The 61,954-nt window shown below is 39.2% G+C and overlaps 1 protein-coding gene across 2 annotated transcripts; it reads left to right on the top strand.

Annotated features, from left to right (window-relative positions):
• The first annotated feature begins 1,340 nt into the window (after window positions 1-1,340).
• On the top strand, window positions 1,341-42,470 carry LOC133536413 (endoplasmic reticulum mannosyl-oligosaccharide 1,2-alpha-mannosidase-like). 2 transcript variants are annotated; one of them, XM_061876912.1, is made up of 15 exons: window positions 1,341-1,629; window positions 9,352-10,630; window positions 11,393-11,531; window positions 14,855-14,963; window positions 17,463-17,665; window positions 20,848-20,978; window positions 21,076-21,194; window positions 24,449-24,643; window positions 25,006-25,154; window positions 25,291-25,479; window positions 31,623-31,813; window positions 34,803-34,923; window positions 37,570-37,764; window positions 37,848-37,979; window positions 39,849-42,470. In XM_061876912.1, exons 3-15 carry the CDS (start codon window positions 11,427-11,429, stop codon window positions 40,056-40,058), a joined length of 2,049 nt encoding a protein of 682 aa, XP_061732896.1. In that variant the 5' UTR covers window positions 1,341-1,629; window positions 9,352-10,630; window positions 11,393-11,426; the 3' UTR covers window positions 40,059-42,470. The 2 variants fall into 2 exon arrangements, with proteins under 2 accessions (XP_061732896.1, XP_061732895.1); XM_061876911.1 differs by lacking the exon at window positions 9,352-10,630.
• Window positions 42,471-61,954: the final 19,484 nt, after the last annotated feature.

Genomic DNA, 61,954 nt, shown 5'->3' with positions numbered 1-61,954 from the left:
GTTCTCGCTGCTCCTTGGCGAGGCGCGGCACACTGCCAGTCCGTCATCACGGTAAATACCAAGGTTCAGGTTGAGGCTAGCAAGCTGGGAGAGGAGGAAACTCCCAACGAGTTCGCACGTTTCTGTTCCGTCAAAACTCCCCATAGTAACGTCAAATGTTGCATTGTTCTTTTTTTGCCATGGTGTACTGTTGTGGATGAGTATGGAGTTCTTTGCGTGGATGATGATGTTTCTTTCGTTGCCTGTGATTGAGTCGTAGTCCGAGGCGAAGTTTAGTGCTTGGGTCAGTAGGTCTTGCGTGATGGAAGGGTAAAATTCTTCGATGTCGAAGGAGATAAAGTTGTGTTGTTGTTTGTCTTGGATGTTGTTATATATATATATATATATATATATATATATATATATATATATATATATATATATATATATATATATATATATATATATTTATATATATATATATATATATTTATATATATACATATATATATACAGTATATATATATATACATATATATATATACAGTATATATATATATATATATATATATATATATATATACAGTATATATATATATATATATATATATATATATATATATATATATTTCGAATTCAGAATTCTCAAGGTTGGCAAGTATGCTGTAAAGTCCAAATTTGAATGAATCTCTCCCTCTCTCTCTCTCTCCTCTCTCTCTCTCTCTCTCTCTCTCTCTCTCTCTCTCTCTCTCTCTCTCTCTATATATATATATATATATATATATATATATATATATATATATATATATATATATATTTCGAATTCAGAATTCTCAAGGTTGGCAAGCATGCTGTAAAGTCCAAATTTGAATGAATCTCTCTCTCTCTCTCTCTCTCTCTCTCTCTCTCTCTCTCTCTCTCTCTCTCTCTCTCTCTCTCTCTCTCTCTATATATATATATATATATATATATATATATATAATATGTAAATATTACACATATGTTATATTTCATATTCCTACTATGGTACATTTTTAGTCTACTTTATACCTGCATTAGCCTTTCCATCCTTTGTAACTGAGCTACTGTGTGGAACAATTTCCCTTGTGGATCAATAAGTTTGTCTTAGTCTAGATTGTTTACAAATACGTTTGTAAATAATGTTTGAATGTTTGAACAATCATCAATATATGTAGGAAAAATGATCAAATATATATATTTTTGATACGGTAAAAAATAATCGGTATCATTATTGGTATCAACAATACTGGTCCGGTATTATTTAGCTTTGGGTCGATGCCAAAATATACAGTATCGCCCACCCTGAGTCGGCATCGCCTGGCTGTCATTGGAGGAAAACGAACACGTGACGTCTCACAGGACGCGTGACGTCACATGTATTGCGCTGTTGATGTTTTGTGTGTACACTATTGTATTTGCCCCCGTGTTTTATTCCTTTTTTTTCCCCCCAAACAACATATCACATAATTCACCTAACAGCTGACGTCTTGTGTTAAAAGTATGGTAATGTTAATTCACTGAGACGTTTTTCGTTACGTTGAAGACCCTCTTGGCTAGCCAGCCTGCTAGCTCGTGGGCTAACCGATGGTGGAGAACAACATCGATGTGAGGACTAAAGCAGCTTTAAAGGTGACAAAAATGGCGCTTCTATCTGACTATTAAGTTGTTGCTTCTGCTTGGAGTTTATTTAAATATGTGTTGATGGCGGAGGAAACAGGTAGGATCTTGTCAATGTTCGCTAGCCAGTGCTGTTCAAATCAATCCATCTGTCTTCTTCCGCTTATCTGAGGTCGGGTCGCGGGGGCAGCAGCCTAAGCAGGGAAGCCCAGACTTCCCTCTCCCCAGCCACTTCGTCCAGCTCTTCCCGGGGATCCCGAGGCGTTCCCAGGCCAGCCGGGAGACGCAGTCTTCCCCGTGGCCTCCTACCGGTTGGATGTGCCCTAAACACCTCCCTAGGGAGGCGTTCGGTTGGCATCCTGACCAGATGCCCGAACCACCTCATTTGGCTCCTCTCCATGTGGAGGAGCAGCGGCTTTACTTTGAGCTCCTCTCGGATGGCAGAGCTTCTCACCTAGGGAGAGCCTCGCCACCCGGCAGAGGAAACTCATTTCGGCCGCTTGTATCCGTGATCTTGTCCTCTCGGTCATGACCCAAAGCTCATGACCATAGGTAAAGATGGGATCGAGATCGACCGGTAAATTGAGAGCTTTGCCTCCCGGCTCAGCTCCTTCCTCACCACAGCGGATCGGTACAGCGTCAGTGTTACTGAAGACGCCGCACCGATCCGCCTGTCGATCTCACGATCCACTCTTCCCTCACTCGTGAACAAGACTCCTTGGTACTTGAATTCAAATCTGAAGTATTACAATGGTACGTAAATAAGTAATAATACAGCAAACAATGTTTTAAATTCCTTGCACATTATACAAACTTTATTTTATTATTTGCGTAATTATTTATCTATATTATGATGTGTTATATGTGACTTCATTTTCCAGCATAGTATGATGAGCCAGGGTTTTCAACACATTAATTTATTTGTTGCGGCCCGCCACGAAAGAATTACGGCCGGCACAAAAAATATATATATACATATTTATATATATTTATTTATTTTTTTCCGGCTTGTGACTCGCTTTACCGCTCATAAAAGCAATGGGACTCTGTCTGTGAATGGAGCTTGTAGTTACATATTATATAAATATGTAAATAATATATAAATATGTATATAAATATGTACATAAAGTGTTGTAATTATATTCCAACTCCGCGTTCTTCTTGGTCATCGCCGAGCCCCCCCACCCCCGCCGCTCGACACACCACCACAAATAGACGCCTGACCTGTGGGAAACACTGGATGAGCATAAGATAATAAAAACACCGTAATTACCATTGCCACAACCGTAATAAAAATAAAAAAAACAGGCGAGATTTTTTCTAATTATGAGGTGGCGACTTGTCCATGGTGTACCCCGCCTTCCGCGCAATTGTAGCTGAGATAGGCCCCAGCGACCCCAAAAGAAATAAGCGGTAGTAAATGGATGGATATTTTCTTTTCATATAATCACTTTTCTTTATCTTTACTCGGCATTAGTGTGGACCACAAATAAATGCAATCATTGTTCAGATGAAACTTATGAAAACAAACTCTCGCTAGTGTTACCATATTTGACCTTTTGTGCAGAAATATGGGGAAACAACTACAAAATTACACTTCATTCATTAACGGTGTTACAAAAAAAAAAAAAAGATCAGTTAGAATAATACATAATGTTGGTTATAGAGAACATACCCTTTATTTATTGAATCGAAAATACTGAAATTCCACGACATAGTGAATTTGCAAACAGCTAAAATTATACACAAAGCAAACTATAGTCTGCTACCCAAGAATAAACAACAATTCTTTATCAACAAAAGAGGAGAAATGTAATCTTTGAGGAAAATGTAATTTAAAACGTTTTATGTGTACGTACAACACTTAAGACCTTCAGTATATCTGTATGTGGCATTCAATTATGGAATGGATTAAGCCAGGGGTGTCAAAACTTTTTCCACTGAGGGCCGTACACTGAAAATTCAAATCAATGGGGGGCCATTTATTTTAAAAACCAATACAATATATGAATAAAAAATATACATTTTGGTCTCCACTCAGGCTTTATCCCGAGGACCCCAAAGGGTTTTGGTAAAAATAAAATGTTAAAAATGTGTCATTATTCAGTATTATTATTTTTATTATTATTCAAGTTTTAAATCTCTAGATCAACATTAATTCTATCTGTTAGTATGACGTTTTTAAAGATTTAAGTTGTATGCTCTTTTTGTCAAAGAAAACCATGTTTTTTATGGAAAAAAACAAAACAAAATATGCAATATTTTCACCCAATAAAATTTTCAAGTAGGATGTTTGAGATTATATCATAATTGGAGCCGTAAAAAAGTCAACAACTCATAACACTATTGATTTTAATTCACTGTTATTTTTTGTGCAATGACACTTAAAAACAAAACACACTGATCCAAAAGGGTCCTACTCATTAAAGTGTTAAAAAATAAATAATATATTTTTTTTTACTGTTTACTTTTAACACAATGGTCTCGAGATCAACTTCAGATCTATTCGTCAATTATACGTTTTTTTGTAGTTTATGTTTTTTGTTTGTTCGTTTTAAGCCCTTCTTTGAAAAAAACAGCTCAGTTTTTTATATGGCAAACACAAAATATGCAACATTTGCCCCCAAAAATATCTCAAAGTGGAATATTTAATGTGACGAAATTGGAGCCTTGAATTGGTCAATAATTCATAATTGATTTTGATTCACTATTATTTTTTTTTAAGAAAGGAGCAGCCTGCATGGCAGCTTTGTGTTATTAGAGTACACATTGCAGCATGTTCTTGTTACATTTCACCTGTTTGCTCTTTTATACCACTTTTTATGATTTAATTTTTTTCCATTGTATTTTTAAAATATGCCGTGGGGGCGTTAAAAATGACCTGCGGGCCGCAAATGGTCCCCGGGCCGCACTTTGGATACCCCTGGATTAAGCAAAGAAATCAAACAATGTACTAATATGATCCACTTAAAGAAGCTCTTCAAACTTAAAGTGTTTACAAAGTAGAAATAAGAATAACCATGATCATCATTCTGACTTTATTTTATCCCCCCATTCATTTTGAAGATAATCTTACTCATCTCACCATATGAAATACAACTTACTTCACCAATATTATTGTTTTATTGTTATTACTTATTGAGTATATAGTGAATGAATTGAGAACAGGAAGTGAACAAATGTTTTAACAACTGCTACATAAAGGAACAGGTGTAGGATTAAATAAGCTCTGTTTCTTCCCACTTCTTTTTGAACATGTTGAATAGAGAAACTGGAAATTGTGACGTATCTTGTTGAATGCATGCACGTTCGAAATAAAGTCAAACTCAACTCAACTCTTTGCACCGTGAACCTTGACATTGAAGAAGACATAATAGAGGCGGGAATGATAATGGCCTTGACTCACTTTTTTTTTTTTTTTTTAACAGAAAAATACCAAACAAAAAGAAAAAAGACTGTGTAAAGCAGGGGTGTCAAAGTCAGAACGGGCCCGCGAATGAGTTATCCATGGCTCCCGGGTAGGGCTGGGCGATATGGACGAAAAAGTATATCTTGATATAATTTTACTTAAACTTGATATTCAATACAGTGTTTCCCACAGGTCAGGCGTCTATTTGCAGTGGTGTGGTAGGGCGGCAGGGGAGAGGGGAGGGGTTGATTGGGAGGGGCAGTGGCGGCAGCGATGACCAAGAAGAACGCGGAGTTGGAATATAATTACAACACTTTATGTACATATTTATACACATATTTATATAATATGTAACTACAAGCTCCATTCACAGACAGAGTCCCATTGCTTTTATAAGTGGTCGAGAGAGTCAAAAGCCGGAAAAAAAATAAAATAATTTAATTTAATTTTTTTATATGTGGCGGCCATAATTCTTTCGTGGCGGGCCGCCACAAATAAATGAATGTGAGGGAAACCCTGCAATATATATTTTCCGGGGAAAATATTTATGTAAAGATAATCTTTTTTGAGCAAAATTCACTGAAATTGAAGTGAATGACATCTGTACTGCACTTTTTTTTACCGACTTGTCAAGATGGGTATTAACAGCACAGAAAATAAACTGTTTAAGTATCACATAATTACATAACATAAAATAGAAAAATGTTCTTTCTACGTAAAATAAATAACATAGCTGTCCAAATAATACAAAATGTATCAAACTCAGATAAAAAAAAATTAATTTGCAGGCAGACACTTTTTAATTCCCAGTCAAAGATGTATTGGATTGTCACACACGTACGGTTCTGTGGTCCTATTAGACACCATGTCTGTGGTCAGCGCCAAGTAAGTGACTTGACTTATTCTGCTACTATGATCTTGTTTGTTTCAAAATGATTCAATTGTTCAATGCTGTAATATAAAGAGTAGAAATAATGAACAAAATATCAACTACCGTATTTTTCGGATTATAAGTCGCTCCGTAGTATATGTTGCACCGGCCGAAAAAGCATAATAAAGAAGGAAAAAAACATATATACGTCGCACTGCAGTATAAGTCGCATTTTTGGGGGAAATTTATTTGATAAATTCCAACACCAAGAATAGAAATTTGAAAGGCAATCTAAAATAAATAAAGAATAGTGAACAACAGGCTGAATAAGTGTACGTTATATGACGCATAAATAACCAACTGAGAAGGTGCCTGGTATGTTAACGTAACATATTATGGTAAGAGTCATTCAAATAACTATAACATATAGAACATGTTATACGTTTACCAAACAATCTGTCACTCCTAATCGAAAAATCCGATGAAATCTTCTTCCTCGATGTTGCTTCTAAACAACTCTGCCAACCCCAAAGGTATGCGCCGCTTCCTCTTGTCGTTTTCTGCTGCATATTTCACTACGTCCATCTTGTAATCTGCAGTACATGATTTCCTTTCCGGAGCCATTTTTGTTCAGCACTTCTCAGTTTTTATAAGTTACCGCCAACGATGAAATGATCCATTTTAATAGCTACGGCAGTAGCATATAACATATAGCAGTTAGAATTCCATGACCCACAATGCACTTCTGCCATGACCCTCCCCTGCCAAATTCTTATTGGTTGACGTGTGACGATTGCTGACGTGTGTGTGTGACAATTGCTGACATTTTCTTTGTCTCTTCCGCAAATGAGATAAATAATATTATTTGATATTTTACGATAATGTGTTAATAATTTTGCACATAAGTCACTCCGGAGTATATGTCGCAAACTATGAAAAAAACTGCAACTTATAGTCCGAAAAATACGGTACTGTCTTGTTGTAAAACACCAATGAAAATAAAATGTAGCATATAGACAGGCTATACATACTGTAGCAAAAGTCATGATATGTCTGCCACAGTCATGAGTGTTCTTAGATGTGGATTCCACCTCTTCCAGTTTTGATTTGGGCTTACATGGTAAGCAACGCAATTTAATGTTTTATCCAGGCGCATACAAACTTAGACCGAATGAGGCCAATTAGACGCATTGCGGGTTTCCTGGACGTCGTCTACATTGCTAAAAGAAAAAATTTAGGGAAGACCATTCCTTTGCCATCTTCCACTAGTTTTTTTTATATATATAAATCGCCCGGTTGAAAATTCCCTCTTCTCTTCTTCAACTCTCTGGTCGTCATTTGGGATGCCTGTTGTGATTTCCCTTCCTGGTTCCATGACCCACCCTATGTTGCCTTTGATTGGCCTAATCTCAACCAATCATGACTCATCATAGTAAACAACCAACCAATCATGGATGTTCTTATACTTGCAAGCGTCTTGGAAGGAGGAATGGGAGGGGTTAAGTAGCCCATGTAGGGAAGCGGGGGAGAATGAGGAACACAACAAATAAGAGGCGTTTGTTCATCTAACGTGAAATAAATTATATCAAAATTATTACGATATTTTCTTAATTCATATCTTGTTTACAAAAAATATCGATATATCTTACAAACTCGATATATTGCCCAGCCCTACCCTCGGGATATTTGATTAGTATTACATCCGGCCCGCAGGCCCTAGCTGCCTGCTGATGTTTTGCATGCACCAATACTCCATCAGTGTTGGCGCTTGGATTTGTCAAAATGGGGTCCAAGGGACCCAGTAAGTCATAAAAATGGGGTCCCACAGTAAATTTTTGGGGTCTGACTTTTTTGTAACCGTTTTTAAAACAAATGATAAAAATGATCAAATAAAATATCCTGTTATAGCTCACATTCTATCTTGTGTTTTGGAAAAAGGTTGTCATAAATGTTACTTAATTCATTAAAGAAAAATAATACAAAAGAAAACTTGTTTTTATGCATATGTAAATGTATTTAGTTATAAACTGGATCTAAACTTTACCGCCGCCGGTATTTTTTTCAATATTTTTATTTGAGCATTTTCAGAATGCGAACAATCTGCAATTGTATTTGTTTTTTAGTTTTGATGCCATGATTTTAATAGTCCGGGCCACGTGTGCCCAGATTTTCCTCCATGCGGCCCCTGAGCTAAAATGAGTTTGACACCCCTGGTGTAAAGAAATCATGGAGACAGTCTGACTGGTGACTCGGCAGTTGTCGGCTTTCTCCACTAACATTAAGATTGTTGGTGATGAACACGTTTTAATACATTATTTAAACGCGTTTTTAAAACAATTATCATCACAAATTGAGTTGTGGCACCATTCAGATTAGAAGTTTATCCTGTGTCCTGCTTCCTTGATGCATTGAAATCTGAAAGGATGCAGTAGATTCACTGGAACACACCTCATTTTTCCAAATTAAAACAATATGTTGCTAGCAATTTAAGTTAAAAACTACGGCAACTACTAACTGTAATGTATGATATAGACCATATACGATGTAAATAATATCCATTTGGCCAACAATAGAGCTTTTAATGAGGTGATGTTATGATTTTTTTTTCTACATTTAAAAGACTTCCTTGTGGTCTACATCAGTGTTTTTCAACCACTGTGCTGCGGCACAGTAGTGTACCATGAAATATTGTTTGGTGTGCCGTGGGAAGTATATATAGTTTCACCTAATTGGGTTGAAAATATTTTTTGCAAGCCAGTCATTATTGTCTGTGTTGTCAAGAGCTCTGCAGAATAACTGTTTGATACTCTTCCATATCAGTAGGTGGCAGCATGTAGCTAATTGCTTTGCAGACGTCAGCAACATGATTTGTTGTTATCACAATATGCAGATGACAGCGGGAGGCAGCGTGCAGGTAAACAGGTATCTAATGTTTAAACCAAAAATAAACAAAAGACATTGAAGCTTAGGGATGGCTATGCAAAACAAAACTAAAACCGAACTGGCTGCATGCTGGACGACAGCAAAGACTCACAGCGCGTGGAGCAGACGGCGTCCACAAAGAAAATCCGTACATGAGAATCAACAACAAAATAGGAGCGAAAGACAAGAACTAAAACACTACACACAGGAAAACACCCAAAAAGTCACGGCGTGACAGTTCTTGACAGTACACCTACCTTGAGATGATTTATAGTGATGCATGCTTGGTTACGGTTTGAATTTTTATCCAACGACTTTTTACCTTCATTATCGGCTGCTTAGTCTATTTTTTTTATGTTTTCTGCTGGTGGTGTACTTTGGATTTTTTTCAATGAAAAAAAATGTGCCTCAGCTCAGAAAAGGTTGAAAAACACTGGTCTACATAACATGTAATGGCTGTTTCTTGGTCAAACATTTGCATAGTTTTTGTTTTACAGAACATCTTCAAACCACTTTTTGTCTGTCTCCTCAGGATGCCCTGTTTTGTAAGCGCTTTTATTTAAGTGGCTCCACTTTGACAGCCTTTATTGTACCACAAAAACTCAACTTTTAATATAGTTGGAAAAAAATACCTATGAATAAATTAGTAACTAATAAAGTAATTTTTAAACAACAATAGAAATAAATTTAAGTTTTAAGTCACTCAATCAAATTTTACTTCTATAGCTCTTAATTACAAATGTCTCAAAGGGCTGCACAAGCCACAACGACATCCAAAGCTCAGATCCTACATCAGGGCAAGAAGAAACTCAACCCAATGGGAACAACAAGAAACCTTGGAAGGGACCGCAAATGGTGGCCGGTGCAATGGATGCCCAGTAGATAATGTGAGAGTTTAGTCCATAGTGTGGCCACCAGGGTATCCTCTTGCTTGTAGACACATTGGGGAGCAGAGACGTCGCCAACTGATGCAAAGAGGAGTGGTCCATCCTGGGTCCCGACTTTGAAAAGCTAGCGCGTCATCCGTGGAGGCTGACCTGTGGTCGCCTGACAACCTCTCCACACAGGAGAAGGTGGCAGAGCAGAAAAGAGAAACAGCAGCAGATCAAAATGAGGTCTATTTAAAGGCTAGAGTATACAAGTGAGTTTTAAGATGAGACTTAAATGCTTCTACTGAGGTAGCATCTCTAACTGTTATTGGTAGGGCACTCCAGAGTGTTGGAGCCCGGATAGAAAACGCTCTAAATCCCACATACATTTTTGGAGGGCTCTGGGATTCACTAATAAGCCGGAGTTCTTTGAACACAGATTTCTGGCCAGAACATATAGTACAATACAATCAGCATGATTCGATAGAGCTGGACTTTTTAGTATTTTATACATAAGTAGTAAAACCTTAAGGTCGCATCTTAAGTGCACAGGAAGTTAGGTAGTTAGGTCTTTATTGTTATTGTACAAGTACAACAAAACTTTGTTTTCAGCATAACCCTATTGAAGATTAGACAAACAAACAGTGTACAGGGTTACAGAACAGGAAAGTTGATGGGTCACCACAAGGCCTTCCTCTCCCAAGAGTCCATTGTGTGTCCAGCAAGCACCGCTCCGTCATGACAAGCAGATTCCCCCAAACCCAAGATCTTGTCAATTTTGTTGAGGCCAGTTGAATAGTTCTAATGTGTAGATTTGGAGAGCAGTACAAAAAGAGGCAGCAAGAAAGTTAAGACAAGACAAGACAAAGAAGCAAGCGGGAGAGGAAAGGGGACCGTCCGCCCTCGATGAGTGCCAGTGAGAAAATCAAAGTGCCAGTGCAGGTGAGCCAGTATAGGCGTAATATGATCAAACTTTCTTGCTCTTGCAGCTGCATTTTGTACCAACTGTAATCTTTTAATGCTAGACATAGGGAGACCGGAAAATAATATGTTACAGTAACAGAGACGAGATGTAAGAAATGCATGAATAATAAACAAGACGTAACAAACGCATGAATAATGATCTCAGCGTTGTTGGTAAGCAAAATTGAACAAATTTTAGCGATATTACAGAGATGAAAGAAGGCTTTTTTAGTAAGACTCGTAATTTCACTTATTTTACCACCATAAAATGTGTGTTTTTGTGTAAAATTATTATTAATAAAATGTTTGGTAATTCAATGCAAAAATACTCACATGTATTTATTTATTGGTACATTTTTGGACAAATTTTACCAGTATTTTATGTCAACGCATATTAATTTTGTACATGCATCATTATGCCATATTTGCCAACATTGAAACCTCAGGATAAGAGAGTAATACAAAAGAGCAAGTTTATTTTATATAAAGAATCAACTTTTTGAAAAATATATTTATGTACAAATAATGACAAGTGTTATTGTAATTTGTAAATGATTTAATTTAAGTTGTCTGAAACAAAACAAACATTTATTTAGAAACAAATCAAACATTGATTCTGAAAATGTAGGATTTTTTAATTATATCTGTGTTTATTTGACTTTTTAAAAAATTCCATGCTTAGAACCCTTTTGCAGGACAACATTGTGGGGCTAACATTTCTTTTTGGCTTTTTCAATGCAGTGTCTATGACCACCATTTGCCTGTTGTCGATGAAATGATGTATCAACCAGTTAGGAAAGACTTCATTTCTCTGACTCTCACCGACCAAAACTGTCACATTTACAACAACGGCAAACACCGGAAGCAATCCTGCTGGAGGGTGAGTGATTGATACAGGTGGTTAAGATTTTTTATTATTTTTTATTTTTTTAGCCTTTATTTAACCAGGTAATAATCCCATTGAGATCAAAGATCTCTTTTCCAAGGTAGACCTGGCCAAGACGGCAGAAGCAATGTTACAATACAAACAGTAAAACAACACATAAAGCATCACATTTACAACATTAAAACTTGCTCATATGACACATGTGCATACAGACAACGTAGACTGCAATCCTTTCACAGAAGCTTTAAACTCACTCAATGTAACAAGGGTTTGAAGTTGAATATTCGATTGTAGGTTATTCCAAGCTTTCGGTGCTGAAAACCTAAATGCTTTCTTGCCCAGTTCAGTTCTTACTTAAGGGATGACAAATTGAAGAACATTCATTGAACGCAGATTGTGACTTCCTTGTTTTTTTGTTGAAAGACAAGATAGATAAGATGGAGTGATACAAAGAATGGTTTTGTAGATGAACACATACCAATGATTGAGGCGTCGAGCACATAAAGATGTCCAGTTAACCATTGAGTATAAGACACAATGGTGAGTAAGGGGAGCGCAGTTGGTGATGAATCTCAGTGCCCCGTGGTAAACACCATCCAGCTTGTGGAGACAACCAGCAGTAGCATTCATGTACAACACATCTCCATAGTCAATAGCAGGTGAAAAGGTTGTTTCCACCAATTTCTGTTTCACAGTAAAAGAAAAGCAAGACTTGTTTCTATAATAAAATCCCAGTAAAAGTTTCAGTTTTTTTACCACATACTGAATGTGCACCCTAAAACTCAAGTGGTCATCAATTAAAAATCCCAAATATTTAAAAGAAGATACTAACACAATTTGTTGGTCATTTCTCGTTAAAATGTTTTCACACAGTGCTGATCTTAGAGTCTCTGATGTGGTAAAGAACATTCACTTTGTTTTCTTTGCATTTAACACCAGTTGAAGATAGCAAAGTTGTTCTTGTACTCTGTCGAATGCATATTGTAGATATTTAAAGGCCTCAGCAGGAGTTGGTGCTGTGCAGTATATGACAGTATCATCAGCATAGAAATGGAAAGTTGAGTTTGGAATATTCTGTCCAAGATTATTTATGTAAATAGAGAATAATAAGGGGCCCAACACAGAACCTTGAGCGACACCCTTTTTCACTTGCAGTATGTTTGAGGAGGAACTTTCTATCTGAACAGTCTGAGTTCTACTTGTGAGGTAATTTGCAAACCATCCAGCTACTTGCTGAGAAAAACCAATAGCTGAAAGATGTTTGATTAAAATGACATGATCAACAGTATCAAATGCCTTTGAAAAGTCAATAAAGAGGGACAGACAGCACTGCTTCTTGTCAAGAGCTTCAGTTACATCATTTATAAACTTCATAGCAGCAGTAACAGTACTGTGATTTCTGTGAAAACCTGACTGAAATGGTGACAGAACAAAGTTTGTGTCCAAAAAGTATTTTATCTGTTCACTGATAAGGGATTTAAGCACTTTTGCCAGAACAGAGAGTTTAGAGATCGGTCTGTAATTATTTAGATTACTAGGGTCACCTCCTTTTAATAGGGAGATTACAAGGGCAGATTTCCAATCCAAGGGGATTTCATTTGAAATTAGAGTAAGGTTAAAAATGTGAGTCAGTGTTTCAGCTATAATTTCAGATATACCACCGTTGTACACTTCGAGCATTTCACTCACATATACTTTATGCCTAAAAATAGATTGTGCGACGACAAAAAACAAAAACGGAGCTTTTGTGCAAGTGAGGATCTCAACCCCTTTATTCTCAGTTTCCTTGAAAATGAAATCCATAAAAATTGGATCAAACGAGTAAGATTTGGAGTAAAGAAACATTGTTTTTCACAGACCACGCAAGCACTATATCAATGCTCTACACATCTGCTCAGCGCAGACGTGGTCATGTATAGACTTTATAGCCGCTCTCGCGACATGCTCATTTAGCTGCTACCAAAACAACTAGTCAGTCACTGCCGATTTAATTACAACAACTAAAGATACAAATTGTATAGTAATTAAACCTACTTGTCCACTGTTTGATGTTGTGTTCATTCGTGTCAATGGTGTTTTAACGTTAAAGGGAAATGCAGTAATTAAGTAAGATGGAGCTAACTGTTTTAATGACATACAGACTTTACTTAACTCAATAACGGAGCAGCATCTCCTCATCCGGTAACAACAACAACGCCGGGAATGTGTCCCGTGAAAAACCATCCGACCGGAACTCTCTAATAACTAAAGTTATAATGTAAACTCACTATACCAGTATGTTTTAACGCTTTCATGGCAAGTTTACTGACAGATATGAGTAAGAACTTTACACTACTTTATATTAGAAATGGCAACAGCGGAGGATGAATGTCCCAAAACAAGAAGATAGAGAAAAATAAGTAGTTTATCGACTACGGTGTCTCCACAGACTACAAAGGCGGAAGCGTGCAATTTTTGAGGACTTATGCAGATCCCAAATACAGATCAGAAGGTAAGAAAAGTTGTTTTTGCATAATATTGCAAAACAAAACGACAGACAATATGTCTTACCTTATACACACCCCATAATATCCTCATATGTTGACGCACAGTACAATCCGTCAAGCGGTCCGGATTCATAATTTACCAAAGTCGTACTAAAACATTTAGATTTTTGAGCGCCGTGTTTAATGTTATATATTTTCAATGGAACATATAAAATGTTGGTGTTGTTTACTCGAGTAATATTGCAGTCTACATGTATCTCTTGTGTGACTGCCATCATAGTGCAGTCTACGGGTATCTCTTATGTTCGACTGCCATCTACTTGTCACACTTATCATTTCAGCATGTACCAAAAAAAATAGCTTCAAGGTCGGTATACAAAATTTTATAATGATATGAGTGGATCAGCGGGTAGCGTGGCCGTCCAAACCCCTGAGGGTTCCTGGTTCAGTTCCAGCTTCCACCATTCTTGTCATTGTCATTGTGTCCTTGAGCAAGACATGTCACCCACCTTGCTCCCAGTGCCACCCACACTTGTATAAACCAAGCTTACCAGCACCAAGTTTTGTAATGTATGGGTTTCTCATTGTAAAGTGTTTTGAAACATTTGTGAACAAGTAGTTTATAAATACTTTTCATTTTATTTGTGAGGTAGGGAAAAATTAAATGTTTCTTCCAAGTGAACACAAAGCACCATTACAAAAGCTTCATGCTGACAATGTTTTCAAATGTGAGAGAGCTTGGGAAAGTTGCATTTTAAAATGACAACCAAACAGATGTAAACACTACATGTCACATTTTCATTCTGCTAACCTCATTTTATTTGCCAACAGAAATGGAAGCAGCTGTCTCGGCTTCAACGAAGCCTCATTCTTGTCCTTTTTGCTTTGTTACTCATTCTGGGATTACAGTCTTTTCCCCACATGTCATTGCAAAGGAGAGGTAAGTGTTACCATTATGCATTACCCGCATGTACACATGATTGTAATCTGGTTGCAGTTGCATTTAATTATGTGTGAATGCTCCACAGCATTTTATATGTACGCCTTTGTATGCCTTTATCCAACGAAAGGTGACAAAGTTCAGGATTCTTAGCCAGAACAGACCACCCTGAAAGTAAATGCTGGACAAAGAAGCAGAAAAGTCAATGACAAAAATATGTTTTAGAAGTCAATTAGGGTTACATCATAATAGGATTGTTATGATAAAATGTAATGATTACCGCAGTAAAATTCCCAACGGTTATTATTACCGTTTTGAATTCAAATTATTGAAAATCCGTGACGGATAACTGGACTTAATTAAAATCCCGAGCTGATTGGCACCAGCTCGCTAGTTTAAATGCTTTCTACATTAAGAAATATACCCCAAACTAAAGTTATATAAATACATTGCCACTGAGCAAATAAGCTATTCAATTGTGCACATTGAACCTACAAGCTGTCCTCTCCAAGCACAGAGAAAGATTGTTCTATACGTATTTCCAGGGTGCGTTCAAGGACTGCTGAACAGAGTAGGGCCGTAGGACGGCACAACCCCCGTCATAAATAATAATAATAATATATTTTATTTGTTATGCATTCATTATCCAAATGCATCTTAAGGTGATACAGTACTAGCCAATATTCAAAAATAAAAGCTTAGCCATGAAAACAGATAAAACACTGAAACTAAAACACTATAAGAAGCATAAGAAACGGACAATATAGTGGGTTTTCTTGGTCAAATATTTCAGTGTGTGTTAAGTATTTTTTGAGGACAGTCAGCAATACCACAATAATAATGATAACCGTGATAATTTTGGTCACGATAATTGTGATATCAAATGTTCATAATGTTTCACCCCTACGTGATATAGATGATATACATTATAAATGATCAAAAACTTGAACGAGTCCCAACTAGGCCTTTGTTTGGTTTGGTTTTCTGTCATTGATTTTACTTTATGGTAATTTGTTCCCATCACAATTTATTTTTTTTTCTTTTTATTTTATTCTATATGTACATTATATCATTCTTATAGTATTTCTTCGGCTAAATCAGGGATCTCAGGTACTAACTTTTGTGCCATTTCATGTGTCTCAAATGTGCTTTTATGGCAATAAAGATAATTGATCCCTAGAATAAAGTTGGCAGCTGATAGAGCTTTTATTACAATTGTCATAACTTGATAATGTATGTTGATGACCCATTTTAGCTGTGTCCGGCAATTTTGACAGCGACAAGTGAGCAACCACGTTCTCAGCGCAAAGCAGCTTCTATTTATTCCGTAACTTTTGCCTCCATGATGGCAAATAAATTAAGTTTCTTACAAGTATCCTCACTGGAAGAGGACTAGCTAATCATTCCATATTACACACCATAACTCAGGCTAACCACTAGGCTAGAGCTTTTAAATGCAAACAAACAAGAATTGGTGAATTGATACTAATATCGACAATAAAAATGTACATGGTGGACACTACAGTTATTAGATTTATATTGTTGTTAACACAAAATAGTTTTTCTTCATTTTTGTTGCTGTTTACAAACTCAGGAAATAAGTCCCTGGACATAGGAGGACTTTAGGGACCAAAAACAAATGATTTAAATCAGAGCAAACAGTAGTGTTTGTTTATGTGTACTTTTTTGTGCTGTCCACTTTATTTTGCTGAAAATTGTGTATGTTATAGAAGTTAATATGATATTATTACACCGCCACCCTGTGTTTTGTCAGATTATGACTGCAAACAAAAATGTAATCGTTCAACAATCAAGAACATTTTAAGTACTGTATCTATATCAGCCCAAAACTAATGTAAAGTATCAAACAACAGAATAATAGGTGAGTATTACATTTGAACAGAAGTGTACATAGAACCATTTTACAACAGAAAGTAAACAGATATTGACAGTAAATTCCCAAGTAGATTAATAAATGTTTAGAGTAAAAAGTACAGCCGGAAATTACACAATATGTTACCGCATTATGGTCATATTACCATCCCTAACGTCAATGTCCCACCGTTCCTGTAACTACTCCTCACCTACACCCTCAATACATATGTTGCAAACTGTGACTCACAAACTGCCAAAGCATTTATAGTAATAGCACAATGCCACAGCATTTATAGCTCTGTATAGTAATTTTATTAATTACCGTACACAAAAAGATCAATTTTGATTAAATACATATGTTGCAAGCTGTGACTCACAAACTGCCAAAGCATTTATAGTAATAGCGCAATGCCATAGCATTTATAGCTCTGTATAGTAATTGTATTAATTACCGTACACAAAAAGATCAAATTTGATTTAAAAATATTGAAATTGGCATCATACAGTAGCCTTTGGATGTCATGGGATTATAATCCCATGTGAGTAGAGCATCTATATTCAGTGGAATTTACAAACTTCCTTGTGTTGACACTGTCGGTATGCTTTTTTCTGCTCTGTCTTTAGAGTTATCCAGCAAGGAAGACTGGCTGGAGATGAATGAAAATGAGTGGAGGCCTCCATTTCCTGGTATTAACTCTGTGTTTGGGCCAAACGAGAAAGCACCAGCTCCAGTGGTCGGACCGAATCTTGGTCCAGTTGTTGGTCCAGATTCTGTTTCGGAGCTTCAAAGACCCAACATGCCCGTTTTTCAGAAACCTCCCATTATAGTGAGCATTGTTTTTGTTATTAATTCCCAGAACATGTGTGTCTATTTGTTGCATTGTTTAGAGTTTCATTTTGTTTGTATCTGCTAGACATTATTTTTTTCCCAAAAGTAGTTGTAATTCATCTATTAAACTTTTAACCAGCAATCACTTCAAATTCACAAAATTAATTTAAAAGGGTAATATTATGCTTTCTTTTCTACATATAAACACTTCCGGTAGTACCGTATTTCCTTGAATAGCCGCCGGGCATGTAATATGCACCTGCCTTGAATTACTGCCGGGTAAAACTCGCTCCCCAAATTTATTTACGCATGCTTACTTTTACCGCCGGGTCAAATTCATGACGTCACAAGTGAGACTTCCCCTGCCGTCATTATCAAAATGGCGGAGGATGTTTTTTCTACTTTTACTGTGTGTAAACCAGGGTTCTTGTCCCACAGCCATACAGATCACACTAATGGTTGTGATATAAAACAATTTTAACACTCTTACTAATATGCGCCACACTCTGTGAACCCTAACCAAACAATAATAACAAACACATTTCTGGAGAACATTGGCTCTGTAACACATTATAAACACAACATAACACTTTAGCCAGAATGCAATGCATCCATGACTCTTGGCTATATTATCCACTAGCTAGCACCAACCCCCCCCCCCCCCCCCCCCCTCCGTGCGTCGGTTGAGGTGGGCGGGGTTGGGGGCGCGTGTATAATATAGCCAAGAGTCATGGATGCATTGGAATCCTGGGTAATTCTGATGTTCCGTTTATAATGTGTTACAGAGCCAATGTTCTCCAGAAATGTGTTTGTTATTTTTGATTGGTTAGGGTTCACAGAGTGTGGCGCATATTAGTAAGAGTTTTAAAGTTGTTTATATCACAACCATCAGTTTAAACGGTATGGCTGTTGACCAAGTATGCATTGCAATCTCGTATGAGAAGCAGTGAAATCCATGCATCCTACCGGCACGCAGATAGCATAGTGCAAAGATGGGTACGATGACATGTTGTAGTGCAGTGGTCCCCAACCACAGAGCCGCGGCCACAGAAGAATTGTTTAATACTTTTTTTTTTTTATCACACTCAATCTTTTTCTGCATGCCATTAGTAAGCGCAGTAATGAGAAGAGGTTTTAAAATTATTAGCGCCTGCTTAGTTTTACCGCATACCTTGAAAAAGTGCAGGAGTTTTCAATTAATCAGCGCCCCAGTGGCTATTCAAGGAAATACGGTATACATAACATGTAATTGTTCCTTGGTCAAGGTTTTGCATAGATTAGGTTTTCCAGACCATCTTCAAGCCGTTTTCTGGCCGTCTTTTTAAAATGCGGTCTTAGTTTAGTGCCTCAACTTTGACTGTGTCTTCCTCCTGTCAGCCATGTTGTGGTTTTTACCGCTTGCATATCAAGTCTACTGAGAGACATAAGTTAGAAATAGCCCATTTTTTGTATTAAAAATGGCAACAGCGTAGGATGCATTTTCTCGTGTAAGCAAGTCAAGAGGATCGAGAAAAAGAAGGAACTTAATACGTACGTCGAACTACAACGGTGGACTTGCACAACGCTCTTCGGGTAAATCTGTACAATAAATGGGGATATCCGCTGACATCACCAATGGGACAACCAATTCTCTCCAAACTCTTGGCAAACACTTGGCGTCAAAAATATAAAGACCAACGGCACAGTTCCTGGCTTCACAATAAAAGTGCTGCTCCATCCTACCTACGTTACCAAAATAAGGATCTCAGAAAACTAGTGCACATAAGCTAGCAAGCTACGGAGTTTTAGCATTCAGTGTGTTTATTGTAAAGAGTATTAAAAGGAGTATGGAAGTTGGACAAATAAGAAGCTAAAATCCAACTTCTTTAATGGAGAGAGAGAACTTTTTACTTCCACAATGTAAATTCGAAGTTGTGAAACTTATCAGCAGTACTGTGAATCCTGTCTGATTTCAATTAATATAAGTAGCTCACCTGCTAAAAAAAGTTTGGGCTTACGTGCTGTAGAGTATTGCATGCTAAAGGGGAAGCAAAGTTTAAAGCTCTTTTTCCAAATTTAGTGCATAATTGAGAGACAGATCGATCATTAATAGTGCTGTGGAACGTAACAGATAGCACCTGTTTGTTCTTTGTTTTCTTTTAATTAAGCTTAAAAGAGCATTATAAATTAGCTATACCCTTTGTGTGTATCTGTGTGCTCTCAATAAAAGCAAGTCTGATTTCGAATGCATTTTACAATGGTGGGTGAGACGACCGCTAATAACAAACTTCAGTGCCGAGAGAAAACCTTTGTCCAATGACTGGAGACATTTGGACAAAGCACTCAAAAAAACCCTGTCTCAACAGTCACTTATGGACAAGAAAATTGCTGTCACCAATTTGTTTCTGACCCTGAAAGAGAAGCAGGTTTATTTCCGGTAAAAAAAGAAGAAAAAAAATTGTCCTTACTTCAGAGACCAAGTTTGGTTTTATATAGGTTTTAAATGAAAGCTCTGGTTCAAGAATAAAACCCACACATTTGGAATTCAAAACCTGCACTGTAGGTTTTACAATAATTGGAATTGAAAGGATCAGGGGTCTCAAACTAGTGGCTCATATATATACAGCGGTATAGCTTGGTTGGTATAGCGGCCGTGCCAGCAAGTTGAGTGGTTGCAGGTTCGATCCCCACTTCTGCCATCTTAGTCACTGCCGTTGTGTCCTTGGGCAAGACACTTGACCCACCTGCTCCCAGTGCCACCCACACTGGTTTAAATGTAACTTAGATATTGGGTTTCACTATGAAAAGCGCTTTGAGTCGCTAGAGAAAAAGCGCTATATAAATATTATTCAATTCAATATTTTGTGGCTTTAATTCATGGTTTAGTCATTGTGACCACACACCAGGGGCAACAAATGGTTGAATATAACATAGCTAACTTGATCAAAATATACAATTTTTGCTATCAAGTTTGCACTTATAATGGCCTAAGGCAGATCTGGGCAAACTTCATACTTGTGTGTATATTTCAGTAGGACTAAAGCATGTTTTGAAAACAGAAATAAATCGGACTTTAAGCTGCATTATTTAAGACAAGATAGATGACAGACAAGTTGCGGCTAGCAAAGACTGCCCCATGGGCCAAGCAGAATAGTTACCAGAATAAAGTCATTAAAACCATTTATTCTTTACATATTACAGAAAAAGATTTTTCCAAAGAAAAGGGGTCCACCAAGCCTTCAGAAGAATAGGAATATTTCAGACACGTTTGTCATGCCAAGACCAGAACAAGATGAAAGGGACAATGGGCAGAAACAAGAAAAGGTGGTCAGGTATGTTTTTCTTTCCTGTAAATACTGTTTTACTGCATTTTTCTGATACCAATTAAGATAGTTAAATTTCTCCCATATATGTTTGTCATGCATTCAGCTGGCGAGGTGCAATAATTGAAGCGGTTCAGGTTCCTGAGCCCCCACCCTCTGTTAATGAGAAGGACAATGCTGCCCACCTGGTACCAGACATCCCAGCCAATACTGCTCCAGGTACTGGTGAGTACTGGACGTCAACTTGGATTTCTTACCACCGCTGTTCCTGCAACACAGCTTGCCGTAGCCAACAGTACCGTATAATTTGGATCATTGTTTGGACATAAGTTGCTTTGTCGATGAGCGTGTCTAGTCAGGTTCATATTCATACAAAAGGAATTATACCGGATTATAAGGCGCATTAAAGGGAGCATATTATGATTCTTTTTTTTTTCATATTTTGTAAGCGGTCTAATTTACATGGGTCCACTTCGACAGCGTCTTCTCCCCTTCATCTTTGGTTGTACCGGTAGTTTTTAAAGTTTCAATAGCATGTCTACTGACAGATATAAGTTAGCACTGTACGCTATGTTGTGTTACAAATTGCAACAGCAGTGGAAATAATGCCCCAAAACAAAAGGATAGAGAAAAAGAAAAAGCTTAATGTCTACATTGTGCACATTTTTGAGACTTGTGCAGATCCCAAATACACAAGAGCAGGTACCAATAGGTAAGAAAAGTTGGTTTTGCTTTACATTACGAAACAAAATGCCAGATAATGTCTCATAATAGGTTTAATTTTTGGGGCCCAATACACACACACCATTAAAACACTCGTATGTTGAAACAATGCGTGACGACACTAGCCGTAATGCGCCGACAATCCATCTAGCATAATAGTTTAACAAAGTTTGACAGAGTTTTGAACGCAGTGTGCAATGTTCTATATTCTCAATGAAACATCAACATTTTGGGCTTGCTCGCTAGTGTCAACTTGCAGTCCACACCTATCTTTTATGTGTTACTGCCATCTACCGATTACACATATCATTACACCATGTACCAAATAAAATTGCTTTGCGGTCGGTAAGAACAACCAGAAAGAATCCGTACATTAGGCGCATCAGGTTATACGATGCCCTGTGGAGTTTTGAGAAAATTAAAGGATTTTATGTGGGCCTAATAGTCCGAAAAATACGGTACGAAAGCAAATAAGTAGCAGTAGGACACTTTGATTGTTTTAATAACAAACATTTTCTCCTTCTCATTTCTGTACTGATACTCTACTTAGTATTGTCTTTACAACAATTAACGACAGGGTTCTAGGGCCACTCCTTTTACATTAGAGACTCAACAGAATCCTGTGTGAGAACAAAGGCTCTGACTTGAACATAGTCGTGAAACAGATTCACATGTACCACAGTGTGTACGCTCAGAATTGATTGGCTGTCAGTTACAGGGAATATATATAGGTTTTTATGGAAATTATTGTAAATATGTACTTTAAACTTTCAACAACTGGACAATTAAAGTTTAAGTACCAATGATTGTCACACACACTAGGTGTGGTGAAATGTGTCCTCTGCATTTGATCTATCTCCTTGTGTGACCCCCTGGGAGGGGAGGGGATCGGTGAGCAGCAGTGGTGGCAACGCCCGGGAATCATTTTGATGATTTAACCCCCAATTCCAACCCTTGATGCTGAGTGTCAAACAGGGAGGTAATGGGTCCCATTTTTATAGTCTTTGGTATGAGTCGGCCGGGGTTTGAACTCACGACCTACCGATCTCAGAGCGGACACTCTAACCACAAGGGCCACTGAGCAGATTATTAACCAGCAGCAGCAGCAGCAGCAGCAATTAACCGACTTTTGATCTTGGTTTCAATTTTGGCTTCTCATGATCTTTAAAAAAAAAATACATAATTAAACTTCCTGAGCTTGTAACAGTGATGCATATGAGTGAATAAGAGACAATTTCGAATAGAAGTTTGGGGTGTCACTATAGTTGCCAATTTTCTTTTGGCACAGCGCTAGTATGTCTAATCAGTAATCACTAAACTCAACAATAAAGTAAGGCCATGTCACTTTAGCGTTGACGTTACCACGGCCAGAATTGGACAATCGAGCGTAATCCACTGTTAAACGCAGAATATCATGAAGGATATTCATGAAGTCTGTGTGAGGAAAAATAACATTTGTTAGGGAAGGTAATGTGTCCGGGACCACTCATTCATCATCCATTAAAAGTACATCTAGAGGGCCAATAGAAACACAGACTGAAATACGGGGCGGCATGGCGTAGTGGGTAGAGCGGCCGGCCAGAAACCTGAGGATTGCAGGTTCGCTTCCCACCTATTGACATCCAAAAAATCGCTGCCGTTGTGTCCTTGGGCAGGACACTTCACCCTTTTCCCCCAGTGCCGCTCACACTGGTGAATGAACGATAGGTGGTGGTCGGAGGGGCCGTCAGTTTACCCCAGGGAAGCTGTGGCTACTGATGTAGCTTACCAGTACTATCTATCTATCTATCTATCTATCTACCACCACCAGTTGTGAATGAATGCTGAGTCCGACTTCTCTGTGAGCGCTGCTGAGTCCTACTTCTCTGTGAGCGCTTTGAGTGTCTAGAAAAGCGCGATATAAATCTAAGTTAAATATAATACATACACCCACAAAACATATAATCAGCTTTTGTGTTGTTGTTAACGACATCATTAATGTAAGATCAATGTACAAATAGGACAGAAGTCGCAGCTTGAAAGGCTCTAGTTTTTGTTTTTATTACTCAGCCTTAAGTTGTCTCGTCAAGCTGAGGACAACGGCACATTTCCATCACAATAACAACATATAGTCTGATTGTGCTAAAAAAATAAAGGTTTCAGATAAGTCCCTTGTGCAAAGATAATAATTAAATGTACTTATTGAAACTTTTGCAAACATATTATGCTTTGATGTAAGATACTGGTCAAACTTGTCCAAAGATGTATTGCACCATTAAATGTGAGGATGTTTGCATTTAATAACAAATATCTTATTAAATTTTAATTATGACACAGACAAGCAGAAATTCTATGGTGGTAAAATAAGTGGGGGGAAAAAAAAGAATTAAGAAAAATGTAAACGGAAATCTGAATGTTATTATTAGTTTTATTCATCATATTGCTATTGTTATTTTAATTATTGTTATTATTTTACATGTTTTTTCATTACTAATTTATATCAGGTTGTTCTTTTCAATTCAAAGTTGAGTTTTGGTGGTCCAATATGTACTTGTGTTTTCAGTCAATGAATAATTGTGTTATTAATTGTGATTTTAATATCATTCAAAATAATAATTATTATTATTTTTGCCATAATCGTCCAGGCCTAATATGAAAAGCGTATCTATCAGACACCACTGGACAAAAAATGCCGGCGCTGATAGACAAAGCTGAAAATTGAACTATGACATTTGTTCTTTCCTCATTTCCAATATTCTGTGGTTTTGTGTTTGTAGCTTCAGCTGTAACTAACATAGATAGACTGGAAGCTGTGCGGGATTCCTTCAGACATGCATGGAAGGGCTACAAGGACTACGCCTGGGGTCATGATGAGCTTAAGCCTATCTCAAAGTCTTTTGGCGAATGGTTTGGGCTGGGCTTGACCCTCATCGATTCCTTGGACACCATGTGGATCATGGGTTTAAAAGAAGGTGCAGTATGTCCGAGACCACCAGTGATTCCCAACCTTCATTAAGCACACATTTCACATCAGCAAAATGTCATGGCACATCACTAAGCATGCAACGCTTATCTCACTGGTGTATACACTAGTTAATGATTGTACCTTTTGCCATTTAATGAAAGAGCATATTGTCCTGCATGTCACTATTCATCATTGGCATTGATCAGTACCTCCAGGATTTTGCAAGGGCTGCATATAAAATGCAGCCCTTTGAGACACTTGTGATTTAGGGTTATATAAATAAACATTGAATGATTGATAATTATGTTATAGCAACGCTCCTGGTCTCTGGCTGTAGAGGTTGACAGTATTTTGTGTTTATTGCCACAGAATTTGCAGAGGCAAGGCAATGGGTAGAGAAGGAGCTCTCATTCAACCAAAATGTGGATGTAAATCTGTTTGAGACAACCATACGTGTCCTTGGGGGGCTGCTGAGCACATATCACCTATCTGGAGACCAGCTGTTCCTTGATAAAGCTGTAAGTCCTCGCACAACCAGCACCTCATTCCTCTTTGTGGCACTAATGCTGGGGTTGCACATGTATGTTAAACAGTGACTTCTGATGCTGATGTTAGGTTTCATTCAACAATTCAGTTTCATGTCGACACTTACAGAAAGACCTCGGGGCCAGGTTAATGCCTGCCTTCAAAACGCCCTCAAAGATCCCGTTCTCTGACGTCAACATCGGTAAAGGAACGGCCCACCCTCCTCGATGGACATCTGACAGCTCCATGGCTGAGGTCACAAGCATTCAGCTGGAGTTTAGAGAGCTGAGCCGCCTCACACAGGAACCACTGTACAAGGTCAGAGGTCAAATGTGTTGTAGTGTGTATGTGATCAAATTAGGGATGGGCACCGTTCACATTTGAACCAATTAGGTATGGATTTCCGGTACCCGTACTCAACGCTGCAAATGTTTGGTACTTTTATGTGTGTTAATAAATATCCATTGTTTTTGATGATAAAATGAGATATTTTATTAAAACATTTAAACATTAGTTAATTATAGTAACTGCTGCCATGTTGATATAGCCTGTTTCATTACAACATTTGAGTATAATTTGTAGGTTTCAGTTGCAATTGCAAGTCCAAGACGTTAAGATGGTGTGTTAATAATTTCAGTCTTTGCTGTCTGTTGCACCCTACAAAGTGTCAAAGGCCTACTGAAATATTATTTTCTTATTTAAACAGGGATAGCAGGTCCATTCTATGTGTCATACTTGATCATTTTGCGATATTGCCATTGTTTGGCTGAAAAGATTTAGTAGAGAACATCGACGATAAAGTTCGCAACTTTTGGTGCTGATAAAAAAGCCTTGCCTGTATCGGAAGTAGCAGACGATGTGCGCGTGACGTCACGGGTTGTGGAGCTCCTCACATCTGAACATTGTTTACAATCATGGCCACCAGCAGCGAGAGAGATTCGGACCGAGAAAGCGACGATTACCCCATTAATTTGAGCGAGGATGAAAGATTCGTGGATGAGGAAAGTGAGAGTGAAGGCGTAGGAAAAAAAAGGGGGAAAAATGACTATACAGTGGGAGCAATTCAGATGTTATTAGACAAATTTACTTGGATAAATCTGGAAAATCCCTTATCTGCTTATTGTTTTACTAGTGTTTTAGTAATATTACATGGTTATACATGTACAACCTGAAGGTCGTCCCCGCACCTCTCTTCAGCACCAGTCGACGGGTGGTGGCGATGCCCATCTCTGCCCATCGCAAGGGACCCTCTTCGAAACACGATCTTTCGAAATGATCACTGCATAATACACTGTATTTTGTGTGTGTGGTCCAATCCAAACATGTTCGCTTGACCGCTCTGTTCCATAGTAAAGCTTCACCGTCATCTTTCGGGAATGTAAACAATGAAACACCGGCTGTGTTTGTGTTGCTAAAGGCGGCCGCAATACACCGCTTCCCACCTACAGCTTTCTTCTTTGACGTCTCCATTATTCATTGAACAGATTGCAAAAGATTGAGCAACACAGATGTCCTTAATACTGTGGAATTATGCGATTAAAAAAAGACGACATGTAGCTGGGAACGATGCTGGAACAAAATGTCCTCTACAATGCGTGACGTCACGCGCACGCGTCATCATACCTAGACGTTTCAGCAGGATATTTCGGCGCGAAATTTAAAATTGCAATTTCGTAAACTAACCCGTTTTGGCATGTGTTGCAATGTTAAGATTTTATCATTGACATATAAACTATCAGACTGCGTGGTCGGTAGTAGTGGGTTTCAGTAGGCCTTTAATACTATAAGAATTGTACTAATTACGCACCAGCTGTTTGATTTGGACTTGAATCTTAGTTGTAGTGTTCATTAACAAAGTCATAGCTGTTGATATTAAAAAGTTAAAATCGCCAATGCTAATCAGTCGGATGTCAATAGCAAAGCCAATGCGTATGAGCATCAACCTCGCGTATTTGTGGAAAAGTAGATCCTTACTTAAGTGACATTTGAATCAATGTCTTTGTTGGCGTTGGAAATTACAACATTACCTAGTGTTACTTTGGCTCAGTCTGCTGTCTGTGCTGCTGAAGTAACCGCCAAGTGTCGAAGTGCAATCAGCCAGCTGAGTTGGCAGCTGGCAATGGGCGTGATGTCGAGCGCAACCCAAGTACAGAAACATGGCACTGTTGGCTTTTACGTGAATTGGTGCCCATGAGGACTGGCGGAATATGGTCAGTGTCGAAAAAGTACTAGATTCAGTACCTATTCTTAGATCTAATCCAAGTCTTTATTAAGGATGGGAATCGAAAACCGGTTCTTCATCAGAACCGGGTCCCAGTGTATCAGTTACTTGGAATTGCTTGCCATTTTGTCAAGCAATTCTCCTACCAGTTCTTTTGGGTGGGGATTATGTCATTACGTAGCGTGCATTAACCAGTTGTAAAATTACACATATTGCCTTGCTTTAAAGACTGGGAAATCTTAGATGCACAACCGACTAATACCTACACATTTCCACGAGTGGGGTCATAGACGACCCCAATTAAATCAATGTGTTGTTTTTTAAATAAATGGGTTTGATATTCTTTAAAATCTTTAAATCAAAAATTGTAATATTTTTATATTCCAGGTATAGCTCATAAAACATGTTTTTGACATGAGGCATACAATAAATGTTTATGTATGTTTTCAATGGTATTAAGGAATTGCAGTTTTTCTAACACTACCCACTCTTTCAGAAGTGGGATCAAAAATGACCCCAAGCACTTTCTATGGAATCTTTTATAAACTTTTAATTATTAGCAACAATGACTGCCCCACTTACACATCTGATGTCATCTGTCACATCAGATGAAACAGTCTAACTTTCAATACTGTCCCACTTACACATCTGATGTCAGCAGTCTCACCACCCAGAAAGGGCTGGTAAGACCGTGGGACGACAGAAAGCTAATGAGTTAGTTCCAAATACTGTAAAATATGTAACTTTTTTTAATATTGTGGCTAATTATAGATGTAAAAAAAACATGGTAAGTGTACTATGTTCAACCCATAGGTTTTGTGTTGTATCTTTCAACATTTGCGTGAGTCAAATGTGGAGTAAACTCTGAAAGTTGTAAGCAAACATGGTACAACAACACCAACGGCTTCACTTCCATGAGCACGACAAGAAGCTGTCAACGGGGCAATACACTGTTACCAGAGGTGCAACCGGACTTAAAAGACAGGAACTTTACATACCAGTATAAATTAGACACAATGCAATGTCCACAATGTCAACGGTGTACAAAAAGATGTTGCAGATATCAAAGAACAGATTATCAAAGACAGAAAAGAATATCGTAAGGATATAATGATCATTTGTAAGTCATTCTCAGAAAAAAATTGGATCCGTGTAAGCTAACTTCCGTTTTGCAATCACCTGTCATTAATCACAACACCAACATGTGGTTAATCTGATTTTAAAATCATAATCATTTGACAGCTCTAGTAAAAACATTTACATGTGATGCAAATAAACCTTTCCTCTGCTGATGGTGGACCTTGAAGGTATTCTTTGTGGAACCACCGCAAACATACATCACACTGAATCTGAAAGACAAAGAATCGCAGTTTTAAAAAAAATGTATTTCAATACACCCTCCATTGTTGTTGTTGCTAAACAGTAACAAAATAAAACAATAATCCTAGGTACATCAGGGTTCCATTTTAGGTCTAAAAAAACACTGAATTGTTTGAGTTACCCAACTCACATATGAGTCATATTGGCCACAAAAGTGACACTTGTCTGTCAGGTTTTCTATTGCAAATAAAACAGGATTGTTTAACTTGATAGTATTGACTAGGAATAAACAGTTCTACTGGATTTTAGTGGAGTCTATGAAATACCAAAATATCTCCTACCAGTTTCCAGCAGACGGGTACAAGCATTGTCCAGCCTGTCTGTTTATCACAACTTTTGTGGCAGGAAAACTAATATTTTTCTTTTTCAGGAGACATTTTGCAAACTGAAAAATACATTTTAACATAACCATAAGCGTTGCCTCATAGTAATATTAAACAATATGCTCATATAGTGTTTCTAATCTGATGTAAACAAATTATTGCAGTGTTTTAAATGTCTCAAAAACATTTCATACTATTTACCACGGCTTAAAAAGAACATTATTGTTACAGAATGAGAGTGATGAAATTGCTCTTTAAAATCAACCTACTTTCAATGCAAATAGACCAAATGATGTACTGTCAAACTGCTGTGGGTGTTGTACAGTACCACATGTCCACCTAAAACAGGGGTTGGCAACCCGCGGCTCCGAAGCCGCATGCGGCTCGTTGATCACTCTAATGTGGCTCAGCTGCATAATTGCCCCCCCCGATTGTCCCGAGAGATTACCGGAGTTTGATGCCTCTCACAGAAATCACCCGGGGCCAACATTCTCTGATTTTTACCCATTTGATAATTTTGAGGGCGTGCCCCGCTTTTACACAATGTTATCTGCGTGCCAGCCGGTCACATGCAGTATGCAGCCTCTGTTGACACAAGAAAGTGTCTGCAAGGCATACTTGCTCAACAGCCATACAGGTTACACAGAGTTGTGATATAAACAACTTTAACACTGTTACTATATGCGCCACACTGTGAACCCACACCAAACAAGAATGACAAACACATTTTGTCTCAAAGATTAAGCCATGCAAGTGCAAGTGCAAACGAGTTTGACAAATGCAAACGAGTTTGACATTTCTCGTTTCATTGTATTACAACATAAACACAACAGATCAAATACCCAGAATCCCATGTATCCCTAACTCTTCCGGGCTACATTGTACACCCCCGCTAGCACCAAACCCCGCCCATTTCAACCAACGCACGGAGGGAGGGGGGAATTGGTGTTAGCTAAACCAGCGTTTGTACACTTTGAACTCAATATGAAATGCTATAAAGTACTGTACATCAAACAAACATAACAAGGGGGTGATGGATCAATTTCCTCTTTATTAAAAAGGCAAAACAACAACAAGCTAAACTGTCTTGTATGTGCTGCTCTGTCAACACACGCACACACGCATAAGTCCCTTTGACGCCCTCACAAACAATCACAAAAATCCTTAACTTTAACAAACATATTGCTACAATAATAAACATTTAAAACGGAACATTTACTGGCTACCTTGTCCTTTGGCCAATGTGGTTAGACACAAAAGGGAGAAGGGAAGTTGCCCTGTGTGTGTTTGCCTTCCCCCACGCTGTGCTATACAGTATGTTACTTTGGCATCTTTTTTCAGAAAAGTTTGGTCTCCATTCATTTTCTACTGCTTGTCCCTTTTGGGGTCACGAGGTGTGCTGGAGCCTATCTCAGCTGCATTTGGGCGGAAGGTGGCGTACACCCTGGACAAGTCGCCACCTCATCGCAGGGCCAACACAGATGAACAGACAACATTCACACTCACATTCACACACTAGGGCCAATTAGTGTTGCCAATCAACCTATTCCCAGGTGCATTTCTTTGGAGGTGGGAGGAAGACGGAGTACCCGGAGGGAACCCACGCAGTCACGGGGAGAACATGCAAACTCCACACAGAAAGATCCGAAGCCTGGGATTGAACTCAGGACTGCTCAGGACCTTCGTATTGTGAGGCACATGTACTAACCTCTGTGCCAGTCATATTTGTCATGAAGAAAACATTTTAAATGATAAAAAAACATAAGATAGTAATGTGTTCATTAAACAATGTTAAAAATGTAATTTATGTGTGATTATTATCATGTTTAAAATGTTCTTAGGTAATGTCACAACATTTTCATGGTCTCATCACAATTAATTTAGCTGCTGTGGTACAAAGCCTGCTTTGTCAATTCTTCAATACTTGCAAGCGCCTTTTATCCACTTTTTACAAATAGTATTATTTTATTAACTCCACTAGCTGGTCTGTTGTCTTTTTGGAACTCATATTGAGTTATCAAAATGGACAAAACTTGTCAAAAGACAAGAGAAGACACTCAGACAGTGAAACACGTAGAAGTGACGAGTAGTACAGTGTACTGCACAGTCTCTCCAAAATGACTGCTCCCTGCGGCACAAAACAGCAGCTAGCAAGACAATAAATGAAGGAATGAACGAAGCGTTAGTACACAGAGACATGGTTCACACACAGAGGCAAATTTGGCTCGATCTAATGGTTTGTATATTGCTCTTGGTGAGATAAAAAGAGAAGTTACATGATGTCTATTTTTTAGTGACAAATAAACATTCAGTGCTATTTTGTGGCCAGGTTGTTAAAACTTGAGTTCTGAAATTCATTGATAAAGATAATATATTGCAGGAATATGTTCGAATCGATTCTGAATCAAATTGCCACCCAATTTGTGATTTGTCGTAAGATCTACATCCCTTGTAGACGGTACTGCTGGGTTGAAATGTGGATTTAACATCTTTGTCGTGCATCCATGACACACATCTCTTTTTCTAACCATTTTCAGGATGTTGTAGATGAGGTGATGATGAAGGTCCACAAGCTGCCGGGCAAACATGATGGTCTGATACCCATGTTCATCAACACCAACAGTGGCCAGTTCTCTCACAGAGGCATCTACACACTGGGCGCGAGGGCGGACAGCTACTATGAATACCTGCTCAAACAGTGGATCCAAGGAGGCAGGATGGAAGATGCGTATGTAGAATTTAAATGAGGCATTGTAGTTCTGCTATTATGTTTTATTTGAATTACTTTATTTTTTAATTATAGTGTTTTGAACAAAATGTTGTGCCTGGGAAAATGAGTTATCCCTCTTGAGTGAGGGGTGCAGTCTTTTAGGTGATGGCTGGGTCTTTCAACCACATAATTAAATGGGTTGTATTAGTATAGCGCTTTTCTACCTTCAAGGTACTCAAAGCGCTTCGACACTATTTCCACATTCACCCGTTCACACACGGGCGGGAGCTGACATGCAAGGCCACAACCACGACCCATCAGGAGCAAGGATGAAGTGTCTTGCTCAAGGACACAACAGACATGACGAGGTTGGTAGAAGGTGGGGATCGAACCAGGAACCCTCAGGTTGCTGGCACGGCCACTCTCCCAACCGCGCCACGCCTTCCCCATTAATGTATTCATAGTCAGCCAACAATTGATGCCAGTAAAAAACATGAATCTCCATTTTTAAGCCATTCGCTCAACCTTTTGGTATCTAGAAATCAATCGGCATCAGTAAATCCTGAATTTGAGGATTAAGTCAGTATGTTTTGTCACAAACAGTGGATTTGAATTAGTTTCTAAATTGTTGCTAAAGCATTCCAACAACAATTTAGGAGTTGGTTAAAACCCACCTTGTAAAATATAAAAACATTTAATTGTGTGTGACATTATAATGTGCACACATTTGTGTTCTGTTTAGTACAAAGTAAGATTCAAAATAAAAGCAGTATTAACCTGCATTCTACTACAGCCACAAAAAAACAAATGCATCCATATACATTTTTTAGATTGTTAGCCACTCAAAAAAAGATGTGTGCATGTAAAAAAAAACATTATTGTCATTGAAGTCAGGACATACAACAAAAATACTGCCATAGCTTTTCGATAGGATGATAGAATATCTTGCAAAAATAAAATAATCAAAATAAAGATGGACAGAAATAGTGAAGTGAGTTATATTTATATAGCGCTTTTCTCTAGTTACTCAAAATGCTTTTACATAGTGAAACCCAATATCTAAGTTACATTTAAACCAGTGTGGGTGGTACTGGGAGCAGGTGGGTAAAGTGTCTTGCCCAAGGACACAACGGCAGTGACTAGGATGGCGGAAGCGGGGATCGAACCTGGAACCCTCAAGTTGCTGGCACGGCCACTCTACCAACCGAAATATACCGCCTCAAATAGAAAAAAAACTGTAGGTTTAAAAAAAATTATCACCCCTTGTGCTTTCAGCACATTTGGAAGATATTCAAAGTGCATACCTATTTCCACATTTTGTTACCTTATAGCCTTATTTCAAAATGGAATAGATTAATTGTTGTCCTCAAACTTCTACACACAATAAAACCCCACAATGACAATGTGAAAATGTTTACAAATGTAATAAATATAAAAAACTTAAGATGTCACATGCACCTAAGTATTCACAGCCTTTTACATGAAGCTCAAATTATGTTCCTATAACTTCTTAGTTGGAGTCCACCTGTGGTAAATTAATTTGGTTGGACATGATTAGAAAAGGTCCACACCTGTCTAAATCTAAGGTCCCACACTTGACAGTGCATAGCAGAGCACAAATCTAAAAGGAAGTTAAATTAATTGTCTATAGACCTTCAAGACAGGTTAGTCTAGAGACCCAAATCTGAGAAATCAAGGCACGGAAAAATATCTGCTGCCTTGAAAGTCCCAATGAGCACACTGGCCTCCATCATCTGTAAATGGAAGAACTTTGCAACAACCAGGACTCTTCCTAGAGCTGGCCAAACGTCTAAACTGAGTGATGGGGGGAGAAGGGCCTGAGTCAGTGAGGTGACCAAGAACGCTATGGTCACTGTCAGAGCTACAGCATTTCTCTGTGGAGAGAGGAGAATCTTCCACAAGGACAACTATCTCTGCAGCAAACCACCAATCAGGCCTGTATGGTAGAGTGGCCAGACAGAAGCCATTCATTATTAAAACCTTTGCCAAAATGCACCTGGAATACTCTCAAGGCCGTGAGACACAACTTTCTTTGGTCTGATGAGACAAATAGTTAACTCTTTGGTGTGATTGCCTGATGTCATGTTTGGAGGAAACCAGGTTCCACTCATCACCGGGCCAATACCATCCCTACAGTAAAGCATGGTGGTGGCAGCATCATGCTGTGGGGATGTTTTTCAGCGTCAGTAACTGGGAGACTCGTCAGGATTGAGGGAAATATGAATGCAGCATTGTACAGAGATATCCTAGATAAAAATATGCTCGAAAGCGCTCTTGAACTCAGAATGAGGCGACAGTTCATCTTTCAGCGGGACAACGACCCTAAGCACACAACCAAAATATCAAAGGAATGGCTTCAAGAAAACTCTGTAAATGTCTTTGAGTGGCCCACCCAGAACCCAGACTTGAATCTGATTGAACATTTCTGAAGAAATCTGAGAATGGCTGTGCAATGACACTTCCTATCCAACCTGATAGAGCTTAAGAGGTGCTGCAAAGAGGAATGGTTGAAACTGCCCAAAGATAGGTGTGCCAAGCTTGTAACTTTCTTTTCAGAAAGACTTGAGGCTGTAACTGCTGCCTAAGGTGAACATAGGCTGTGAATTCTTAAGTACATGTGATTTTTATTTTTTTATTTTTAATACATTTCAAAAATCTTTAAAACTTTTTCACCTTGTAATCATGGGGAATTGTGTGAAGAATTTGGAGGCCAAACAATGATTTATTCCATTTAGGAATAAGGCTGTAACATAACAAAATGTGGAAAAGGTGAAGTGCTGTAGATACTTTCCGGATGCACTATATGTGTCTGGCAAAAGCTTCATAAGAACGTGCATGCAATGGCTATTTTGTGTTTAATTATGGCAACAACTGCCATAATTTCGGCAGTTCAAGGGGTGTCATCATACATGGCTTGGTTCTATTGTATTTGTAATTTCCCTTCAGAATTGTATTTTTATATGTTTGTATGTTTCAATTATTCCAGGCTGTTGGAGGACTACATTGAAGCAATCAATGGAGTTAAAAAACACCTTGTGAGACAAACTGCGCATCAGAAATTGACATTTGTTGGAGAGCTCTCCCATAACCGCTTCAGTCCCAAAATGGTACAGATGCTCACAACAAGAATCAAATGTTACATTGCTTGTCTGGAAATTATAATTATCTTTTGGAAAAATAATTATGTAATTGAAATTGCATGTTGCCACTAGGGGTGTCTCGATCCGATTCTGATATCGGGCAGATTTCAGCAAAACAAAACAAGTATGGGATATATTGGCTTACATGTAAAATCTACAATATAAGCTACAATACAATAAGTTCTGCAGTGGGTTTGCTTGGTTTGTACAAACAAACCCACTGCAGAAAAAGCACACAATCCAATCTCATCTTCTTTATTTATACACCACAATTAAAAAAACAATTAAAGTTTCACGAAGTGCTGCAGAGGAGTTAAACCATACATTTAAAAGCAGGATAAACCTAAGGAGAGTCAATTGTATAAAACATTTAACTATAAAGAGAATACATACATAAAAGATAAGAGACTAACATCACACAACTCTCATGCTGGTGTAAAAGCCAAGAAGTAACAATATGTTTTAGGATGTGGTTTAAACCTCATTAAAGAGGAAGCCATCCAAATAGCGAAAGAGATATTTTTCCAAAGTTTTGGAGCCACGGAAGAATATGCGCGATCCCCTCTGGATTTTAAACAGGTTTTTGGGACGACAAGAAGAAACTGATCAGCTGCAGTGTTTTCCACAGGTCAGGCATCTATTTGTGGTGGTGTGGGGGGGCGGGGGGAGGAGAGGCAGCGGCGGCGATGACCAAGAAGAACGCGGAGTTGGAATATAATTACAACACTTTATGTATTTATTTATATACATATTTATATAATATGTAACTACAAGCTCCATTCACAGACAGAGCCCCATTGCTTTTATGAGGGGTTGAGCGAGTCAAAAGCCGAAAATTATATATTTTATTTGTTTATTTTATTTGTGGCGGCCCTAATTCTTTCGTGGCGGGCCGCCACAAATAAATGCATGTGTGGGAAACCCTGAGCTGACCTCAGAGACCTTTTAAAAGGTCTGACATTATTTGTGGCGCTAATCCATCTAGAGATTTAAAAACAGATAATATTTTTTTAAATATATTCTTTCATGAACCGGGAGCCAGTGAAGGGATGCTAAAATGGGGGTTATGTCCTCAAGTTTTTTTTGTGCCAGTTAAAAGGCGAGCAGCAACATTTTGGACTGCCTGCAATTGAGCGATTGAGGTCTGGTTCATTCCAACATTCTGACTTGCAGTTGTCCAAACGTGATGAAATAAAAGCATGGAATACCCGCTCAAAGTCATTTAAAGATGAGTGATTTAATTTTTCATCTTTATTGACCATAAACATGGTAAGTTATAGGCTGGTTCATTCTAACATAGAGTGAGTTGCAGTAGTCCCAATGTGATGAAATAAAAGCAAGGATTACCTGCTCAAAGTCATTAAAAGATAAGTGATTTAATGTTTATTTAAATTTACAATAAACATGGTAAGTTATAGGCTTTTAGGAGCTATCAGCTACACAACAGCTAATTCAATAATAGTATATAAGCTAGAAATACATTGTTTACTAAATAAACAATATTCTAAAACATGGCATTAGTCAATATAAACAAGTATCACATATATATAGTTGCATATCACCCACACATACAGGACTAAGCATGTAAAGCATATGAGAAAGTATCCAGTAACAAACGTGTCCGTATCATTCAAGTTCGCCATTGTAGTCTGGCGTTGATGTTAATAAGCTCCTCCTTTATCTCTATATTTTTGTTGTGGGGCAGACTGACTTGTACACGCATAGACATCCTCCGCTGTTGCCATTTCCAATACAACGTATCGTAAAGTTCGGACATACAGTATATGTCAGTAGACTTGCTATGGAAGCGCTAAAAACTAAAGCAAAGATGGCGGGGAGAAGACGCTGTTGAAGTGGAGCCACATAAATAAGACCACCCACTAAACAGCGCATTCTGAAGAGTTAAATTAAAGTTAGAGTACCAATGATTGTCGCACACACACTAGGTGTGGTGAAATATGTTCTCTGCATTTGACCCATCCCCTTCTTCATCCCCTGGGCGGTAAGGGGGGCAGTGGGCAGCAGCGGTGCCGCGCCTGGGAATAATTTTTGGTGATTTAACTCCAAATTCCAACCCCTTGATGCTGAGTGCCAAGCAGGGAGGTAATGGGTTCCATTTTTATAGTGTTTGGTATGACTTGGCTGGGGTCTCAGAGCAGCTTGAAGATGGTCTTTAAAATATAATCTATGCAAAAGTTTGACCTAAAAACACTATTACATGTTATGTAGACAAAAATAAAGTGGTCCAAATTGTATAAATGGGGTCATATGACCCCATTTAATGATTATTGTGACCACTAGGTGTCACTGAAATACAATGACTTCTCCACTTCAACACAGCCTAAGTCAAATGCAGCAGATTAATCATAAATAGGTTAGTGTTAGTTTTTTGTTTAGTTTTTTTCACACCATAAAAATATGTATGATTTCTTTTAATATCATAATGCTCAAAACACCAATATTGACATATAGTAAGTGAAAAAGTTGTATTGGGACACCCCGAGTTGTGACAATAAAAAACATTGTGGTGAAGAAGGCAAGAAACTAATAAACAATAACTATAGACCTGGACTGGAAGTTTTTTATGTCTAATCAGATTCTCCTTTTTTTCAGGACCACTTGGTGTGCTTTCTGCCAGGAACCTTGGCACTGGGTGCCCACTATGATCTTCCAGGAGACCACATGGATTTAGCTGTAGAGTTAATGGAGACTTGTCACCAGATGTACAAACAGATGGAAACGGGACTCAGTCCAGAGATTGCACACTTCAACCTGCATTCGGATGATGGTCATGATATTTTTGTTAAGGTGAGGCTTCTAATGAAATGCATGCACTTAAAAAAAAAAAAAGTCAAACTTTTTGTGACATGTCAGTGTTTTTCCTGTCTCAGCCTGCAGACACACACAACTTGCTGAGACCAGAAACAGTGGAAAGTCTCTTTTACATGTACAGGTTTACAAAAGACCCTAAGTACAGAGACTGGGGATGGGAAATTCTGCAGAATTTCAACAAGTATACCAAGGTAAAGTTCATGTTACCTTTTAAAAGTGCTATATAAATAAAACACATGTTCAGGCAATACATTTGTTGATATTAAAAATATTCCAAAAACATTTTAAGTATTATTTACACAAAATGCGACCACAGAGTTAAAAACATTTTGGCCATTGCAAAAAGGTTCATTGGAAGTTAGCGCTCACAGTACACCATATTTTTCAATTTAGATGTGTAGGTCAGGCTTGTGCAAAAATCTGAATTGAGAATATCTGTTAAGTTCCATCCATCCATCCATCCATTTTCTACCGCTTATTCCCTTTCGGGGTCGCGGGGGGCGCTGGCGCCTATCTCAGCTACCATCAATTTAAATTTAGCAGGTATTCTACGGCAATGAAAATTAAAGTTGATATCCTTTTAAATGGTTACTTGCATTATATTATTATTATATATTATGATTACAGTACATTACAAGCACTATAGTTTTTATAACATATTTCTTCAGTTTAACAATCTGTCTGCAGAAGGCCAAATATTTTTTGAAGTAAGTTATTGCATATTGTCTATGAATGTTCTCATTCATCCAGGTTATTTTTATCTCAGGGCATTCACTCGATCGCAACTGGACTGTTTGGTTTGTCTTAGAAGACGTTTGACCTCTCATCTGAGTAGGCTTCATCAATTCGTGCTCATAGACTTAGATTGCTCAGATCTAGTCTTAGACTTAGATTGGTCAGACGTAGTCTAGCGGTTGGTGCCAAAACTCCAAATATTCATACTCCAAAAACCAGGAGGACGTGCCTTGGCAAGGATGGTTTTGCCCTATCGTAGTGACAAAAAGAACTTTCGATGCAAAGGAGCAATCCTAACTGTCAAAACCAACAACAGTCGTTGAAGTGTAATTTTCCCTCGTTAGCTTTGAAGTATTGTGTGGCAGGACAAACGCTGTGGCTCAACTACTACCTGTCCAAAATAGTCCGAATCCCCCACCTAAGCATTACATTCAGTTGTCAACAAATGGCACGCTGCAAAAAGTCAGTGTTAAAAAACAAGAATAAAAAATACAAAACTGAGGGGTATTTTATTTGAACTAAGCAAAATTATCTGAACAAGAACAGGCAAATTTGGCTTGTCAAGATTTTCCAAAACAAGTAAAATTAGCTAACCTCAATGAACCCAAATATACGGTAAAATAAATATATTCTCACTAATAACAACTTATACTCCGGATTTTTCGGAGTATAAGTCGCTCCGGAGTATAGGTCGCACCGGCCGAAAATGCATAATAAAGAAGGAAAAAAACATATATATACCTCGCACTGGAGTATAAGTCGCATTTTTGGGGGAAATTTATTTGAAAAATCCAACACCATGTATAGACATTTGAAAGGCAATTTAATAGGCTGAATAACAACGTTATATCAGTGGTCCCTAACCTTTTTGTAGCTGCGAACCGGTCAACGCTTTAAAACTGTGTCCCACGGGGGGGGATTTTAGTTTTTTTATTTTTTTTTTCATAAAGAAATACAGTCATGTGTGCTTACAGACTGTATCCCTGCAGACTGTATTGATCTATATTGATATATAATGTATATGTTGTGTTTTTTATGTTGATTTAATAATATAAAAAAATAATTATTTATTTATTTAAATTTTTTATTTTTTGTGCGGCCCAGTACCAATAGGTACAATGCTGGGTGCTCACTGCTCGGACAGAGGCGGCTGCAGAGCAGCTTGTTAAGACTTTACTTTACAAACTCGTTCGATACACCCTCATACCGAACCGAAACCCCCGTACCGAAACGGTTCAATACAAATACATGTACCGTTACACCCTTAATTTTTACCTGTAACATTCACGTTTGTCATTAATGTTCTGTAACCTGCTCTTGTGCAGGTCTCAGGTGGCGGCTACACGTCCATCAACAACGTCCGCGACCCTGAGAACCCAGAGCCCAGGGACAAGATGGAAAGTTTTTTCCTAGGTGAAACATTGAAGTACTTCTACCTTCTTTTCTCTGACGAAGTGGAGCTTCTCAGTCTGGACAAATATGTGTTCAACACCGAGGCCCACCCACTCCCTATATGGCCCTCTGCGCCCAAGTGATGGTACCATTACAGGAGATGGTTAAAGATCTGACCACAAGGTCTGGTGAGACTGAAAGCGTTTCTCAGATGTGTTTCTGTGAAACCATCGCTACTGGCCAGCAACACAGGTCTGTATTGGCCATGATTTATTTTGCACAGGGAGGAATTAATTTGAGATGTTTCATAAAAAAAAGGTCTGAGCCGGTCTCTGCTGTAAATAGGTCTGTAAATAGGACTAAGGGGTGTTAGGGCTACCACGACTGTGCGAGGTATTTGTCACCTTAATGGCGCTGATACCGATAATATGTGAGAAGTCTACATATGTCTGTGATTTTGACATCAATGTGATGTTGCGGAGATAAAAATGGACCTATTGTTGGGAAAATCATTATTCGAACCCCTGCTGATTCTTTTGTGTTTATAGATCCAGACTTCAGAATTATTGCTAGAAAAAAAGGTCATACATTTATTTGTATTTGAGAAGTATTTGATCTTCAGGCAGAGTACTCGGCGGAGAAACCCCTGTTGGTAAGCACAGAGATTAGATTTTTCTTGTAGTTAAATTACAAGGGTTGCACTTATTTCAGAAGGGATTTTGACCCACAATTCTTTACAGATACTCTCCAAAATCCTTAAAATTTTAAATGGCAACTCGAAGATTCAGCATCTCCTACAGATTTTCCAAAAGGACAAAGCGCTTTTTCTGATATGTTTTTGGCCGACGTTGCTCAAATGGTCGAGAATCCAGCCTCCGTCGTTGTGTCCTTGGGCAAGACACTTCACCCACTTTTCTCCCTGTGTTACCCACCGACACTGGTGTATGAAACTGAATGAATGTTTGTTGGAGGTCATGGAGGCAGCCACATTTCTTTCAGTCTACCCCCAGGGCAGTTGTGGCTACAAATGCAGCTTACCACCATGAATGTGAGTGAATTAACTTTTGTTTCCCGGCGTAACGTGCTTTGAGTCACTCGAAGAAAGCTCTATATAAATCTAATCCATCATTATTAAGAACAATCCACAACTTGGGCTGAGTGATTCAAACTGACTGCCACATCTTTTTTAAGTTTTTTACTTAAAGATTGTCCCCTAAAATTCACCACCGGTTGTGTAGTTCTACATGACAACCCGACAGGTGTCGATAGGCGTGAAAGCTGCGACAACAGCAGCAGAACTGTCCAGGCCAGTCTGCTTTGGCCTCAATAAGGATGTGCAAACACTGCTGAAAAATCGATTTTGTTTCCAAAGGTAACACATCTAGTCATCTTCAGCATTTGTAGCACCGTCCTGCTACCGAATGTGAATATATCATGTCACAAAAAAAGAGTCTACTTATAAGCTTCCCGATAACACGTTGCCATGATGCAGATGTCCTTTAGAATCTTTTAGAATGCCACACAAAATAGAAAGACTGTGGAAATATACAATTTTCCTTAACTTGAAAGTTGTTGGTTTCTATACTTTTTTAAATTTTCTTGTAACCAGACCATACTTTTCGGTATGTTAGATGGAATCTTTACCTGACATGTTTCGACTGTCATCTGCAGTCTTCTTCAGGAGGGTCACCTGACCACTGTGACTTATTGCCTGTCAGCTGACGGGTCTTGACAGGTCTGCCTGGTTGGCCACGCCTATAAGAACAGCTGATAGGCAACACGTCACAGTGGTCAGGTGACCCTTCTGAAGAAGACTGCAGATGACTCCATCTAATATACCGAAAAGGATGGTCTGATTACAAGAACATTTGAAAAAGTATATGAATAAAGCTAAGTTAAAGTTAAAGTACTAATGATTGTCAAACACACTCTTGGTGTGGCGAAATTATTCTCTGCATTTGACCCATCACCCCTTGATCACCCCCTGGGAGGTGAGGGGAGCAATGTGCATCTGCGGTGCCGTGCCCGGGAATTATTTTTAGTGATTTAACCCCCAATTCCAACCCTTAATGCTGAGTGCCAAGCATTGGAGGTAATGAGTCCCATTTTTATTGTCTTTGGTATGACTCGGCTGGGGTTTGAACTCACAACCTACCGATCTCAGGGTGGACACTCTAACCACTAGGCCACTGAGTAGTACCGAAAAGCATGGTCTGATTACAAGAACATTTGAAAAAGTATATGAATTGATTTAAAGTTAAAATGTCACACACACACACTAGGTGTGGTGAAATTATTCAAGAAGACATAATGCACCTTTTTGACCAAATTGAAAGTTGTTATTTAGATTTGTCCACACAACAATGTTTCAAATATTTTCCTTCCAAAAAAAAGCGTGGTTCTCCTTCAGGAAAAAATGCTGTATTTTTGTTTGTTTTTTGCATAACATTTTCATTCTAGTTGATGATTTCAATTCCATTGTTCTACTGTGACTGTTCATTTATTTTACCTGTTTCAGAAAAAATATTTGGAGAATAAACTGCGTTGAGAATGGATCCATTGCGCATTTTGCCAGAATTGCCCAGCTCTATCGTCAGTAGGGGTGGTACGCTTCACAAAATCAAAATAACTGGTAGCTGACGAGTAGAAGTCATCTGAGAAGTGTTCGACTCTTTGGAATAAGAAATGAGGTTTGTAGTTTTTTCGCACTCTGGCCAAAGGCATGGGTAACTTACAAATCTGTGAAGGCACCATTAATGCTGAAAGGTACATACAGGTTTTGGAGCAACATATGTCACCATCCAAGCAACATTATCATGGACGTCACTGCTTACTTCAGAAAGACAATGCCAAGTCATGTTTTACAACAGCGTGGCTTCATAGTAAAAGAGTGCGGGTACTACACTGGCCTGCCTGTAGTCCAGACCTGTCTCCCATTGAAAATATGTGGCACATTATGAAGCCAAAAATACCACCAACGGAGACCCCGGACTGAGCAAGAATGGAAAATAATTCCACCTAAAAAGCTTCAAAAATTGGTCTCCTCAGTTCCCAAACTTTTACTGAGTGTTATTAAAAGTAAAGGCCATGTAACACAGTGGTAAAAATGCCCCTGTGCCAACTTTTGTGCAATGTGTTGCTGCCGTCAAATGATAAGTTAATGCCATCCATCCATTTTCTACCGCTTATTCCCTTTCGGGGTCGCGGGGGGCGCTGGCGCCTTTCTCAGCTACAATCGGGCGGAAATGATTATTTGCAAAAAAAAATCAATTTCTCAGTTCAAACATTACAAATCTTGTCTTTGAAGTCTATTCAATTGAATATAAGACAAACAGTTCGAATCCTAAAGGATTTGCGACATATGCTAGAAGCCCCCACAGGTGGGAGTAGAGGTCAGGAGTTTGATGTCACCAGACTCAAAATGAGCGGAGGGATAAGGCCAGGAAATAGATGGACTGGCCAAACAACAAACTGGGCTTTGTCCAGACTGGCCAACCCCAAGGCTAGAATTACAAAGTGTAAAGGTCTTCGTCCATCTATTTTCTACCACTTGTCCCGTTCGGGGTCACGGGGATGTTGGAGCCTTACTCAGCTGCATTCGGTCGGAAAGCAAGGATGCCTGGACAAGTCGCCACCTCTTCGTGTGAAAGCTATTTAAGGACAGTTCTCCGAGAAGACGGCAAAAGATGAATCAGGCCCATACTCTCTTCCTGGAAGCTGCAGTTCGAGTCTGAGGCTCGCTGACACAAATAAAGCTTTTTGTTTGACGATTCCTCGTTGGCGTCTTCTTGGCTCATCACAAATTCACTCTGTCCTGGGAGAGTGACACGATCAGAAATATACCACACGGTTCTTCATCCTATTCTTGTTAGTTTTACAGAGGGTTGCAAACTAAATTAGTGCATTACCACCACCCTCCAGATGTGGAAGATCTTCTCTTTTTTTATTTTTATAAATATATAAAATCAAAAGTGTCACCCTGTGGTATAAACATTACCCTCACATCACTCCATGTTCTCCTACTGTGGTGACGTATCTGTCACCACCGCTTGCTGTATCTCCTCCTGCACTTTTTCCCATGACAAGTCTTTTCTGTGTAAGAACTCTGACGCCGCTTTAACACTTGTTTTATTTCTTTGCATCTTATTGTTTTACCTGTTCTGGTAGGAGCCCCCACAGGTAGGAGTATAGATCTATTTTGCTCTGCTTTAATTTTCTGCACTTCTGCTTCTTTTTTTCTGACCACGCAACCCCTATACACTGCTGAATGATTTCCCCCACAGTTACATTTAACAGTGACACTGCATCTCCATAATTTCCACAACATTCTTCAGCTCGACACACTCTTGCTATGTGTCCGTATCTTTGACAGTTATAACCTTGTCGGCAGTGGGACATACAGTCCGACATAATAGCTTATGTATCCTTTCATAATGCGCCTTGGCAATACTTCTTTCTCAAAATGAAGCATCAATGACTCACTTTCTGTCCTTTATCCTGCTCTAAATGTAAACACTCTCTTAATTTCCGTGACATTTCCTTTTATTTCTTTGAGTTTTGCTTCTACATGGATTCCTGTCACCACACTTGTCGTTCTTCTCCTCTCGCCCACACTTTTGCTTTCTATCACTTTGTTTTGAAAAGAATATTTACATATCATTGCTCTGCATTTTTACATTTTATCAGCAGATCGCCTTCGGCTATAACTCCTTCTGTAAGGGTACAGTGGAGAAGAAGACGGCACTGAGAAAGGGACGTCGATTAGCCTTAGGCGTGTTTATTAGCACGAAAGTGTGATGTGTGTGAATTAACCAGAATACGTGGTATGCGTCGCGTTTAAACAGAGTTTTACCGGCAAGTTTTGAAGGTGCGTGTTGCAAAGAATGCGAAAGTCCAGAGAGGGCGAGGCAGGCTCGGAAGTCTGTGGGCAAGCGAGAGATCAAGGGCAGGAGAGAGGCGTCAAGGTCCGTGGGCAGGCGAGAGGTTGAGGTCCGGGGAGGCAGCAAGAACTCCAGGGGGAGTCTGGGGAGACGAGGCACACAGCTCCAATCCAGGGAACAGAGAGAAGCTGCGGAACGACGAAACAGAACAGGACAATGAGCACAGACGAGGGGAAACACGGAGAGCAAGTAGGCACATGGAAGGAGAGCTAGAGACGTGTAGGCTTACTGTAAAATACAAGTAGCTACGTTCTGGTACTGGAACGCAGGACGCGCTGGTCTGAATAGTGTGTAGCGTCCTCATCAGTGTCGGAGTGAGAGCAGCCGCGGCTGGAGAGCAACAACCGTGGGCGTGTCCAGAGGAGTGCCCTGAGGAATGAGCGCCGGCAGGCGCTTCACCCTCTTAGTTAGAGTCACTGGGCTTAAGGCTGAAAAATCGACTTCATATTTCAGGATGACTTTATACTCTTCTTTTTGGCATCTCCTTACGAATTTTGCTTAAAAGCTCTTTTCACATTTGTTCTTCTCTCGTTACTTCCGCGACCTTTTCTTCCACTCTAGTCCAGTCCTCTTTCCCCCTTCGTCCGACTCAGACATCTCTTTCCTACTCCAAGTTGCCCTGTCAACCCTTGTCATCGCTCTTTAGAAAAAGGTCAGTATTTAGTCATCGACAGCTGTGGTTGCTTCTTCAGGATGCTGAATTTGTGATTTAAAGGCGTCGTCACACTGTAGAGGGACGTTAGCCGCTAGAAAGTATGCTACTTGTTTGCTTAACGCTGTCAAATTTGCTGGACACTCACGGAATGTGTCATTAACATGCATTATCACAATATATGACTGTATTAAAAGCTCTGAATTTATATTATTTATGTCATATATATTGCACACAAAAAATATGTACATTTTATCAGTGTAAATGAAAAAACCCTACAAATTAAATGTAAGAGGGTGAAAATACTCAAGCTTGTAAAAAGAATGTTTCTACTCAATAACTATAAGGCGCACTCAAAATCCTTTCGTTTTCTCAAAAAGCGACTTCTAATCCGATGCGCCGAATGTACGGCATAATTCTGGTTGTGCTTACTGACCTCGAAGCTATTTTATTTTGGTACATGTTGTAAAGATAAGTGTGAAGAGTAAATGGCAGTCAAACATAAGAGATACGTGTAGTTTGCAATATAATGGCAACACCTAAACTTTCAATGTTCCATTGAGAACATAGAACATTACACATGGCGCTCCAAAATCGGTCAACATTTTTTTAGAACGACTTTGGTAAGCTATGAAGCCACACCGCTTGATGGATAGTGGGCGCATTAAACATATGAGTATTTCTGGAAGTCGCTTCCGAGCAGCTCCACTGGGGACACGGCACAAGAGCCAAGCGTGCAGGTTTAACAACGTTTTAATGTTTTTAAAAAGATCTTTCCAAAATGTTTTTCAAATGTTGTCGTGTTGTTGCCGTCACTCCCAATCCTCTCTCTCCCTCTGCTCCCGGCCGATTACTGTAGACAACAGATGATTATCTTAACACGTACCACCTGTGACATCTAGTCACCTGCCAGCTGTGTCTCACCGTCAGCACATGCCCCGCCCCTAGCCGATGGTGTTCGTCCTCAGCACCATGGACAGCGGCGGTGACTTTTCCTCCTACAGGCAGCGCTGACTACACTTTCCCTCCACAGTATTATTATGGTGTGTGTATAAGGACCGCAAAATGGCACATATTAGCAAACACATTACCTGGTGTTTTGTTTCGCATTATGCAAAACCAACTTTTCTTCCCTTCTAGTACCATAAGTCCTTAAAATGCGTGCGCGTCCGCCATTGTAGTCCGTGCTGACGCCGTAGTCATAAGCTTTTTTTTTTCTCTACGTTCTTATGTGGCATTCACCTTCTGCTGTTGCTATTTCTAATATAAAGTAGTGTAAAGTTCTTACTTATATCTGCCAGTAGACTAGCTATCAAAGCGCTAAAACTGTAGTGAGTTTACATAATTCACCCACGGAACTTTAGATACTAGAGGGTTCCGGTCGAAAACATAATCTATGCAACATTTTGACCAAAGAACCACCATTTCATGTTATGTAGACCAGTGTTTTTCAACCACACTAGTGTGCCGTGAGATACAGTCTGGTGTGCCGTGGGGAATTATCTAATTTCACCTATTTGGGTTAAAAATATTTTTTGTAAACCAGTAATTATAGTCTGCAAATGATGTGTTGTTGTTGACTGTCAGTGCTGTCTAACCGTGTAATACTCTTCCATATCAGTAGGTGGCAGCAGGCAGCTAATTGCTTTCGTAGATGTCGTAAACAGCGGGAGGCAGGGTGAAGGTAAAAGGTGTCTAAGGCTTAAACCAAAGATAAACAAAAGGTGAGTGACCCTAAGAAAAGGCATTGAAACTTAGGGAAGGCTATGCAGAACGAAACTAAAACTGAACTGGCTACAAAGTAAACAAAAACAGATTTCTGGACGACAGCAAAGACTTACTGTGGAGCAAAGATGTACATCCGAACATGACATGACAATCAACAATGTCCACACAAAGAAGGATAAAAACAACTGAAATAGTCTTGATTGCTGAAACAAAGTAGATGCGGGAAATATCGCTCAAAGGAAGACAGGAAAATACCCCCAAAAAAAGAGAAACAACCACCAAAATAGGAGCGCAAGACAAGAACTAAAACACTACACGCAGGAAAACAGAAAAAAAAAAACCTCCAAATAAGTCATGTGACAGGTGGTGACAGTACACCTACTTTGAGACAAGAGTTTCGTTTTTTAATGATTTCTGCTGGCGGTGTGATTCCGAATTTTTTCAACGAAAAAAAGTGCCTAGGCTGAAAAAAGGTTGAAAAACATGGATGTAGTCCACAAGGAAGTGTTTTAAATTTAGAAAAAAAATATTATAATTAGGAGTGGGCAAATTGATGCGTTAATTACGAGTTAACTCATCAATCTATTAACGCCGACAATTATTCTATCGCACATTTGCGTATGTTGTTTAAATGCTTTTATTTTGTTAACGCCTTTTCTTAACAAGATGGCGTCGCCCGGATGGGCTTCGGTGTCGCGGGGCTCTTGGTAAAGATGGAACATTTGGCAAAAATACCGGACAATTCTGCAAATTTCATGGCTGGCTTACAGCGTGGTGACTCCGGGATCACTTACGACCGCCAGACAATTCTGAATGTGGATAGATCGGGCCGTTTTGGACTGAATGACGCGTGCTATCTAGACCGGCTAGCTAGCATGGGAATACTTTGCCGGCTACCTATCAGCGGCCTGTGAAGCAGGGGAGTATATGTGTTGTCTGTGTATTTATCAATAATGCAGACGAGGAGTGTTGGCTGAGTTCTTAACGTTTACTTTCAGAGCGTGCATATCACAACATACAAGATGCCGTCATGGCGACACACAACCTATACCGGGCTACCGCGCATGCTCGTCATTCCTGTTGCATGCTGGATAGGGTAGTTTTTTTCCCCCTGGCTCATAACATCACAATATAGTACCATGTATATGATGCGTTCAGTTTATCAAACCACCAAGCAAACAATCGGAAAATTCCCATCATATCAATTCCTAGATATGGTCATAATTATTTTAAGTGCACTACGCAGAATAAACACAACATTATTAATATTGCTACTACGGATAATTTGATCAAAAATTTCCTAAAACAGCCCACTACCTATAATATAGGTTTTTTAAACATAAGATCCCTGATAGAAAAAAATGTTTCTGCTGTTACCTCAGAAATTGCCTGTTCAGATGTTATGATTGTGGCTCAGAGATTTGTATGTAGATTATATTTATTTTCCATAACAAACAGGATAACTTAAATACCCTGGCAGTGGCAATAAGCTTAAATGTTTGTATTTACATTTTTTGAGTTGATTTTCATAAAATATGCTATTTAACTGCGACTGTTTAACAAGGACTGATTTAAATTGTGTTTGCACACCAAATGTTTTGGCGCTTTTGTTCATGTGGGGGAATATTCCAATAAAGGTGCACTACACTCTACTTTTGAATTCATTATTGGGCTTTGCATATACAATGCAGTCAATCACGATTAATCGGAGAAATAGTGCGATTAACTTTGATTAAAATTTTTAATTGTTGCCCAGCCCTAATTATAATATGACGCTTTTAATGCACCTTATAATCCGGTGTGCCCTATGGTCCGGAAAATACGGTAGTCATGTATTATCCTCCATACAAAATGGATGTATTTTTCGCTTTTTTTCTATTTTAATTACTGACTTATTTCCTTTCAAAACTGCCAGACACCTTCATTTTTTTTTAATTTTTTTTTTACCTTAACCGACTGAAGTTTGATTCCCTGACTGTCCTCGTATAAAAAACTGCAATGTGGAAAAAGACTCTCAAGTTGCATTGAACCGTCCTTAATGGCCTTTTGGTAATGTAGAGCAAATCTTATTAAAAGACGTTTCATTGAACTCGTACCTCATTTAAAGTTGTTTCTTAAAGTTCACATGTGCTTTTTACTGAGTTGATCAATGTGACCTTCAGACTTTCTGCACCGTCAGGCTCTTACAAAACCCTTTTTTTTTAGGTCCTCGCCGAGAAAAAAAAGGATTTTCCAGTAGTTGAATGACTGATGAGTGTCCTGTCAGTGGAATGTCCCCACACTCCCAGACCAATCTTCTTAAAGGGCAAAACTGAAGAGAGGAAAATGGAATAGAAGTTAGAGGAGTCAATGTACAGCTTGGATAGCCATGTTGCTTTTATTGTAGCAATATAACATAAATTATCCTCCTATTCACTTGTCTATTCTTTTTTATGCAGAATAATATTCCATCTTAGAGGATCTAAAGTGCTGTTGAAGCTGGAAGTTGGAAAGATGAAAATGCTTGCTGAAATGGTAGGTATTTACTTTTGTGACTTTGTGGCTATTTCATCCCTACAAGCCTGTTTTGCCTGTTTCCCTGCTCTTCAGGGGATTTTTGTAAATCCAAAAATCCCCTGAGGAGCAGGGAAACAGGCTTGTAGGGATGAAGTAGCCAAGGGAAACATTTGACCTTTTTTGTACAGAAAAATATACAGAAACTGAGTTAGGTTTTTTTCTGTAAAAATATATTGACATTTTTTGGATTTACAAAAATCTAAACAAAAAACACAGAGGCTTCATCCCTACAAGCCTGTTTCGTTGGTTTCCCTGCTCTTCCGGGGATTTTTGTAAACCCAAAAATCCCCTGAAGAGCAGGGAATCGCCGAAACAGGCTCCCTGCTTTTCAGGGGATTTTTGTAAATCCAAAACTCCCCTGAAGAGCAGGGAAACCTGTGAAACAGTCTTGTAGGGATGAAATAGCCTAGCCAAGGGAAACATTTGAACTTTTTTTGTGCAAAAAAATATAAAGCAACTGAGAGTTTTTTTCTGTAAAAAACCTATTGCCATTTTTTAGATTTATAAAAAAAATGTAAACAAAAAACACAGAAGCTATTTAGAAATTATTTAGATTTATAAAAATCTCCAGAAGAGCAGGGAAACCGGCGAAACAGGCTTGTAGGGATGAAGTAGCCAAGCCAAGGGAAACATTTGACCTTTTTTTGTGCAGAAAAATATACAGCAACTGAGGGTTTTTTTCTGTAAAAATCTATTGCCATTTTTTACATTTATAAAAAAAATCCAAACAAAAAACACAAAGGCTATTTAGAAATTATTTAGATATACAAAAATCCCCAGAAGAGCAGGGAAACCGGCGAAACAGGCTTGTAGGGATGAAGTAGCCATGGGAAACATTTTACCTTTTTTTGTATAGAAAAATATACAGCAACTCACGTTTTTTTTCTGTAAAAATCTACTGCCATTTTTTGGATTTACAAAAATCTAAACAAAAAACAGAGGTTATTTCATCCCTACAGGCCTGTTTCGCCAAGTTTCCATGCTCTTCAGGGGATTTTTGTCAATCCAAAAATCCCCTGAAGAGCAAGGAAACAGGTTTATAGGGACAAAAAAGCCTCAGTGTTTTTTGTTTAGATTTTTTTAAAATCCCAAAATCCCCTAAAGAGCAGGGAAACTAGCAAAACAGGCTTGTAGGGATGAAATAGCCTCTGTGTTATGTTTTGATTTTTAAAAGTCCAAAATCCCCTGAAGAGCAGGGACACCGGCGAAACAGGCTTGTAGGGATGAAATAGCCTCTGTGTTTTTTGCTTAGATTTTTATAAATCCCAAAATCCCCTTAAGAGCAGGGAAACAGGTGTGCAGGGAGGAAATAGCCTCTGTGTTTTTTGCTTTGATTTTTATAAATCCAAAAATCCCCTAAAGAGCAGAGAAACCTGCGAAATAGGCTTGTAGGGATGAAAAAGCATCTGTGTTTTTTCCTGACCTAGCGTATAACCCGCTCTATGCCGGTATTGAGCACTGTATAACAAATCCCCCCCAAGCAAAATATCAATATGGGACTGGTCAATTGTATTTTGATTCATGCGATTGTTTATTTAATATTATGCCTTTTTTTAAACAGCTTAACACAGAATGTGTTGAGCTGAAAAGTGACTTTCCACAAAGTGGGGACACTACTTTTCTATTGATGTTAATTTTCAGATGCATAAAGTCTTAAGACTTTCACACACACTTACAGTATAAACACTTTCTATGCTCCTAGACAACTTCATACACTTTTAACATGAAACTTCAGTGTGAGCTGAAATCTGAAAGGGGGTCATATGATTCGGTTCTACATTGAAAACACTTCCTTGTGGTCTATATAACATGTCATGGTGGTTCTTTGGTCAAAAGGTGGCAAGGGGTTTCGTCCTCTGGCCTTTATAAAAGGAGTCCTAGTCTCATATGATTGTCTTTTGCATCCTCTGAAGGGAGCGGACGATTGCCGGGACTCAAACACCAAAGTGTCAGACTTGTACTTGTTAGGACTGGGAGTGGTGCTTCACCCCAGGTAACCTCTCCAGACCCTTCAACAGGAGTAAAGACTGCATTTGGGACAGTTGACCACCAGATGATGCTGTTTTCTCCTTACATTGAATAGACTACTTTTCACCGAGGGCCATTAATCCATTAATTTTTCCACCGTTGTGCACAAAAGAAATGATCGTGCTGCAGCTCAATCCTACCTGTGCTTGTTCACAGATATGGATTGTCAAAATAATAATAATAATAATAATAATAGAAATACTGTCTATTCAGCAATATAATATACTATTTACAGTTGCTGGATGACTAAGTAGCTGATGTATTGGAATCCCAAACTAAAGCATGTGCCTCAAGATGGGTAGCATAGCTCGGTTGGTAGAGCGGCCGTGTCAGCAACTTGAGGGTTGCAGGTTCGATTCCCGCTTACGCCATCCTAGTCACTGCCGTTGTGTCCTTGGGCAAGACACTTTACCCACCTGCTCCCAGTGCCACCCACACTGGTTTAAATGTAACTTAGATATTGGGTTTCACTATGTAAAGCGCTTTGAGTCACTAGAGAAAAGCGCTATATAAATATAATTCACACACTTCAATTCACTAGTAAGCTTATTTTAACTGTGCAGAAAACAAGTCTACATACCCAGGGCTGTTATTGAAATATATTACATTCATGGCATGTGTTAATTGTAGGGGTGTAACGGTACAGAAAAATTTCGGTTCGGTACGTACCTCGGTTTTGAGGTCATGGTTTGGTTAATTTTCGGTACAGCAAAAAAACAACAAAATATACATTTTTTTGGTTATTTATTTACCAAATTTGTAAACAATGGCATAACATACATATAAACACAGGGTCCATAGCCAATGTTAATGTGGCTAACTTGGTAGTTAGAGGATATATGGGCTTATTGTTCTTCCACCATAGAAGTGGGTCAAAATCCCGTTTTTAATGCAATTCAGCAACACCCTACGACACCGAACGGGACAAGTGGTAGAAATTGGATGGATGGATGGTGTTAAATCTGCTGCTATCAAAACGTTTGTTATTGCTTCAGCCCTGCCTGACTGGCCGAGGAGAGGCTGCTTGAATGCGGTGGTGACGCTTCAAAGGAGTTAGCATGTTTGACGTGTTGGTAGAAGCGTACCCTACTGCTGCTGAACAATGTCGGCAAACCTCCGTCTTCTATTGTTGTATCGCACCGCGCGGCCAAAGTGTTCCCAAACAGGAGATGTTAACGAGGCAAGGAGGGTCTTCGAGCTCTGGCTTTTGCCTGTTGTCCTAGCCAGGTCGCTGCTAGCCTGCCATGTGTTGTGCCTCGCTCTGCATTGTTTACACAACCTGCGGTGCGCTACCTAATATGTCCGTGTAGAAAATCGTTAGGTACACCTCCAAACCGAACCTCGGTACCTCGGTTTTGAGGTCATGGTTCGGTTAATTTTCGGTACAGCAAGAGAACAACAAAATATACATTTTTTGGTTATTTATTTACCAAATTTGTAAACAATGGCATAACATACATATAAACACAGGGTCCACAGCCAATGTTAATGTGGCTAACTTGGTAGTAAGAGGCTATATGGGCTTATTGTTCTTCCACCATAGAAGTGGGTCAAAATCCTGTTTTTAATGCAATTCAGCAACCCCCTACGACACCGAACGGGACAAGTGGTAGAAATTGGATGGATGGTGTTAAATCTGCTGCTATCAAAACGTTTGTAATTGCTTCAGCCCTGCCTGACTGGCCGAGGAGAGGCTGCTTGAATGCGGTGGTGACGCTTAGAAGGAGTTAGCATGTTTGACGTGTTGGCAGAAGCGTACCCTACTGCTGCTGAACAATGTCGGCAAACCTCCGTCTTCTATTGTTGTATCGCACCGCTCTGCCAAAGTGTTCCCAAACGGGAGATGTTAACTGTCATGCCTGTAATTCAGTTTTAAATTTGATCATGTTTGTTTTGTTTTTGGACTCTTGTTTCCCGTTTTACACTTCCTGGTTTTGTTTGTTTCCATAGTAACCCATTAGTTTCCGCCTGGTCTCCAAGTCACGCCCAGCCCTCAATCCCACACCTGTTTCTAATCATCATAGCTGCTATTTATACCATTTTGTTTCTGTCCTCGTCCTGGGAACTTTGCTATTTGCTTTCTGCCTTTATGCCTGCTATTGCATTGCCTACATATGCTACTCATTCTCCATGCCCACGATCACCTGCCACGCACCTTGCTATTCTTGCCTCCTGTTTTTTTTGTCACAGTAAGTGTTTTGTTTTAGTTTTTTACAGTCATGCCATCTTGCTGTTTATGTTCATAGTTCATTCATGCCATCGTGCAAGTGTTTTTGTTTCCTGTTTGTATTTTGTAGTCTAGTAATATACCTCCTTGTGAGCGCCCTTTGTTTTGATTATTTTTGTATTTAGTGTATTAATAAATTATCATGTACCTGAATTCACGCCTGGCTCGTCCTGTAATCCCTCTGCGTCGAAGGAGCAAAACCAATCCATGTCATAGTCCTGACATTAACGAGGCAAGGAGGGTCTTCCAGCTCTGGCTTTTGCATGTTGTCCTAGCCCGGTCGCTGCTAGCCTGCCATGTGTTGTGCCTCGCTCTGCATTGTTTACACAACCTGCGGTGCACTACCTAATATGTCCGTGTGGAAACTCGTTCGGCACACCTCCGAACCGAACCGAAACCCCTTTACCGAAACGGTTCAATACAAATACACGTACCGTTACACCCTTAGTTAATTGTGTCATTTTCACCCGAAAGTCAATATCTCAGAATGGCAAAATGGTAAAAATGCAGAATACGTACACTAAGCTGCTTTCCTGGAACAGTTATCACATGTTGAAATAATCATAAAGTCCTTACCAATAACTTAGCAGCCCTGAAGTCTGGCTTCCTCTGATGGTACCAATATATGCCAGGGCCCACTGGTAGATTTTGAGAAATGGGAATTATTTTGTTTTCAGTCTGTAAATGTTACTTACACCGGTAATATAATGGTACTCGCATGGGTTTGATTCCCATACCAGGGTTGTGTGTTGCTACATGCATTGATGCATAATTGATGATGTGGCTGATCAAGTGTGTGATAGAGCCTACTTTAATCCTCCCTAGCTGTGGTCTGCTGGCAGATTTTGCTGGAGGCTCAAAGCTGCACCTGTCCTACAAACGGAAACTTAAAAACAGATTTTGTTTACCGGGGGGGTGTTTGGGAAGATTTTCTTCCAGAACTCTGCAATTGTCCATACTCCATACGCTCAATTCAGCGCAAATGGTATGCACAAATGCAGGGAAACTACATCCACGATGGTTTCCGTTACGTTAGAGATGGGAAAACAGTATAATGAAGATTTCAAATGTCTTCAAAGTGACTTACTATATGGGGTGCCAGATGTAAACATTCAGTCACTTTTCTTGCAGAGATATTTCTCACATTTAGCTAATTTTAGATTAAGTCCTGACTCTAAATGTTAAATTCAGACCTAAATGTGATATCTAAATCTAAATTTTAAATCCATCCATCTTTTTCTGCTTATCCGAAGTTGGGTCGCGGGGGAAGCAACCTAAGCAGGGAAGCCCAGACTTCACTCTCCCCAGCCACTTCATCCAGCTCCTGCCGGGGGATCCCGAGGAGTTCCCAGGTTAGTCTTCCCAACATGTCCTGGGTCTTCCCCGTGGCTTCCTACCGGTCGGACGTGCCTGAAATACCTCCCAAGGGAGGCACTAGTCGTAGACAATTTAGAGCGAAAACCACATTTTATTTCACTCGCATACAAAACGTTCTAACTTGGGTTGTTTCCCTAGCTTCTAGACTCCCGAAGGACAGGAAAACATTTCATTATTTGATCATGTCATACTCTTGTAATGTTGTAATCTTTTGTTTTGTGATTGTGTGATGTTTTGCCTGGGCCCCAGGATGAATAGTCTCCACTGCGGTGTAGACTAATGGGGACCCTTAATAAACTAAACTAAACTGTTGTGGTTGACTTTGGACTGACCGGCGGCTGCAACAACACCAAGGCCGCGGAACAGAGACACGCAGCAAGCTTACACACACACATGCATCCACAAAATATATACCCCACACACACACACACGGGGCGGTTTAGCTCGGTTGGTAGAGTGGCCGTGCCAGCAACTTGAGGGTTGCAGGTTCGATTCCCGCTCCTGCCAACCTAGTCACTGCCGTTGTGTCCTTGGGCAAGACACTTTACCCACCTGTTCCCAGTGCCACCCACACTGGTTTGAATGTAACTTAGATATTGGGTTTCACTATGTAAAGTGCTTTGAGTCACTAGAGAAAAAGCGCTATATAAATATAATTCACTTCACACACACAACTCACCGCCCATTCAATGCCCTTGACGCAAATCTCTTAGGGGTGGCTGGGCAGCGCCTGAAGGGCTGCAGCCTGCCTCCATGGCCCCCACTCTCTCCCCTCTGTTGCAAGTCTTGAGTTGTATGTGGTAATACATATATGTGCTTTGCTATGGAGTTTTTTTCCCCACTAGATTGTATTTTTTTACTCATCCTCCCCCAGCGTTTCCCTTTTTCCCATCTTTTACGGGGCACCTTCTGGCAACACATCAGCGTTCCCGTTCTGTAACCCTGTGCCCTGTTTGTTTGTCTAATCTTGAACGGGTTTGTGCTGAAAACAATATAGACCTACCTATGTGACTAAAGAAGAATATTGTGTTTGACATGTGGGGTATAGAATATTCTGAATGCAATTACTATTGTCCAATCTTTTTTTCAAAAATGTTGATTCTAAGATTCTAGCGAAAGCACTGGCATTTGTACCAAGTATCCTTTCACCAGACTAGTCTGAGTTTATGAAAACCCGTCACTCTTTCCCCAACCTCCTTGACATTAAGTTTTCTCCATCATCCAGGGAGACACCAGAATTGACGGTTTGGTTTCCATGGATGCGGCAAAGGCTTTTGATAGGGTGGAGTGGCGTTATCTGTTGGAGGTCTTGAAGAGGTTCTGCCTTTGGTCTAAGTACATATCTTGGATATCATTATGGTACTCTTTCCCGAGAGTGTTTGTAAGCACCAATGGAATGAAATCTCAATTTTTCACACTTAGTATAGGAATCCGTCAAGGGTACCCTTTGAGCTCGCTGTTGTTCGCCGTGGTGATTTAACCTTTATCTATTGCACTTAAATCGGCTAGTTTCATCAAAGGAATCCACAAATACTGTTCGGAACATACACTCGTCCTGTTTGCAGATGATGTATTACTGTTCATTTGTGATCCACTATCTACCATCCCTAAGACAGTCAAACTGCTGAACACTTGGAACTTTTTGGTGATATAAATTTTACTTTTTAAAAAGTGAGTGAAATTAATTTGCCTTTAAAGGGGATCCCTAAAGAGTATTTACCATTTAAAATGTCTAAAATAGCATTTAAAGTGTTATGTTAGACTCAGGGGAGATGACGGCACAGACACTAGGGGACAGTATAGCTCTATGTATTTATTATATATAGTCACCATATATATATATATATGTATATATATATATATATATGTACTAATCAAACAACAATAATATAAACTAAGGAAATGGAGAGTAAGGAGTCATATTATGATTGGTATTCCTATATTTAAATCACTCCGTTGTGGTCCACATAAAATGTAATGATGTTATTTGGTCAAAATGTTATAGATTCTATTCTACAAACAATCTTCAAGCCGCTTTCTGACCTGGATACACTTTTTGAAGTCCTCCTTCAGGCCAAGCCCCCTTTCGACTGCGTCAGCCACAGTGTAGTTTTTAGCGCTTCCATATGGAGTCTACCGACAGATACAAGTTAGAACTAGTGTTGTCCCGATACCAATATTTTTGTACCGGTACCAAAATGTATTCCGATACTTTTTGGTACTATTCGATACTTTTTTAAATAAAGGGGGAAGTGGTTCGGGTGAGGGGCGTGGTTAAGAGGAGAGGAGTATAATTCACCAACTCTAGAATTTCATATATATTTCATATATAATATATATAAATATATATACTGTATATGTATGAAATACTTGACTTTCAGTGGATTCTAGCTATATATATATTTATTGTATTATATATATATAAATAAAATAAATTGTTGAATTTCAGACGGCACCTATCAAATACACAGTAATGAAAACACAGTTGTTCTACTAACTGTACTGTGCTTGCTGGTTACTAAAAAAAAACACTTACCTTTCACTATTTGAGTAACCTTTGTTCTGCCATTTGCGTACTGGCGAGAGTCACTTGCCATCAGGTGCGCAACACCACGTAAATCGTTGGCCAATCAAAAAGCAACCCCATAACGCTATAGCCAACATTCACCAGGAGATGGCGACAGACAACATAGAATCACTCTATTACAGACGGCGTCACCATTGCTGTAACTTCCTCGTTCTTCTGCTTCGTCTCCTTGTGTGTGCAGTTTTTTTTTATTAAAATCCGTAGATGTAAGGTGATTGGGCAGGCAAGCTGTTTATATAGTGGGAAAGCGGACGTGAAAACAGGCTGCCCCCACTCAGGTCCGCAGGATTTCGGGAGATTTTCGGGAGAAAATTTCTTCCGGGAGGTTTTCGGGAGAGGCGGGAGTCTCCCGGAAAATTCGGGAGGGTTGGAAAGTATGACTTCATGTTTATGACATGCTAATTCTTATTTTTACACTTTTTTTTTCCAAATTCCATTGTATGTTATACTCTTCTGACACCACCAGGTGGCAGTATAAGTGTCCATAAGACCCAAATTCAGTAGTATACACAATTTTCGAAATAATAGCTAAAACGTGCTGTCCACGTATGTGGCCAACAAAGCCTTTAGAGGTTTTAAGTCACTTTTCCAGTTTTGTGGAGAAAAGTTTAATGTCCAACCGTGACTTTAACTCCAGTGGCAAAGAGTTCCACAGATGTGAGGCCCTTAACTGTGAACGCAGACTGACCCGGAGGGGTCTTGAGTTGTTCTTGAACACATCAAATCAGGGGCTAATCCTTAAAAATAGCTTTTGAAAATGAGAAATGTATAAAATTATAAAAAATCATAATTTTATATTTTTGGGTGGTAAGGCGGTGATGAAGTCTCATTAGTTTTTGGTCAAATGTCTTTAGTCTTTGTTTATATTAAATAACGACAACAGAGGCTTTACTACACATTTTGTGGCCTGTCCCCAGACCATGGCACAATAAGACTTACGGGATCAAATCATTGCATGCATGTAAACCTGTTCAGCTTGGACGGATAAACAAGGTCTAATAAGCCTGAAACAGTTTATATTTGTTTTTATGGTCTTAGTCATTTTTATGATATGGCCATCAAATTACTACACTTCATTCCCTCTGTGGATTTGTTTTGACTCGTTGACAGTGGACAGGATAGCGCTTTTTTGTCATTGCACATAAAAAGTACAACCAATTGACTGTAAAAGGTTGACGCGGGGGAGAGGAGGATGAGTAAAAAAAAAAGGAAAAAAAAGTCGATCTCAGACTTGGCTCTTATGGGGCAGTGGGTGGTGGCAGAAAAAAAACTTTATAGCATTCAATCGGCTCAATCAGCAATCCACACACCTGTCGCTGATGAACTTCCGTGCCTTCTTAAGCCAATGAAAATCTGCGTTCTAGGCCAGAACATAGCGATTTGTTCCGGTACAGTCAAACTACTCATCAATCTCTATGCATACTCTCTCTCTGTGTTCCCCCTCCGTGTTCATTTGTCACCTTGTCACCTTCCAGCAGCATACTTTTGTTCCCGCGTCACGAGCAGTGTGTCTCGTCTCCCCGTGTTCCCTCTGGTTCCCTGGCTGCATCTTGGATCTCAATCTCCCGCCTGGACACAGACTTTTTTTTTTTAAATGAATTTATTAATCAATCAAACAAAACAATACACAACAATACCATAACAATGCAATAAATTCCAAAACCAAACCCGACCCAGCAACACTCAGAATAGCAATAAACAGAGCAATTGAGGACACACAAATATGACACGGTACAATCCAAAAGTAACCTCCCGCCTGGACACGGACTTCGACGCCTCGTCCCTGCCCTTTACCTCCCGCCTGCCCACAGACCTCCAAGCCTGCCTTGCCCCCTTGGACTTCCGCACCTCGCTCAACACTTTCGGTAACACTCATCAGATAATCGCTACACATAGTCACACACTTAGATTCGTTTCACACTCCATTCTATGGTAAATATAAAATAAACATGGAGCTAAACACTGTCTGTGCCGTCTTCTTCCCCTGTAGACGGAACACACACTTTCTTCAATCAAATAGTGTTCCTCACTTTCTTTATCAAAGTGCTTGCACATACAATATTGTTCCGTCCCATGAAAGTCATGTTTCAGTTGCACAGAGATTGGATCACCAACAGGAAAGATTCTTTGTCTGAAACAGGGGCTAAACGGTCTAGTTTGGTATGCACAACGTTTGACTCTATGATAACCAAGACGCTAAATCAGAAAAAACAATGTCGAGACTTGGGCATAAATTGTTGTGGGCAACCAAGGTAGCACTATATTTCACTTGAATACAAAGGAAACATTCAATAAAAACGTGGGAAAAATGAAGGCTGTTGAGTCCAAAAGATCTGAGCCCAACGCAAAGTGTGTGGGTACTACTGTAACCATGGCAACAAACACTACCTTCCCCTTCACAACAGTGTTTCAGAGAAATGCACCCAAACTGAGCAAATCACTGCTACTGACAGCCCGGGGAAAATAATTCAGGAAAAAAGCAATAAACAAACGAGTTGGTCTGATAGAGAGCTGAACTGATATCGTCAATAGATCACTGTGATACAATCCATATGATCTGTGATGTACTAAAGAGCATTCATGTGTATCAGTGAAGAAATGCTAAAAATTTGTGTAAGATATATATATATATATATATATATATATATATATATATATATATATATATATATATATATATACACACACACACACATATACATCCATCCATTTTTTCAGTGACACCCTGGACAAGTATATATATATATACATATACATATACATTCATCCATTTTTTCTACCGCTTGTCCCTTTTGGGGTCGCGGGGCGTCACTGTAGCCTATCTCAGCATTCGGGCGGAAGGCCGCGTACACCCTGGACAAGTATATATATATATATATATATATATATATATATGTATATATATATATATATATACATATATATACATATACATATACATCCATCCATTTTTTTCTACCGCTTGTCCCTTTCGGGGTCGCAGGGGGTCACTGTAGCCTATGTCAGCATTCGGGCGGAAGGCGGCGTACACCCCGGACAAGTCGCCACCTCATCGCAGACACATGGACACATATACATATATACACATATACATACACACACACACACACATATATATATATATATATATATATATATATACATATATATATATATATATATATATATATATATATAAATATGTACACCAAAGAATGACTTAAATATATGTTCAAACACAGTGTTACTCTTCAAACTGTGTGTAATGTTACAGTGGCCAAACTATTAAATATGCTTGTTGAATAAAACCTCTGCCTTGTTTTTAATGAGTATTTAGGCCTACTTTGCTGCTGTATTTTAATGTTGGTCATTATGGTGGAATTTGGAAAGCTATGTGTTTTCTGAGGTGGTACTTGGTGGAAAAAAAAAATATGAGAAGGTCACGGATGGTCTTGACTGTAAATACTGGTTGGGGTATCGACTGGTCTCATAGGAGGAGGAGGCACATCAGGAGGATCATTGATCTGTGCCGCACAATTCCTCCAAGGAGCCTTGAGCTGGAGAAGGTGCACTGCAAAAAGTCAGTGTTCAAAAACAAGAAAAAAAAAATGACCATAGGTGAGGATGGGAACGTAGATCGACCGGTAAATTGAGAGCTTTGCCTTCCGGCTCAGCTCCTTCTTCACCACAACGGATCGGTACAACGTCCGCATTACTGAAGACGCCGCACCGATCGGCGTGTTGATCTCACGATCCACTCTTCCCTCACTCGTGAACAAGACTCCTAGGTACTTGAACTCCTCCACTTGGGGCAGGGTCTCCTCCCCAACCCGGAGATGGCATTCCACCCTTTTCCGGGCGAGAACCATGGACTCGGATTAGGAGGCTGCGAACCGATCCAGTGAGAGCTGAAGATCCCGGTCAGATGAAGCCACCAGGACCACATCATCTGCAAAAAGCAGAGA

Source organism: Nerophis ophidion, linkage group LG17 (assembly GCF_033978795.1).
Source record: "Nerophis ophidion isolate RoL-2023_Sa linkage group LG17, RoL_Noph_v1.0, whole genome shotgun sequence".
In the NCBI taxonomy this organism is placed as follows: domain Eukaryota; kingdom Metazoa; phylum Chordata; class Actinopteri; order Syngnathiformes; family Syngnathidae; genus Nerophis; species Nerophis ophidion.
This window is presented reverse-complemented; position numbering and strand designations above follow the sequence as displayed.

What these genes read in the sequence shown, in the direction of transcription:
- LOC133536413 (XM_061876911.1), top strand. Translation starts at nt 11,427, where the DNA reads ATGATGTATCAACCAGTTAGGAAAGACTTCATTTCTCTGACTCTCACC. An exon ending in AAACAAGAAAAGGTGGTCAG is followed by an intron (nt 20,979 to 21,075) that starts GTATGTTTTTCT and finishes TCATGCATTCAG; the next exon opens with CTGGCGAGGTGCAATAATTG. An exon ending in GGAGGCAGGATGGAAGATGC is followed by an intron (nt 31,814 to 34,802) that starts GTATGTAGAATT and finishes CAATTATTCCAG; the next exon opens with GCTGTTGGAGGACTACATTG.